The sequence below is a fragment of the Triticum dicoccoides genome, chromosome 2A, assembly GCF_002162155.2.
Source record: "Triticum dicoccoides isolate Atlit2015 ecotype Zavitan chromosome 2A, WEW_v2.0, whole genome shotgun sequence".
Taxonomy (NCBI): Eukaryota; Viridiplantae; Streptophyta; class Magnoliopsida; order Poales; family Poaceae; genus Triticum; species Triticum dicoccoides.
The window spans coordinates 8,084,181-8,145,491 of record NC_041382.1 but is presented as its reverse complement, the minus strand read 5'-3'; the positions used below and the strand labels follow the sequence as shown (position 1 = coordinate 8,145,491).

Below are 61,311 nucleotides of genomic sequence, written 5' to 3'. Positions count from 1 at the left end.
AGGGGCTGACTTCTCGTTTGCCGGTTTGAGACAGGCAAGGGTTCTACCGCTCCGGTAAACAGGCGTACCACCTTACCATCTACTATACTACTCGTTCCCACTTTTGACTGGATGACCGTGTACGTCTGTGTGCGTGACCTCTCTGTGTATCACGGGCGCACTTTTTTTTTTGTGTGTGTAGTATCACGGGTGCACATATGGATAAGCATCCATTTTCTCCTTTGAGCAAATGAGAAAATTGGAGTTAAAAAACTCTGAAAAAGTAAGATTTACTAAATGCCAGAGATTATATATTATTTGATAAAAAAGAAATAAAAAAGTTATTTTGCTCTTTCATTAAGCCTTCAAAGGTGACTAATCTGTAGTGCTTACTATAGTTTTAGAAAGTTTACATGCATGATTCTTTCTTGCATTACATTAACTGGACATCGTTTTCTTATGCAAAAAAGAAATAAAAGCCGAAGATTACACAAAAATATATTTAAAGTATGTATTTTAAAAACTAGCCTACATTGTTTTGTTTTCCGTTAAAGGCTTCGAATTAACACGGTTAATATGGAGTACTTACTGTGTTTTTCGAAAGTTTATGTTATTCCTTTTGCATTACACCAGTTTTTCTTTGTTAAAAAGATGTATAATGTGAAAAAAAAATTCTTTGTAACAAAATCAGCGGAGAGGGACCCAGGTATGTATTCTTGTTTTTCTTTACTTTCTTTTGCGAAAGAGGCATCACACCCCTCTAAAATAAACCAAAAAATACACCAATGTCCCTAGGGTCTGATTGTCTTCTTCCTCGAGAGCTGGCTGATGGCGCGCCACCCCTGATGCCTCCCCATCGGCAGAGCCAGCTCGCCATTATAAATTGCGCGCGGCAAGCCATCAAGGACACATGCCCGCGGAACCAATGCTTTCAAGAGAAAAAAAAGGTCGAAGTAATCGCCGGAAGATCCACACATCCAAGATCAAAATCTTCAAAATAAGTTCACACGCCTCATGATGATACCGGAGCCCGCACCAACATGACGAAGAGGAGTCTGTATGACCAAGTTGTAAAGGGGAGCTGTCGTCACTGCCACACCAACAAACTTACAAATGGCGAGGACATGGACAAAACGTCCCAAATGGCAGAGACAACTAAGGACGAAATGTAGTAGACGACGCATGCGACAAAGGACGAGGCATTCATTACAATGTAGGGCACCGACTTCTGCACCGTGAGAGCAAAGACCAGGCCGATGGCTTCCTCGGTGAGAAGACGGAGGTGATAAGTACTCCCTCCGTCCGAAAACGAAGGGAGTAGAAGGAAGGCTAAAAGGAGTAATTGTACCTACGATACATGAACTTGCACGGTGGGTACATAGTCATACGATAACTTAGGAAAGACACAAGTTGATCATGTAACTTGATGTTCGGGAACACTTGGGCAGATTTCCGTCACTCATGTTTTGTTGATTCCACCTACATGGCATGCCACCGTGGTAGCAAGTCCCACATGTTTGTGGGGGAGAGAAAGAGATATAAAATAGAATGGTGTGCCACACGGACTCGACGCGCGTGGGCTAGTCAACCCAACCGAAGAATGTTGTTGCCGTATATAGAGATGGATTGTTTTCTACTCCCTCCGTACGGAATTACTCATGAAATGAATGTGTCTATAACTAAAATATGTCTAGTTACATCCATTTCTCGAATAAGTATTTCCGGACGGAGGTCCTTTCCACAATACATGTGCAAACACACTTGTTAGTGGGCATGATTTTTTTTTCATTCGATCAAAAAATGGATCGTATCCCACTACCAAAAAGGTAACATAACGAAAGAAAGAAAAAAAGCATCCAAGGTGCAACAAACCAACAAACTCAAACGTTGCATAAGTTTTGCTGCGTGTAGATATAAGTCTATTGCGTCGAGTGGTACGCCACAATGTGAGTCGCTAGGTGAGCAGCATCGTTGATGGAGAGGAGGACATGCTCGATAAGATGCTCTGTGCTCCCATGCAAGAGGATCTTCGTTTCCCCTGCTGGGGAGGTCATCGAGGAGCGGTTGATAACATCATCTTTAAGTAATGAACATAGCTTGTTCCCCTTCTTCAGGAATTTCCTCTTGTATTTTTCGAACAGTTTCTTCTGCATTAGAAGTTTGCTCTCCCAATTAGTGTTGCATTAAGTGAACATTGGGAATGAGCTTGCATGTATGACCATGCATCCACTTGTCTCCATACCTCCAACATTCTCCTACTTTCCCGAGTTTCTGAAATGTGCCAGTAGTGATTTCTATTTGTTTGACATGTATACCTTGTTGTATATGTGTTGTTGTGTTACTATTTTTGTTCTAGAAACTTCCATTGTTCTTCTGATAATAATTGACATAAGGACTGATTTGCTTCTTAGGGATTACACTAACTATAGGATAGTTGGGTTCCACTCCCTTGGCTAGACAATAAGCACCAGTAAGTGATTGTGGCCTTAATGGTCTAACATGTAATTTAATTCCCTCCCTTAAATCATTCACATAACACCTAACAAACCACAATTCTCCCAGCTCAGCATTTTCTTCCAGCACATCTTCCATTAGCCCTTCAAAGGTTTCAGTTAAGTCATAAGAGCCTTGCTCTGAAAATATCCTCACCATCTCAACTCCAAACTATTTCAAGGAGAGTTGTTTCTTCGATTTCCCATGTCTTCTCAACCATATATCAGCTTCATCGGTGACATACATTTGAGCAAGAGATACTTTTAACTCCTCAGGTGCAACAAACATCTAAAAATATTCATTACATTGCCTTATCTAGCCTACTGGATATTCTCCAGAAAATATAGTTTGAGACTTTTAGTTAAGGATTTCATGAACTGTGCTTGCACCTCCCGTACATGTAAGTGCATCTAGTGCCACCCCAAGTTGGTTTTGGAGTATTGACGACAAACCTAGTTGAGGGACTAATGTGTTTGTGAGAATTGCAGGAAAACACAGGTAGAAGTCCCTCATTGATTCGGTTTTACTACCAGAGATGACCCCTAAAAATGTATGAAGACATTGAAGACAAAGGTGGTATATGAAGATATTCACATTGAAGACTATGTCAAAAGAAGACACGTTATGAAGCCTATGGAGCTCGAAGACTTAGATCTTTCGTAGTCCTTTTTCTTTTGTGTTGAGTCATAGGAACCACCGTACTGTTAAGTGGGGTCCAGGAGAACCAGTCAGAATGACTGAAGTGATGCCTAAATCAAAAACCTATGTCTTCGAGCGAAGACAATGAGAGCGAATCTTGTCCAGAGCCGGACAAGTCAGCTTTGCTTGTAGCCCAAGCAAAGTTGCCATGAGAGTTTGAAATCTGACCGTTGAGACACGTGTCAGTTCCTTAGTGACCCAGGGTCATTTCGGACAAATCAGGTCGGGTTGCCAAGTGGCTATAAATAGCCCACCCCCACAACCATAAACGGTTGGCTGCTCAGATTTCAGTGCACGGCTTTTGTCGTTTGAGAGCAACCCACCTCGAAGCCTTTGAGAGAAAATTCCCAGTGAGGAGAAAACCCCTAACCACCCAGAGCCAGAGCAAATTGGGCATCACTTGAGTCTTCTTGTCTGTGTGATCTGAAGACTTATTACACTTGAGGACTGTGAATCCTCCAGACGGTTAGGCGTCACGTTCAGAGCATCCAAGAGACATTGTGGATTGCCAGTGAACGAAGGTTGTGAAGGTTTTGGGAGTCTACCTTGAAGACTTACCGGAGTGATTGGGCGAGGACTAAGTGACCTTAGCTCAAGAAGAATACGGTGAGGACTTGGTGTCCTGGACTGTGTGTTCAGGACTGTGTGTCCGGGACTGTGTGTCCTAAGGTTTAAATACCTAGCCGCTCCAACCAGACGTACAGTTGTCACAGCAACTGGAACTGGTCCAACATATCATTGTCTTCAACGAGTCACTGGTTTCATCTTCACTTCCTTTTCTTACTGTTACACATTGTGAAGCCATTGCATGCTTGCTTTATCTTTTGTCTTCACAACGTGAATGTATGAACTGTTTGGCTTCATAACTTCTTCCAACCTGATCCTTATTACACTGCAGTTGTTTGTCATTGTGCTTTCACTCTATTGAATACATGACCATGGCTGGCCTAGTGTAATCTAACTTCCGCTGCATAGTGATAGGCCTAATCTTCGCTGTTTGTCTTCATAACTCTCACGTTTTGAAGACTTCCATAAAAATCGCCTATTCACCCCCCCTCTAGTCGATATAACGCACTTTCAATTGGTATCAGAGCAAGGTGCTCCCTTGTTCTGTGTGATTCGGTTTAACCACCTGGAGTTTTAGCTATGTCGACTGCAGGGATAATCAAAGTCTCCGCTGCGTGCCCCGTTTTCGATGGAACTGAATATCCCTACTGGAAGAATAAGATGCGCATGCATCTTGAAGCCATTGACGTCGACCTATGGTATGTCGTCGAGAACGGTGTTCCCAAGGCTGGAGAAGGTGTCACTGCTGCTGATGTCAAGAAGTTCACTCAACTGGACTCTACCGCCAAAAATATCATCTGTGGCCATCTGACAAAAGGACAGTATGTCCGTGTGAGTGCCTTGAAGACATCCAAGCTGGTCTGGGACTGGCTCTCCAAGGTCAATGAAGGCGTCTCAACCCAGAGAGATCAAAGAATCAGTGTCCTTCGCAACCTCTTCAACCGCTTCAAGCGAAATGACAATGAGAATGTCCAGCACACATTTGATCGGCTCACTGACATCACAAATGAGCTTCAAGCCCTCGGCGCCACTGAGATCACCAAACATGAAATCGCCAAGACGCTGCTGAGATCACTTGATAGTTCGTTTGACATCCTAGCCCTGATGATTCAAGAACGTCCTGATTTCAAGACACTCGATCCATCTGACATACTTGAGAGGCTCAACACACATGAGTTTCAGCTTTCTGAGAAAAGAGATATCTACGGTCCAAACTATGGGCGAACTCGTGCCTTGAAGGCAAAAGCTGTTTTCTCATCTGAAGAAGAATCTGACAGCAGTTCTGATGATCCTGAAGACATTAGAAGGGAACTTGCAATGCTAGTGAAGAAGTTCCAAAAATTCACCAAGAAGAAAGGCTTCAGAAAATCTTCACGATCAAGCTCAAGGAATGATGAAGCTTCTGCTCATGACTACAAGAAGAAAACATGTCACAAGTGCAAGAAAACTGGACACTTCATCTCTGAGTGTCCACAGTGGGACAGTGAGAACAGAAGGAAGAAGAAGAGCAAGGAATATGATTCTGACGACAAGAAGAAGAAGAAATACTCAAAGTCTTCTTCCAAGTCTTCTTCAAAGTCTTCAACACACAAGAAGAGCTCATCTGGCAAAGCACGTGCATTTGTTGGCAAGGAAATGGATTCAGAGGATGAGTCTGCTTCTGAGGAGGCGGAGGTGGAGTCTGAGGAGGAGTCTGATTCTGGTATTGCGAGTCTGGCTACAGCATACGTTGCCAAGTCCATCTTCAACACTGAAGACAATGACTCCATCACCGATACCGATGCAAATGACAAGAACGACTCCTCTCCTACCTACTGCTTCATGGCACGCGGTGCCAAGGTAAACACACGCACTACTCGCTATCAAACATCTAGTGACGATGACTCTGACTGTGATTCAAAACCCAGCTACAAAACACTTGCTAAAATTGCAACTGAACAACAGAAAGCTATGGAACATATTCAAAAACTGTTAGACAGAAGCGATGATCTGTTGGGTGCTGAAATGACTCGATCTGAATCCTTAATTGAAGACATAAAAAAATCTTCACGTTAAGTATCAGGAACTTGAGGATCGTCTTGATACTCTCTCAACAACTCATGAAAAGCTTTCCTATGATTATCTTCAAAGGAAGCAAGAACTTGAGAAATTGAGAGCGGCTCATGAAGATCTTCAAAAGGAAAACGAGTCACTTCGCGCCGAACAGATCAGTCCCGCTCAGGAAGGATTTGAACCACCATGTCTTAAATGCATTGAGCGTGATAATGCTACTTCTGTTGCTGAATGTTCCACTGCTACTGTTGTTGCAATATCTTCAACTGTTGATGTGGTAACTAACCCCTCTGCTGAGGATACCACTGCTATTGCTGATGAGAATGCTAGGTTGAAGACATTGCTTGAAACAGGGATGTACAAAAGTCTTAAAGGACATCAGACATTATGTGATGTCCTCAAGAAGCAGATTCTGAACCGAAACCCTAGGAAAGAGGGTGTTGGATTCGTAAGGAAAATAAATGTAGATGGCTCTTACTGGAAACCTGAGCAGTACCCCAAAACCACATGGGTTGCTGCAAAGGAAACTTCAACAGATCCATCCAATTTATCTGGCTTCACATGTGCTAACCCCATTATTATTGATGAATCCTTTGATGCAAACTATAAACTGTTTAAGAATCAGAATGGTGAAGTGTTTGCCAGGTACATTGGTACTAACTGCAAGAATGGACCGCCTATGAAGAAGATCTGGGTTCCGAAAAAGTGTCTGGAAAATCTTCCTGTGAATGTCTTCATGACACCTCACTTGAAGAAGACAAACCTCAGACCAAAGGCTTCATACGGTCCAAAGGCTTCATACAATCAGAGGACTCACCTGAGTCACACTAACGCAAATGTTTTGCAGGGAAACCATACTCAGGCATATGAATATGAGAGCGGTTCATTGAACCGTCATGTTCATATGACCAAAAATTATTCTGCTTATTCCTATGAGTATTATTGTCCACCTGCAAGACTGTTTGCTAAGGCTTCAAAGCCAAAATTCTCAGATACTGCACTTAGACTTATTGCTTCTAAGCCACCCTTGAAGATGTGGGTGGTTAAGAAAACTTAACTCTCTTTTGCAGGGAAAGGTCTCCAGCAGAAAAACAAAATCTTCTGATGCTATTGCTGGGGACCTTAAAAATCTTGTAGGGCGCAAGATAAAATGCCCGAATGGCATCATTATGTACTCCGTTCCTGAATCACATGCTACTCTCCCTATTAGTCCTAATCTGGATCTAAGTTTTCATAACCCACTGGTTCGTCAAATGTTTTTGCTTCACAATTCTCTTCGTGAAGCCTATCCCCCTAACTACACTGTAGGGTACGACACCAGCGTCTTCAAAGTCTTTAGAATGGATTATTGACAGTGGGTGTACAAATCACATGACTGGCAAAAGAAGCCTTCTTATGGACTCAACCTTACATCCATCCGACAAGAGCCACATCACATTTGCTGACACTGGTAAAAGTAAGGTATTGGGTCTAGGTAGAGTTGCAATCTCAAAGGATCAACACATGGATAAAGTCATGCTTGTTGAATCCCTTGGCTTCAACTTAATGTCTGTCTCAATGCTTTGCGATTTGAACATGATCGTAATGTTTGGAAAATATCGTTGCCTAGTACTAATGGAATCTGACAAGTCTCTAGTGTTTGAAGGGTATCGAAAAGATGATCTGTATGTGGTAGATTTCTCAGCAGGGCCACAACTTGCAGTATGTCTTCTTGCAAAAGCTTCAGAATGCTGGCTATGGCATCGAAGGCTTGGGCATGCTGGCATGAGGAACCTCCACACCCTTGTGAAGAAGAAGCATGTCATAGGCATCGAGGGCGTCAAGTTCAAGAAAGATCACTTATGCGGTGCTTGTGAAGCAGGGAAGATGACAAGGGCAAAGCATCCTTCGAAGACAATCATGACTACTACTGAACCCTTCGAACTGCTCCACATGGATCTTTTCGGTCCCACTCACTACTCAACTTTTACTACTACTGCTTGCCTCTATGGCTTCGTGATTGTTGATGATTACTCTAGATATACTTGGGTGCACATAATCCTTTACAACACTGAAGTGCAGGATGTCTTCAGACGCTTCGCCAATCGAGCTGTGAACAATTTTGGCGCCAAGATAAAGTACATCAGAAGTGACAATGGCACTGAATTCAAGAACACTGGCCTTGATACATATCTTGATACCTTGGGCATCACACATGAATTCTCAGCTCCGTACACGCCACAGCAGAATGGCGCCGTCGAACGCAAGAACAGAACACTCATTGAGATGGCCAGAACAATGCTAGATGAATACAAGACTCCAAGAAAATTCTGGACAGAAGCCATTGACACTGCATGCCATACAATCAATCGTGTTTATCTTCACAAGCTTTTGAACAAGACATCTTATGAACTCCTAACTGGCAAGAAGCCAAATGTCAGTTACTTCAGAGTATTTGGCGCAAGGTGCTGGATCAAGGACCCACACCACACCTCAAAGTTTGCACCAAAAGCACATGAGGGCTTTATGCTAGGATATGGAAAGGATTCACACTCCTACAGAGTCTTCAATCTCTTCCATTACAAAGTGGTTGAAACAGTGGATGTGCGATTTGATGAGACAAATGGTTCACAAATAGAGCAATTGCCAAATGTGCTAGATGAAGTTCCAGCTAGTGAATCAATCAAGCTTATGGGAACTGGAGAGATTATACCTTCTGAAGCTCATCCTGAAGAAGAACTTATCATCTCAGCACCTGATCAACATGAAGACAATGCTCAGCCTGAAGACATTCCTCCCAACAACACTGCAGATCAGCAAGAGCAAAGTCTTCGCCCTGTACATCCTCGTGTTGCCAATGAAGTGCAGATTGACAGAATAATTGACAGCATCAATGCACCTGGTCCACTCACTCGTTCAAGGGCAACTCAGCTAGCAAATTTCTGTGGGCACTTCGCATTCGTATCAATATCAGAACCCAGGAAAGTTGAAGAATCCTTCATGGAACCTGAATGGATTCAAGCTATGCAAGAAGAGCTTCAACAGTTTGAGCTGAATAATGTATGGGAACTAGTTAAGCGTCCTGATCCACGGAAGCACAACATAATAGGCACCAAATGGATATACCGCAACAAGCAAGATGAGCATGGTCAAGTTGTCAGAAACAAAGCTCATCTCGTTGCTCAAGGATATACTCAAGTGGAGGGCATTGACTTTGATGAAACATTTGCTCTTGTGGCAAGGCTTGAAGCTATACGCATACTACTGGCCTATGCGAATCATCATAACATACTTCTATATCAAATGGATGTGAAAAGTGCCTTTCTCAATGGCAAGATTGAAGAAGAAGTGTATGTTGCACAGCCACCTGGCTTTGAAAATCCAAAACATCCTGACATGGTATACAAGCTCAACAAGGCATTGTATGGCCTCAAACAAGCCCCTAGGGCCTGGTATGACACACTCAAATACTTCCTGAAGAGCAAAGGCTTCATGCCTGGTTCCCTGGATCCCACTCTTTTCACGAAGACATATGATGGTGAACTGTTTGTGTGCCAAATATATGTGGATGACATTATCTTCGGATGCACCAATCAGAAGTACAGTGAAGAGTTTGGATATATGATGCAAGAGCAATATCAGATGTCCATGATGGGGGAACTGAAGTTCTTCCTTGGTCTTCAAATACGACAACAACGCAATGGCATCTTCATATCTCAAGAGAAGTATCTTAAAGATTGCCTGAAGAAGTTCGGTATGCAAGACTGCAAAGGATTCACAACACCAATGCCAGCCAAACATCATCTAGGTCCCGACGACAATGGTAAAGAGTTCGATCAAAAGGTATACCGTTCCATGATTGGTTCTTTGCTTTATTTATGTGCATCTAGGCCAGATATTATGCTTAGTGTTTGCATGTGTGCTCGATTTCAAGCGGCACCAAAGGAGTCGCATCACTTAGCTGTGAAGCGAATTCTTCGATATTTGGCTCACACCCCAACTCTAGGATTATGGTATCCAAAGGGCTCAGAGTTTGATTTGGTTGGATTTTCGGATGCTGATTATGCTGGTGACAAAGTTGATTGCAAGTCTACATCAGGCACATGTCATTTTCTGGGACGATCACTTGTATGTTGGTCTTCAAAGAAGCAGAACTGTGTATCTCTCTCCACTGCTGAATCTGAATACATTGCTGCTGGATCTTGCTGCGCTCAGCTTCTGTGGATGAAGCAAATGTTGGGGAACGTAGTAATTTCAAAAAAAATCCTACGCACACGCAAGATCATGGTGATGCATAGCAACGAGGGGGAGAATCTGATCTACATACCCTTGTAGATCGCAACGGAAGCGTTGACACAACATAGAGGAAGTAGTCGTACGTCTTCTTCCCGATCCGACCGATCCAAGCACCGTTACTCCGGCACCTCCGAGTTCTTAGCACACGTACAGCTCGATGACGATCCCCGGGCTCCGATCCAGCAAAGCTTCGGGGAGGAGTTCCGTCAGCACGATAGCGTGATGACGATCTTGATGTTCTACCGACGCAGGGCTTCGCCTAAGCACTACAACGATATGATCGAGGTGGAATATGGTGGCAAGGGGCACCGCACACGGCTAAGGAACGATCTCAATGATCAACTTCTGTGTCTAGAGGTGCCCCCTGCCTCCGTATATAAAGGAGCCAAGGGGGAGAGGTGCGCCGGCCAGGAGGAGGGCGCAGGAGGAGTCCTACTCCTACCGTCATAGTCATAGGAACATGTATAAGTCATGAAGAAAGCAATAGCAACATACGAATCGATCGGGTGCTAAGCTAATGGAATGGGTCATGTCAATCAAATCATTCAACTAATGATGTGACCTCGTTAATCAAATAACAACTCTTTGTTCATGGTTAGGAAACATAACCATCTTTGATTAACGAGCTAGTCTAGTAGAGGCATACTAGTGACACTCTGTTTGTCTATGTATTCACACATGTATTATGTTTCCGGTTAATACAATTCTAGCATGAATAATAAGCATTTATCATGATATAAGGAAATAAATAATAACTTTATTATTGCCTCTAGGGCATATTTCCTTCAGTCTCCCACTTGCACTAGAGTCAATAATCTAGATTACACAGTAATGATCCTTACACCCATGGAGTCTTGGTGCTGATCATGTTTTGCTCGTGGAAGAGGCTTAGTCAACGGGTCTGCAACATTCAGATCCGTATGTATCTTGCAAATCTCTATGTCTCCCACCTGGACTAGATCCCGGATGGAATTGAAGCGTCTCTTGATGTGCTTGGTCCTTTTGTGAAATCTGGATTCCTTTGCCAAGGCAATTGCACCAGTATTGTCACAAAAGATTTTCATTGGACCCGATGCACTAGGTATGACACCTAGATCGGATATGAACTCCTTCATCCAGACTCCTTCGTTTGCTGCTTCCGAAGCAGCTATGTACTCCGCTTCACATGTAGATCCCGCTACGACGCTTTGTTTAGAACTGCACCAACTAACAGCTCCACCGTTTAATGTAAACACGTATCCGGCTTGCGATTTAGAATCGTCCGGATCAGTGTCAAAGCTTGCATCAACGTAACCTCTTACGGTGAGCTCTTTGTCACCTCCATATATGAGAAACATATCCTTAGTCCTTTTCAGGTATTTCAGGATGTTCTTGACCGATGTCCAGTGATCCACTCCTGGATTACTTTGGTACCTCCCTGCTAAACTTATAGCAACGCACACATCAGGTCTGGTACACAACATTGCATGCATGATAGAGCCTATGGCTGAAGCATAGGGAACATCTTTCATTTTCTCTCTATCTTCTATAGTGGTCGGACATTGAGTCTGACTCAACTTCACACCTTGTAACATAGGCAAGAACCCTTTCTTTGCTTGATCCATTTTGAACTTCTTCAAAATCTTGTCAAGGTATGTGCTTTGTGAAAGTCCAATTAAGCGTCTTGATCTATCTCTATAGATCTTTATGCCTAATATGTAAGCAGCTTCACCGAGGTCTTTCATCGGAATTTTTTTATTCAAGTATCCCTTTATGCTATCCAGAAATTCTATATCATTTCCAATCAGCAATATGTCATCCACATATAATATCAGAAATGCTACAGAGCTCCCACTCACTTTCTTGTAGATACAGGCTTCACCAAAAGTTTATATAAAACCAAATGCTTTGATCACACCATCAAAGCGTTTATTCCAACTCCGAGAGGCTTGCACCAGTCCATAAATGGATCGCTGGAGCTTGCACACTTTGTTAGCTCCCTTTGGATCGACAAAACCTTCCGGTTGCATCATATACAACTCTTCTTCCAGAAATCCATTCAGGAATGCAGTTTTGACATCCATCTGCCAAATTTCATAATCATAAAATGTGGCAACTGCTAACATGATTCTGACAGACTTAAGCATCGCTACGGGTGAGAAGGTCTCATTGTAGTCAACCCCTTGAACTTGTCGAAAACCTTTTGCGACAAGTCGAGCTTTATAGACAGTAACATTACCGTCAGCGTCAGTCTTTTTCTTGAAGATCCATTTATTCTCAATTGCTTGCCGATCATCGGGCAAGTCAACCAAAGTCCACACTTTGTTCTCATACATGGATCCCATCTCAGATTTCATGGCTTCAAGCCATTTTGCGGAATCTGGGCTCACCATCGCTTCTTCATAGTTCGTAGGTTCATCATGATCTAGTAGCATGACTTCCAGAACAAGATTACCGTACCACTCTGGTGCGGATCTCACTCTGGTTGATCTACGAGGTTCAGTAATATTCTGATCTAAAGTTTCATGATCATCATCATTAGCTTCCTCACTTATTGGTGTAGGTGTCACAAAAATAGTTTTCTGTGATGTACTACTTTCCAATAAGGGAGCAAGTACAGTTACCTCGTCAAGCTCTACTTTCCTCCCACTCACTTCTTTCGAGAGAAACTCCTTCTCCAGAAAGTTTCCGAATTTAGCAACAAAAGTCTTGCCTTCGGATCTGTGATAGAAGGTGTATCCAATAGTTTCCTTTGGATATCCTATGAAGACACATTTCTCTGATTTGGGTTCGAGCTTATTAGGTTGAAGCTTTTTCACATAAGCATCGCAGCCCCAAACTTTCAGAAACGACAACTGTGGTTTCTTGCTAAACCACAGTTCATATGGCGCCGTCTCAACGGATTTTGATGGTGCCCTATTTAACGTGAATGCGGCCGTCTCTAGAGCGTATCCCCAAAACGATAGCGGTAAATCAGTAAGAGACATCATAGATTGTACCATATCTAGTAAAGTACGATTACGATGTTCGGACACACCATTACGCTGTGGTGTTCCGGGTGGCGTGAGTTGCGAAACTATTCCACAATTTTTCAAATGTACACCAAACTCGTAACTCAAATATTCTCCTCCACGATCAGATCGTAGAAACTTTATTTTCTTGTTACGATGATTTTCCACTTCACTCTGAAATTATTTGAACTTTTCAAATGTTTCAGACTTATGTTTCATTAAGTAGATATACCCATATCTGCTTAAATCATCTGTGAAGGTGAGAAAATAACGATATCCGCCACGAGCCTCAATATTCATCGGACCGCATACATCTGTATGTATGATTTCCAACAAATCTATTGCTCTCTCCATAGTACCGGAGAACGGTGTTTTAGTCATCTTGCCCATGAGGCACGGTTCGCAAGTACCAAGTGATTCATAATCAAGTGGTTCCAAAAGTCCATCAGTATGGAGTTTCTTCATGCGCTTTACACCGATATGACCTAAACGGCAGTGCCACAAATAAGTTGCACTATCATGATCAACTCTGCATCTTTTGGCTTCTACATTATGAATATGTGTATCACTACTATCGAGATTCATCAAAAATAGACCGCTCTTCAAAGGTGCATGACCATAAAAGATATTACTCATATAAATAGAACAACCATTATTCTCTGATTTAAATGAATAACCGTTTCGCATCAAACGAGATCCAGATATAATGTTCTTGCTCAACGCTGGCACCAAATAAAAATTATTTAGGTCTAATATTAATCCCGAAGGTAGATGTAGAGGTAGCGTGCCGACTGCGATCACATCGACTTTGGAACCGTTTCCCACGCGCATTGTCACCTCGTCCTTAGCCAATCTTCACTTAATCTGTAGTCGCTGTTTCGAGTTGCAAATATTAGCAACAGAACCAGTATCAAATACCCAGGTGCTACTGCGAGGATTAGTAAGGTACACATCAATAACATGTATATCACATATACCTTTGTTCACCTTGCCATCCTTCTTATCCGCCAAATACTTGGGGCAGTTCCGCTTCCAGTGACCAGTCTGCTTGCAGTAGAAGCACTCAGTTTCAGGCTTAGGTCTAGACTTGGGTTTCTTCTCCTGAACAGCAACTTGCTTGCCGTTCTTCTTGAAGTTCCCCTTCTTCTTCCCTTTGCCCTTTTTCTTGAAACTAGTGGTCTTGTTGACCATCAACACTTGATGCTCCTTTTTGATTTCTAGCTCCGCGGCTTTCAGCATTGCGAAGAGCTCGGGAATAGTCTTGTTCATCCCTTGCATATTATAGTTCATCACGAAGCTCTTGTAGCTTGGTGGAAGTGATTGGAGAATTCTGTCAATGACGCAATCATCTGGAAGATTAACTCCCAATTGAATCAAGTGATTATTATACCCAGACATTTTGAGTATATGCTCACTGACAGAACTGTTCTCTTCCATCTTGCAGCTATAGAACTTATTGGAGACTTCATATCTCTCAATCCGGGCATTTGCTTGAAATATTAACTTCAACTCCTGGAACATCTCATATGCTCCATGACGTTCAAAACATCGTTGAAGTCCCGATTCTAAGCCGTAAAGCATGGCACACTGAACTATTGAGTAGTCATCAGCTTTGCTCTGCCAGACGTTCATAACATCTGGTGTTGCTCCAGCAGCAGGCCTGGCACCCAATCGTGCTTCCAGGACGTAATTCTTCTGTGCAGCAATGAGGATAATCCTCAAGTTACGGACCCAGTCCGTGTAATTGCTACCATCATCTTTCAACTTTGCTTTCTCAAGGAACGCATTAAAATTCAACAGAACAACAGCACGAGCCATCTATCTACAATCAACATAAACAAGCAAGATACTATCAGGTACTAAGTTCATGATAAATTTAGGTTCAATTAATCATATTACTTAAAAACTCCCACTTAGATAGACATCCCTCTAATCTTCTAAGTGATTACGTGATCCAACTCAACTAAACCATGTCCGATCATCACGTGAGATGGAGTAGTTTCATCGGTGAACATCATTATGTTGATCATATCTACTATATGATTCACGCTCGACCTTTCGGTCTCCGTGTTTCGAGGCCATATCTGTATATGCTTGGCTCGTCAAGTATAACCTGAGTATTCCGCATGTGCAACTGTTTTGCACCCGTTGTATTTGAACGTAGAGCCTATCACACCCGATCATCACATGGTGTCTCAGCACGAAGAAATTTCGCAATGGTGCATACTCAGGGAGAATACTTCTTGATAATTTAGTGAGAGATCATCTTATAATGCTACCGTCAATCAAAGCAAGATAAGATGCATAAAAGATAAACATCATATGCAATCAATATAAGTGATATGATATGGCCATCATCATCTTGTGCTTGTGATCTCCATCTCCGAAGCACCGTCGTGATCACCATCGTCACCGGCAGGGGCGGAGCCCATTGGGCTGACCCTGATGCACAGGAATACGGGCCCATCTAATTTTTTAGTGCTACCTACCACCTAAAAAGGCCCTGTGCATCAGGTTGGCCCAACATCAGTGCATCAGGGTGTCCAGACTTCACGCACGCACGCCTCCGCAATGGGCCAATACAGGCCACGCACACACGCACCTGCTGTTTGTTCCCCAGCCCAAGTCACGTACGCACGCTGTAATCAATCGATCGATCAGTTTCCCGTGTAGACGTACGTGCGCGTACCAAGCGGCCGTGAAATCAATCGATCCATACGACCTATATACGCCTCGCGTACACAGGCGGCAGCGAACCGGCGACGTCGGACGCCGCAGGCCGCAGCACCACAGCCACACTTGAGTTCCGCGCGACACCTACCGCACTCGCAATTTCGTCTTCGGCTGGCCCTCCTGCTCTCTGCAATTCGGCGACCTGTCCGAGAGATCTTCCGTTCTGTCTATAGATTGGATAGGAAGGAACCCCAATTCTGGTAGTGTCCTTGCCCTACCTTTTCTAAATCTTTCTACGAATTGCAAGTTGCAAAAGTTACGTGTATAAACTTGCAGCTGATAGATTAAATCCCTATGTATTGGCAAAACTTGGAGCATTTTTTAGGGTTATAAACTTGCGGCTGATAGATTAAATCCACTCTCATTTTTTATCTCTCATATGTAATTTGTATTTGTTATATGCAGATAATATTGAGAAGTTTCTTCTCAAAAGAAAAGCGCCATCACAAGATGTTTTGGAAAACATAATTTGGGGAGAGAGGATTCAATATGATCCGGGCAAGAGAAAATTGAAAGAATGAATGAAAAAGGCCAGCAATGCTCAAGTTGTTGAATATTTCGTCGCTCGGAGGTGTAGGATGTACTAAAGGTAATTTACAGGTTTTTAGTCATTTAAGTACTTTCATCCTAGCATTTTATTATGTTCGACTAGAAAGTTCAATTCTATTTTTATCTTGTAGGTTACTGAACCTTGTTGTCCAATGATGTATTCTGGAATTTGGAAATGCAAGACATCCATTTTCAGGTAATTTTGTCTCTCATTTTATCATTATAGTGAGCATTTTGATTGCTACATATTTTTTTACACATCGCCTTCTATTATGTCCTATAATATGTGCTAGAAGTTGTTAAACAAACCTTTATTCAATAGAAAGTTGTTTGAAAATTTTACGCCTTATTAAAGCGGTGCATCGGGTAACATTTGCTCCAGCTCCGCCCCTGGTCACCGGCGCGACACCTTGATCTCCATCGAAGCATCGTTGTCGTTTCGCCAATCTTATGCTTCCACGACTATCGCTACCGCTTAGTGATAAAGTAAAGCATTACATCGTCATTGCATTGCATACAATAAAGCGACAACCATATGGCTCCTGCCAGTTGCCGATAACTCGGTTACAAAACATGATCATCTCATACAATAAAATTTAGCATCATGTCTTGACCATATCACATCACAACATGCCCTGCAAAAACAAGTTAGACGTCCTCTACTTTGTTGTTGCAAGTTTTACGTGGTTGCTACGGGCTTAAGCAAGAACCAATCTCACCTACGCATCAAAACCACAACGATAGTTCGTCAAATAGACTCCGTTTTATCCTTCGCAAGGACCGGGCTTAGCCACACTCGGTTCAACTAAAGTTGGAGAGACAGTCGCCCGCAAGCCACCTGTGTGCAAAGCACGTCGGGGGAACCGGTCTCGCGTAAGCGTACGCGTAAGGTTGGTCCGGGTCGTCTCGTCCAACAATACCGCCGAACCAAAGTATGACATGCTGGTAGGCAGTATGACTTGTATCACCCACAACTCACTTGTGTTCTACTCGTGCAAATAACATCAAACCATAAAACCTAGGCTCGGATGCCACCGTTGGGTAACGTAGTAATTTCCAAAATTTTCCTACGCACACGCAAGATCATGGTGATGCATAGCAACGAGGGGGAGAGTCTGATCTACATACCCTTGTAGATCGCAACGGAAGCGTTGACACAACGTAGAGGAAGTAGTCGTACGTCTTCTTCCCGATCCGACCGATCCAAGCACCGTTACTCCGGCACCTCCGAGTTCTTAGCACACGTACAGCTCGATGACGATCCCTGGGCTCCGATCCAGCAAAGCTTCGGGGAGGAGTTCCGTCAGCACGACGGCGTGGTGACGATCTTGATGTTCTACCGACGCAGGGCTTCGCCTAAGCACTACAACGATATGATCGAGGTGGAATATGGTGGCAAGGGGCACCGCACACGGCTAAGGAACGATCTCAATGATCAACTTGTGTGTCTAGAGGTGCCCCCTGCCTCCGTATATAAAGGAGCCAAGGGGGAGAGGTGCACCAGCCAGGAGGAGGGCGCAGGAGGAGTCCTACTCCTACCGGGAGTAGGACTCCCCCCCCAATCCTATTCCAACTAGGATTCCCAAGGGGGAAAGAGGGAGAGGGGTGGCCGGCCACCTCTCCTAGTCCTAATAGGACTAGCGGAGGGGGGAGGCACGCAGCCCTTATGGGCAGCCCTTTCACCTTTCCACTAAGGCCCACTAAGGCCCATATGATTCCCGGGGGGTTCCGGTAACCTCCCGGTACTCCGGTAAAATCCCGATTTCACCCGGAACACTTACGATGTCCAAACATAGGCTTCCAATATATCAATCTTTATGTCTCGACCATTTCGAGACTCCTCGTCATGTCCGTGATCACATCCGGGACTCCGAACAACCTTCGGTACATCAAAAATGCATAAACTCATAATAACTGTCATCGTAACGTTAAGCGTGCGGACCCTACGGTTCGAGAACAATGTAGACATGACCGAGACACGTCTCCGGTCAATAACCAATAGCGGGACCTGGATGCCCATATTGGCTCCTACATATTCTACGAAGATCTTTATCGGTCAGACCACATAACAACATACGTTGTTCCCTTTGTCATCGGTATGTTACTTGCCCGAGATTCGATCGTCGGTATCCAATACCTAGTTCAATCTCGTTACTAGCAAGTCTCTTTACTCGTTCCGTAATTCATCATCCCGCAACTAACTCATTAGTTGCAATGCTTGCAAGGCTTTAAGTGATGTGCATTACCGAGAGGGCCCAGAGATACCTCTCCGACAATTGGAGTGACAAATCCTAATCTCGAAATACGCCAACCCAACATCTATCTTTGGAGACACCTGTAGTACTCCTTTATAGTCACCCAGTTACGTTGTGACGTTTGGTAGCACCCAAAGTGTTCCTCCGGTAAACGGGAGTTGCATAATCTCATGGTCATAGGAACATGTATAAGTCATGAAGAAAGCAATAGCAACATACTAATCGATCGGGTGCTAAGCTAATGGAATGGGTCATGTCAATCAGATCATTCAATTAATGATGTGACCTCGTTAATCAAATAACAACTCTTTGTTCATGGTTAGGAAACATAACCATCTTTGATTAACGAGCTAGTCTAGTAGAGGCATACTAGTGACACTCTGTTTGTCTATGTATTCACACATGTATTATGTTTCCGGTTAATACAATTCTAGCATGAATAATAAGCATTTATCATGATATAAGGAAATAAATAATAACTTTATTATTGCCTCTAGGGCATATTTCCTTCAGCAAACACTCAAGGACTATGGCATTCATCTGAAGCAAGTGCCACTTTACTGCGACAACGAAAGCGCCATCAAGATTGCCAACAACCCAGTTCAGCACTCGAAGACAAAGCACATTGAAATTCATCATCACTTTCTTAGAGATCATGTTGTGAAGGAAGACATTGATATCATACACGTCAACACTGAAGAGCAATCGGCGGATATCTTCACCAAGGCCTTGGATGAGAAGAGATTTTGCAAGTTACGGTGTGAGCTAAATATCTTGAAATCCTCAAATGTCCTGTGATCAGGCACACATCCTAAAAGTTATGCATATTGATGACTTAGATGTGCAACACACAAAGTAAAGTATATCTTCATTCAATGAAGACATACATTCTAAGTGTGAATACATTAATGTGGAATTTGACTTCGGAGCGCCACGATAATTGTGCATCGTGTCTGGGTCTAATACTTCCTATACGGTGGGTAACGCCACCACCAAACATTCTATTTTGAAGTGTTTCACTCATGGCGTCACCTTGCAATATCTTCACATTTGGTTGTCTTCACATTTGGTTTGGCTTCGAACATGTCTTCATGATTATCTTCACTACGTTGCTTGTATATATATATATATATATATATATATATATATATATATATATATATATATATATATATATATATATATATATATATACTAGTGTTCTGTCCTCTACAGCATTCACTTATAGTTATGTCTTCTTGGTTGAATCTTTTGAACTAAGTGAATGTGATCGGACCCTAATCTCTCTATGCTTTCTATCTCAAATTTTATCTCTCCAAGTCATATGCATTCTATTAAAACTGTCGAATGTCTTCACGACGTCCTAGTCAGCAGAAGATATAGAGACAACCATAAAGTCCGTCTTCAATGCTCATTCCTCCACATAAAATCCGGAGAAGTAGGAACGACCGCCCGACAATCCAGGCGTGCGTGGGATGTGGAACTGCCCCCAAAATACCGCATGATGGCCATGTACTACTCAAATGCGAATCGCCAGGGGCACCTGAGTAATAGCGCGGTGCCGCCCCTGCGCCTATAAGTTCACACTTACCGCGGTCATTATCTCTTTCTTCCACCCTCGCACGAACCCTAGCGCCACCGCTAGCACTCGACGACGCCGGAGACGAAGCGCTTCGCTGCCGCAACCTCTCCAACGCCGTCCTCACGCCGACCGCGGACATCGTCCTCTCCGCCGTCGCCGTCGCCAAGTTAGGGCACGGAGGACTGAACTGCTCGGCATCAACTCCCTTCCGTCTAGCAGTTCCAGTGTGGTAAATAAAACTTCTTTTTACAGCCACTTTGATCTCATGGTTCTGTCACTTTCTACCATAAGAAGTTTCTCTTCACACTAGTTAGATCTCTCGCTGCATCTCATAACATGCCTAGTATATTCACTTGTGCTTCATAAAGTAGTTAGATTCCTCACTTGTACTGATCTGTGGGTTCGTACAAATCTGGAACCAACTTCTTATCTATGAGTGAATGTCTTCGCACGATGAGGTCAATGTCTTCTAAACTGATTAATCTTCAAAACCTTCTGAGAATGCATATGACCTCTTCCCCTTCCCTCGCACATTAATGCTGTCACAGGTACATGTCCGTGGGAGAATCCTTCGGTTCTCATAGTCTGCATTCATTTGCAGAATTCCTACAGCATCACATAAACTCTCCTGAAGCCAGTTCCTGTTGGTCCAGAAAAAGAAAGCATTTGAAAGTCTTGAAGCCTTTCAAGTTAAAGTTTATGGCTTCAGAAGCAGCAGCAAGGAAGGGGGGCAGACAGAGACGTGAGGGAACTTCCAAGGATCTGCCTGAAGACTTGGCAGAAATGTACAAAACAGATCCAGAAGAGAGCTATGGGCAGCGCAAGACCCGAATCCAATGGATTCGACGCTATTGGGCAGAACAGTGGTTCAAATACCGCTTCGTCACTGAGGAGTATGCTGAGAAAAGTGCCATCAGGAGACCATGGGGGGACATCCGTTTCAAGAATCTCATGCCTAGGACCAGAGATGAAGCCATTGCTCAAGGCTTCTACCCATGCATGGTCCGAGGACCACAGCCTGATGATGCACATTCGTCGTCACTACTCTGGTGTCGTGACGACAATCTGTTCAAGCACAACTTCCAGTTTTCTCAACAATCAGCGAAGCTGAACAAGAAGAAATTTGGGTTAGACTTCAACCCTGGTCCTTCCGCACCAAGGGCAGATGGCACACGCGACGCCGAACCCAATATCATCGGTCCGTTTGCCAATCTTGAGGGCCTGATCACTCACATCTTAGTCCAAGGGACTGCCGTAAATGACCCTCCAGCTGACTCTGAGTCTGATGAAGCTCCTGCTGTGCCGAAGCCAAAGCAGACGAAGAAACCAAAAGCTTCAAAGCCGGCCCCTGCCTAAAAAATCTCAAGGGCAAAGCCATTGAAAACTGCACCTCCTGAAGTCAGTGTGCAGTCTGAAGACGTATCCCGCGTCTCCAAGCCCCAGAAAGAAAAGGAGCCCCAACAACAAACCGGCAAAGAGCTCACTGCTGCTGCCATTCTGCACAGCGAAGCCATTGATCTATCTAGCGATGAAGATCTTGGAGATGACGCTCTAGAGCAGCTTATCAAAAGCAAAGAAGAAGCTGATATCTTCAACAATTTGCCTCTCTTTGATGTCGCCATCATCCACAACTTCATCGACAAATGGTTTGCCTCCCCAGACATAAGCTTCGAAGATCTGCAGCTGCCTGTCGGTCTCAGCGTCGCCTTCCAAGGCGCAATTGCTTCAGAACTTGCCATTGCTCAGCGCATAGTTGAGCTGAAGCAGAAAATTGATCATGAAAAGGCTCAGTTCAAGAAGCACATGGCCAGGCTCAGCGTGCAGGAAGTGAAGAGCTTCAAAACCATGTTGCATGAGCTCAAGGAAAATTTCCTGAAGAAGCATGCTGAAGCTCAGGGCTCGCGTGAGCGGATGAAGTCTCTGGCAGAACGATGTGTGCATGCCTACAATGAGGCCGAGAAGCGCAAGGCACTTGGGCGTCCTGGCATCGACCCCAAGATGGCCGCGAAGAAGAAGAAGCAGCCTGCTATGAATGAACCAGAGGCACCAAGGCAAGAAGCTGTTCCGATTGTCTTCCCCACCGCCACGACTGGCTCGAAGCCAAAGAGCCGGTCAACCGCTTCTGAGCTCAAGAAGACACAGAATGCAGAGGCTGAAGCTAGAAAGAGGAAACACTCTGCAGCCTCTCCTTCTGACCCAACCAAGAAGAAGCGCAAGATCAAGAAAGCTCGGGCTGCTCCCACAGAGCCCTTGATGGTTGAACCCCTCTCTGTCATTCACCCCAATGCAGAGAGACGACTGACAGTTCATGAGCCTGCTCCCACAGAGGCTCCTGAAGCTGAAGATATTCCAGCAGCCGACCCCATAGCTACTGAAGACATTGGTCACCAAGACAATGTACAAGATGATACAGCCCTTCCTCAGCTTGAAACAAGCGAACTCATCAGTATTGGTCGTCCTCTGACACCAATGGCACAAGATGAGTCATGGGCGGATCGCCCTCGGGAGGAAGAAGACTTTGAGGACCAGCCCACTCCGACCCCACAAGCGTCGTCTGTGTTCCGTAGGCTTCGCAAAGGTCCACGGCCTCAAGTCCATACTGCAGAAATTTCGGCTGCATCAGCCGAAGACAATGAAGAAGCACCACCAGAACCCACTTCCCCGCTTCATCAAGATGCAGTTCTCCAGGAGAACGTGCCTGAGGTTGTCCCTCCAACTACACAAGCGGAGGAAGAAAATGTTGCGGCTGCCACCACAAACACAGAAGCCAATGTGGAGCCCGCCCCACCAAATGCTTCAGCGGACAACGAAGCTACCGAGCCAGACACTTCTGTTCCTGAGTCTGCTGCAGGTCCTAAATTCTATTATCATATTGAGCACAGGTCTCATGTTCAGAAGCCAGTCCCAAGGCTGCCAAGGTTCCCAGGTCCTGTATCAGCACCTGGTTCCTTTGACATCAACAGCTTCAAGGCAGACAATACATTTTTCAATAGCTCCAAGAACCCCTATTCAAGGGAAAGCATTGTATCAGACAGGTTCTGGAGCTATTCTCAGCGCAGCTATTATTCATGCATCCTATACAACCAAGGTCGCATCTTCCCGCACAAGCGCCTTGAGGTTGAAGCCATTGCTGGTCTGCCCTGCTTAGAGGAAGCACTGGATTGCTTCAGGAAAGTGGGTCTGCTGCCGTTTGTGACTGATGAAGAGCACTGGAATGAAGAGCTTCTGCATCAGTTCTATGCCACCCTCCATATCAAAGGATACAACAGAGATCCGAAGACTTGGATCCTGGAGTGGATGACCGGCAATGTCCATCATGAAGCCAATGCATTTGATATCATTGAGCTCACCGGCCTGCCCACTCCAGGCGAATTCTTCGAGGAAGGCTGTCAACTATATTCTGAAGCTATTGAGAGCATATTCCAGAGGCCTGAACCCAATATGAGTCAGATGCTCTCAATGATGAAGTCATTGCCCCATGATGCACCCTATCCTACTGAGTTCTTTGTTGAAGACCTAGAGTACCTGCCCAGGACCATATATCACATCATCCGGCGGACTCTCTGGCCCATTAAGGGACACTCGCCACATGCCAAGATTGAGGGTGCAATGAAGACTCTCATATTCTATATCCTGCATGGCAAATGCTTCAACACACAGGATCTCTTCATACGCCAACTTGCAGCGTCAGGCTCAGAATTATTTGGTTTGAAGTTCTATGCTCCTTGGGTGATGAGGCTAATCAAACTGCACTCTGCGATCTCGTATCAGCCCTCTGCCCGAAACCATCGGATCTTCTTGCCAGATGTGGATACCTCTGCTGAAGCAATATATCCTGAGCCTGCCAAGCAACCGATAAGTCTTCAGAATGCAGAACACCAGAGCTTCACGCAGAATGTTGAAGGTGTTGAAGCCATATCCAGGGTATATTCGTTGGCTGGCACTACACGTGCACCAGCATCTACTGAAGCCACAGACAGCACAAATGCTCCAAGACCCAAGAAGCGTGCTCGTGTCCTCAATGACCGAGAGCTTCTTGCGGCCCTTCACCAAAAGCAAGATAGGCATCACGACTGGCTAAAGCGTCAGATGAAGAGCCTCTTGGTGGATGTCAATCGTCTTCCAAACCTAGCCACTAAGAATGCTTTCGTTACACATGAAACGTGCCGCCGTACATGGAAAGGGCTCTCAATGATATGTATTGAAGCTGAACTTGAAGAGGATGGCTTCACAGAGTGTTTCAAGTTTGACACCACACCTCCCAGAAGGGTTGTGATGCACAACACACCATCACTTGAAGACTTTGAGTTTTCTTCATCTGCTGCCACAGTTACTGCAAGGATCATTGATGAAGACGACGATGCTACATCACCGCCACCTGCTTCAGCACCTCCAAGCTCGTCTGCACCGCCAAACACCTCCAACGACCCTGCTGTTCCTGGAAACGAGTAGACACTCTATGTCTTCTAACCTTTTTAGTCCTTGCTGACAAAAGGGGGAGAAGCGTATGGGTTGATAGTCTTCAAGCGGGTCCATATGGGCGGGTGCTATATTATTTTTTTGCTACATTTTGCTTCGTGCTTACAACTCTCATTTTTGCTTCATTCGGTTCTTTGAGTTGTAACACTAAGACTCGATGGTCGTCTGCTACTCGTTTGCCACTCTGTTTGCGAAGATAAATTCCGCATGTGCGACGATAAATTCCGCACTTATCTCATTCTGCAGACGTCCATTTTCCATTATGCATGTCATTATCTTCATATACTTTCACATGCATAGTGGATTGTCATCATAAGCTGAAGTGGATCTCCACAAGTACAACCTGCCATGTGCATTTGCATTCCAAAAGCAAATTAACTTATATGCACATCTTCAGGGGGAGCCCTTGCAACTTATGAAGACAATTCCCTATCCTTTACAAACTTCACACATTATATTCCCCGTTGAAAACTTCAACTAGTTTGTCATCAATCACCAAAAAGGGGGAGATTGTAAGTGCATCTAGTGCCACCCCTAGTTGGTTTTGGAGTATTGACGACAAACCTAGTTGAGGGACTAATGTGTTTGTGAGAATTGCAGGAAAACACAGGTAGAAGTCCCTCATTGATTCGGTTTTACTACCAGAGATGACCCCTAAAAATGTATGAAGACATTGAAGACAAAGGTGGTATATGAAGATGTTCACATTGAAGACTATGACAAAAGAAGACACGTTATGAAGCCTATGGAGCTCGAAGACTTAGATCTTTCGTAGTCCTTTTTCTTTTGTGTTGAGTCATAGGAACCACCGTACTGTTAAGTGGGGTCTAGGAGAACCAGTCAGAATGACTGAAGTGATGCCTAAATCAAAAACCTATGTCTTCGAGCGAAGACAATGAGAGCGAATCTTGTCCAGAGCCAGACAAGTCAGCTTTGCTTGTAGCCCAAGCAAAGTTGCCATGAGAGTTTGAAATCTGACGTTGAGACACGTGTCAGTTCCTTAGTGACCCAGGGTCATTTCGGACAAATCAGGTCGGGTTGCCAAGTGGCTATAAATAGCCCACCCCCACAACCATAAACGGTTGGATGCTCAGATTTCAGTGCACGGCTTTTGTCGTTTGAGAGCAACCCACCTCGAAGCCTTTGAGAGAAAATTCCCAGTGAGGAGAAAACCCCTAACCACCCAGAGCCAGAGCAAACTGGGCATCACTTGAGTCTTCTTGTCTGTGTGATCTGAAGACTTATTACACTTGAGGACTGTGAATCCTCCAGACGGTTAGGCGTCGCATTCAGAGCATCCAAGAGACATTGTGGATTGCGAGTGAACGAAGGTTGTGAAGGTTTTGGGAGTCTACCTTGAAGACTTACCGGAGTGATTGGGCGAGGACTAAGTGACCTTAGCTCAAGAAGAATACGGTGAGGACTTGGTGTCCTGGACTGTGTGTTCAGGACTGGGTGTCCGGGACTGTGTGTCCTAAGGTTTAAATACCTAGCCACTCCAACCAGACGTACAGTTGTCACAGCAACTGGAACTGGTCCAACATATCATTGTCTTCAACGAGTCACTGGTTTCATCTTCACTTCCTTTTCTTACTGTTACACATTGTGAAGCCATTGCATGCTTGCTTTATCTTTTGTCTTCATAACGTGAATGTATGAACTGTTTGGCTTCATAACTTCTTCCAACCTGATCCTTATTACACTGCAGTTGTTTGTCATTGTGCTTTCACTCTATTGAATACATGACCATGGCTGGCCTAGTGTAATCTAACTTCCGCTGCATAGTGATAGGCCTAATCTTCGCTGTTTGTCTTCATAACTCTCACGTTTTGAAGACTTTCATAAAAATCGCCTATTCACCCCCCCTCTAGTCGATATAACGCACTTTCAGTACATATGTTCTACAGTAACCTTGCCATAGTTGCATGTCTTCGTTCTGTTGATAAAACTGATTGAATGCAGGAGTGTGTACATTGTTTCTTGCAGTAATTGGGTTTCCTGCCACACTATTAGTGTCCTATCTCACTTAAATGGGAAACCCAGGAGGCGTTGTTGCCCTGTTAGTTCTAATTGGTGGTAAATTCTGCATTTATAAGTTCTCCAGTTGCTTAGACATTTTGTTCTCTGTTGCTAATTGCTTCCTCAACCGATTCACTCTTTCAACTTTTTCATGTGTTTGCTCATGATGCAAGGTAGGAGATCTGAGCACTTGAGTCGAACTGGAAGGGTTATCACTTTGAGGCATGTTCTACATTGGTTTCACCAATGTGTGAAGAACATAACTGATAGCTGAAAGTTGCTTACTGAAGTCCAAAAGTACTTTCTCTACATACCCAACTTGTAATGAAATTCCTCCCTGCTTGGAACTTATCGACTGTGCTTCCTCTTGTAATTTAGACACCTGAATTTGCATTTGGGCACTATCTTTTAGCAGAACACCAAAATCATTGCGCAAGGATAGAACCTCTTGAAGATCCGCCTCATCGATTGCTTTTGCGCGTCCCATCTCCTTGATCTGAGGTGTAGGTTGGGAATTTACCACTAGGAATCACCTAGAAACCATCCCTAAACCTCTGATCCTGCCGCCACCGAGCTCCACGCCTCCCTGGCACACAGATCAATGCCTGAACATGGGATTGTACCGCTCGAGCAGAGTACTCGAACAACCACCTCTGCTCTATTGATCCATGCCTGAACTGTCACCGACTTGAGCGCCTACACACTGCCACCCTGAACCTCAACCCCTCCGTCGGTGCCGCCTGATACACCACCTTCGCCGTTGCTCACGAAGAAGGGTGGGAAAAGGGGTGTGAATCACCGTTTTGACAATTTTTTCTCACCAAGAAACGCCTCTGCCAAGGATTGATGGCTCATGATACCAATTTGTCAGGACCAAAACAATATTTGAGGAGATGAATTATAAATTTACGAATAATTTGGCAACTATTGATTGGATCTGAACTATTATTTCTATAGGGCGAAGAGTGCAGGGTTCATGTGTTAGCCATGGCAGGTACCAATTGGGGAATTCAACAATGAACCTCTCGAGCCACATCTCCGCTGGTTATAGGCTGGAAAACAATAGCGAGTGTAAAACAGTGAAAGGTAGAAATGCTAAAACGTCAACGGTAAAGTAAATCATGCAATGGCGACTAGTCGTCTGAGTAAGGAGCCATCGCAGTCGTCCATTCCTTTGAATCGGTATTGCCAGATCTGCTACACCCCTTCTTTGAATGAACAATGGTGTTGACTGAACGTGCGACAGTCTAAGCCTGACATTGCCCCTCCCTTGAGAAACGACGTGTCCTCATGGCGCTTGTTGATTTGCACGCCAGATTTGAGTTGTTGTCTTGAAGAACTTTGGAAATATGTACTTGATAAATTTCGCGTCTTCCCATGTTGCCTCTCTAGGTGACAAATCCTCCAACTAGATGTACCGCTACACACATGCAAGTTATTTCTAGGAACTTGCCTCACTTGTAAGACTGAAGCAGGACCTGTTTTGATAGTTCGATCAGAAGTGACCATGGGTAAATTTGGGCTAGGTATGGATTTGCTGCCAATGAGCTTCTTTAGTTGACTCACATGAAAAACATGGTGGATTTTCACATGGTCACAAAATTGAAGTTTGTGAGCCATCTTGACAATCTTCTAGATGATCAAGAATGGTCCATAATATTTGTTTTGTAAATTTGAGAGCTCCTCTGAATCCGAAAGCTGCTAGCCTATATGGTTCCATTTTAAGATACACCATGCCTCCAACCTCAAATGCTCTTTCACTTCTCTTGAGATCTACATATCTTTTCATTCTGTTCTAGGCTTGTTGTAAGTTGTCTTTCAGTTGTTCCAACATGTGTTGTTTAACAGACAAGAAGGTGTGAGTTCATCCTCAGGTTCCGGAATAGCTAGCTCAGAGATCAAGGGTGGAGTAAAACCATAAATAGCTTGAAAGGGAGACATTTTCAGGGTAGTATGATATGTAGTATTATACCAAAACTCTACCAAAGAAAGCCAAGAACACCATTTCTTGGGTTCATTGGTTGTCATGCGCCTAAGGTAAGTTTCCACACATTGGTTTACCCTCTCAGTTTGACCATCAGTTTGAGGATGGGAGGAATAATGAACCTCAGTTCACTTTTCAAACCAGCAAAAATATCCTTCCACAATTTACTAGTGAAAATTCCGTCTATGTCTGAAATAATGAGCTTAGGAGGGCCATGCAATCTGATAATGTTGTCCACAAAGGCTCGTGCTACACCAAGGACAGTGTATAGATGTGCTAGTGGTATAAAATGAGCATGCCTAGTAAATCTATGCACTACTACCAATATTACTTCATTGCCTTGAGATTGTGGAAGTCCCTCTATGAAAATTTATGTTGAACACCCTCTGTTATTTTCTGATCAGTAATGAATTTAAGAGACCGTTGATTTGTTTCGATGATGAGTTCATTTCCAGTTAGATAGTCTCCGTCTTTTAAGTGCTTCTAGAATAGCCACAGTCTCTTTTCCATGAGTGGAAAGTGCAATATTTCTAGGGCACAAGGAAGAGTTGTAGTATGTTGGAGGTCTTCCATGCTGCTTCAACATTGCGCCAAATTCCTTTACCAGAAGCATCAGTCTCCAAGATAAAAGGCTGAGAGGTATTTGGTAGGACTAGAACTGGGGTTGTAATGAGAGCATTTTGGAGCTGAGCAAAAGCTTTGCCATGTTCACTCTTCCAGGAAAATTGTCCTTTCTTAATAGATCACATACCCTTTAATAAATTTTCTATAATAACCTGCTAACCCAAGGAAGCATTTTAATTTTGTAACACTATCAGGTGTTGGCCAGTCTGCAACATCTTTGAATTTTTGTGGATTAGTGGCTACTCATGCCACAAAGATCATATGACCCAGATATTCTACTTGTTCTAATGCAAAAACACACTTAGATAACTTTGCACATAACGGTTTTCCTTTAAAACTCTCAGGACAGTCTCTATGTGTGTCTATGTGATCTTTCAGAGTTGTACTGTAAATGAGTATATCATCAAAGGACACTAACACAAACTGTCTCGAATAAGGGCCAAAAAAGTTGTTCATCAATGCTTGGAAAGTGCCTGGTGCATTGGACTGCCCAAAGGGCATCACCAAAAAAGTCCTGACTCATAAAGGAAATGCCTCTGCCAAGGAACGATGGCTCATGATACCAAATTGTTAGAACCCGAACAATATTTAAGGAGATGAATTGTAAATCGACGAAGAATGTGGGAACTACCGACCGGGTCCGAACTATTTATTTCTATAGGGTGAAGAATGTAGGGTTCACGTGCTAGCCATGGTAGGCAGCAACCGGGGATTCAACAATGAACCTCTCCGGCCACATCCCGGCTGGTTATAGGCTGGAAAACAACAGCGAGCGTAAGACAGTGAACGGTAGAAATGCTGCTATTGCGACAACGGTAAAGCAAATCCTACGGTGGGGACTCGTCGTCCGAGCAAGGAGCCATCGTAGCCGTCCGGTGTATTTGCCGGATCTGCTACACCCCTTCTCTGAATGAACAAGGGTGTTGACTGAAAGTGCCACAGGGTAAGACTGACACTCCGGCCCCACCCACGTCCCCAAACACGAAACCCAGCCAACGGAAGGAAAACCCAAACACTCCGCGCCCCCAATCATTCACCCCCGCGCGGCCTCCTCGCCTTCCTGTCTCTCCCCTTCTCCCCTCCCTTTCTGCTGCAGCTGGGTAGGGTTTAGCGGTGGCTGAGGGAGGTCTCGGCGGCATGGCGCCGTCCAAGGGGGAGCGGCGGGGCGGCGACCCGGCCGACCCAGCGTCGGCCGCTGCGCCAGATCCGGCGGCATCTGCCCGACCCGGCGCCACGCGGATGACGAGGCCAGGTCAGCCGCTCGTACACCTGCGGCGAGGGCGCCGGGCGAGGGCGGGAGCCGGACGCTTGAGAGGCGCGTCGTGCCGGGGGAGATGCGCGGCAAGGGCGCGGCCGCCGATGTCGTCCAGGAGGCGTTGCCGACGTGCGGGTGCCACATCGAGCGCTACCGTCACCACGATGCGGTTCCCCGTCGACGCCCTGTACGGGTCGACGACGGCGAGGGCACGTCCGCGGCCGGCGCCGAGGAGGCCGTGCGGACGTGCGGGAGCTACACCGACACCCCGCCCCGACGCCCTACACCGGTCAGCGCGTCGACGGCTCTCGGCATCAAGGGCGGCCGCGGAGGGCGGGGCCTGAAGAACAAGCGCGACGAGATGCCCGTGGAGGTGAGCCGCGGCGGAGTGCACTCGGACGGCTTCGAAGAGTCGGTCGCGCGGTGCGGCTTCCGAAACCCGAGCCTGGTGCGGCGGTGCGCCACGCCGCCACGGTGCGCGCAGATGGGGGCCTGCATTCCGGTGGCAGTTGGACGGGGTCGCGGCCACAAGGACACCCACGACGACTACTACGGCACCTCGAGGCCACGGGCTGCGGAGCTCCATGCCCCCACTGCAGATCTGCGCGCAGAGGTATGGCCTTCTCCCTTGTTCTTGTGTGCACGCGCGCGCTTCAAATTCTGCTGGAGTTACAATATGCACCTTCATCGCTGCTGGCTCATGTCATGTGTGTGCCCGCTGTAGCCCGTAGGTGTGGACGTGGTTGTTTGTTTATGTGAGCGCGCGGTATATATATGAGGGACGTGCATTCCCTTGTTCATATCTTGTTGCTGTAACCACACTGCCAGGATAGTGCATTCCCTTGTTCATGTTTGTTGCTGTAACAACACTTCTAGATCTTGTGTGTGGTTCCAGGTTGTATATATAAACTTTTCCTTGTTCTATTTCGAATGCATCTCTCTTCTGCATGTTTGAGATTTGCGCCATGCGTTGCATGAATTCTTTTGACATGCCATATGTTATTTCTGGATCAGATGTATGACACCGGGAGTATCGAGGGGCCACCTGGATCTTTCACTGTGAACAATGTCCAAGTGTTTGCTGGCTATGTCCTGCATACCGGTTCATTTCTGGAAGGGCCTGACTCCAAGACATTGTCTGTTGGCGATGAAGTGAAATACAAGGTACTTATTAATTCTTTATACTGAATCAGTAACCTATGAAATTTGCTAAATTACCCATATGCCGCACTTTGCTCTAAGGGTATGTTTTCAAGCCTCTCAGATTTTACAGGGAGTGCTTTTTTGTGCTCATGATGGTTTCGCTATTGCAAATGTAGGAAGTAATTGGTGACCGTATTGACCAGAAAGGTCCCATTGCTCTTCCAGAGAAGCTGATATTTGATTTCTCCCATGGTATGCTGTGATTATTTTTATATTGCATTCTTGTTATTTTTTTCCTCAGCTTGTCTACTCAACTGTTAGTACATAACAGGGAAACCTGTCCAACCAGAAGATTTGCAAAAAATTGAGTCTATAGTGAAGCAGCGAATAGAGGCTGAGCTGGAGCTATCTGCACAAGAAATAAAATTAGCCAATCCCAAGAGCGTGAATGGTCTTCGAGCTGTGTTTGGTGAAGTGCGTTCTCTTACCCAGCTCGACATACCATGTTGTCATATCTCGTTTGCCTGCCCTGTTATTTTGTGTAATTCCTTTTACATATGGGCTTTGTAGATCTACCCTGATCCTGTAAGAGTTGTATCGATTGGTCGCAAACTGGAAGATGTGCTTGCCAACCCTGAAAGCAAAGAATGGTTATCTGATATCAATGAAGCAAGTAAACTGGACGGAGCAACATTGGAAAAGGTAAACTTTTCCCCCTCTGTGCTTGTGTCTCTTTTAGTGTGAGCTATATGGTTGTGGTGCTCTCTGCTCTGATAAATTGGATATTATTAAAACTTACTGTGAGTTTGTTTGTTTTCTTAGAAACATTATGTCCTTAACCTTTATATGAAAGATGATGCCAATTGTACTTTGTAGCCATTTCCTGTTGACCTGCTTTGTATTAGATTGTAACTAAGAATGTTGTTTCTTCATCAGAAAATTGGATCGATCAATAATACACTGGATGCAGCTGCTATCCCAGCTGCAAGAAAAGCTGATCTAAAAGGCAATGTCTCAAAGTTGGAGGTCTGTAAATGCTTCAGTTCATTTGCCACATCTTGTCAAAGAGAATATTTACGATATTTGGTATTCTATTGGTAGTTAAAATGAAAGCTGATTATAGCTGTTGCATATATCAGGATCAACTAAGGGAGGCGAAGAAGAAAACGGGCAAAGAAAATGTCCAAAAGGCTGCCAAGACTGACATAGATGCTGCAGAAGCTGCTGTTTCTAAAGAAAAACTCTTCTGTGTTACTCATGCTGGTGTGCGTCTTGATACCACTGCTGCCCGGGAAGCAGTTGTCAAACCCATGGACCGTTTCAAGGTCGGCACTCCAATCCATTTCTTTCTAGCAGTGTCCGCATCATCTAAAAATAACTATAGATTGAGCATAACTAACTTACACCAACAGTTTTATTTTATTTATGAATTTAAAATCAAATTTGTGCCAAATATTTGGATGTGCTAGTGACCTCGTGGGTTTGGTTTTTCCAGAGTCTGCCAATAATGATATTGTATGTTGTCTGAACTTCTGAAATCCTAGTTTTATTCTGAAATTCTCAATTTAACGATTGTGTTAGTTTTATCCTAAATTTCTCGATTTTACTATGCTCACTGCATGTACTTCTGAAATGCTATGAATTTTATAGGTAACTTTCTTTAGATTTTCCTATATTGCACAACAAAGTTTGGCAATCAATTTCAGGCTGTGTCATTTATTCTATTGTTTCTAAATGTGTTTGTGGGTGGATATCTACTGATCTGATGTACGGACATTGTTTTCTTTTGTGTATTTGTATAGCTTTGGCTTTGTAGTACTCGTAAACCGATATTCTGTTCGTGACCTTTAGAGCATTGATGCACTTCTATATGTGCACTATCTCTTGACATTACGTGGGTTTCTCATTTCAATAGTTAGGGTAAACTAGTCAAAACTAGCTGGTTCGGGTTGTGCATTTCTCTCTCTCTCTTTTCTAACTCATTACTTGTGTTGCAGGATGCAGACAAGAAACAACTTGGTACAATCGGTGAGGAGGTGAAGCAGTTGGCTCAAAGAGCAAGGGATAACAGAGAAGCAAACAACAGCTCTTCTACTAGTGCAAGCATTAAAAAATCCGCTAATAACACTGTTCAGGTACTGCCTCTTTTCTGCCCCCATTTGTACACCTGATTTGTACTCCCTATACATCTGCACTTGTGGTTGGATAACAGAGAATGAAACCTATACTACCGTAGTTCTCCCTATGTTCTATATTTGACATATGTTTTATTCTCAGATACTTGTGAAATTTTGTGGAGCAACTATTCCTGTTCAGGAGAACCTTGACATATTAAGTGCAAATATGCTAATCGATCATGTTTGCCGGTGTGCGGGAGTTAGTCTCACTGATCTCTATTCGACCTTCTGTGGAAGAATTCTGGAGCCGAATAAAGTTTTGTCATATTATCAACTCCAGAAGGATTCTATGGTTTATATTAATCCTAGACTACGAGGTGGCAGGTAGGTTTTAATTATAAATCTTATTATTACTGTATTTTTAGTTTGATGCTACAGTTTTTTTACCTTACTGTAAATTGTGAGCTGAATGTTCCTGAAGTACTGATTCTTGGTACTTTTTTTTTTACCTTAGACCGCTGTTAACTGTGTTGTGCTGTGCTATTTGACATGTTTCTGTAGCAGTGACTCTAGTGATACATCTGTTGTACTAACATGTTCCCGAAAACTGATTCATGGTGCTTTTTTTCCCGTTAGATTGCTGTTAACTGTAATGTGCTGGCCTATCTTTTTTTTTTCCTGCAATACTTTGGGTCCCTGTGTATTGTAAAAGCACTAAATTGTGTTTGTTTTGCAGTGCTGGTCGTAAAAACTGGGATGATGTAATCATTACTCTGAATGTCTACCACGGTGTGGCTTTGCCATGGGACCTACTTCTCCCCTGTCAGAGTCCAGCAATGAAAGTGTGGTACCTGGATCATCCACTACAGGTTCGGTGTCAAAAGGTGCTTATATACCTTGGCAGAAAACATTACGTTGGAATTTGTTTCGGAGGCTTCACTTCCAAGCAAATTTTCTTCGATGCCGATGGTAATGCGCATATTGATGCTGCTCCTCAAGAGTATAGTCAAGAACTTGCCTTATTGGATTATGGTGCAGTTTCTGGAATATTTGACGATGCCTTAGAAGCTGGAATTAACAAATATCCAACCTATTTCTATAATCTTATCAGTTTCCTGTCAAATTGTCCTGCTGTTGATTTTCGAAGTAAGGCTGTGATTGCTTTTGTCACGAATCACCCCTCGCTGTTAACATATTCTCGAAGAATTCAGATCACTGCAGTTCTCGATATGTTGCTTACAAGGCTCAGTAAAGATGATTCAGAGGCCTTGATAAATATGCTTGAAAATTTCTCTTGGGGGAGCAGGTTGGATAAGGTTCCTGCAATGTACCACACGTAGTACTTTCACTGGTGGTATGCTAGAGATGGGAGCATATGTACCCCTTATAAGGATAATGGAGTCAGCTTGCTCAAATTCTCTAACAACTTTTTCAAGCATCACAATGTAAGATGTTTAGTCTTTCTATTCGGATACACACCCTCTTGTAATTTTGTTTGACAAGCTGATACAATCTTCTTCCGATGCAGGGCTTCTCTCTAGAAGAGCGGGATGCAGCGTTTGCGTTGGCGACGAAGCATAAAAACTATCTAGCTCAGCTACTGTTTTCCATTCTTATAACATTCAAAGACCCAAATAAGCCATGCCCTCCATCTGTTCAGGCTTTTATTGATGAAGTGATTGTAACGTGAGCTATGGCACTTGATAGTCAATCATACATAATATGTGAAGTTAGCTCACACGTTTGTTGATTATTTGCAGGCTAGGGGATCACACGGTCGATTGCGAGATTGCCCAAACTTGATTGCAAGCGCAATGCCTGGGAATGCGAGCTGGGTGACTGTTTAGCTAGATGGCTTGTTATGTGTTGTCAGAGCGGAATGCATGTGTAACACCGGCAGGAAATTGCTGTTGTTGTAAGCCTTTGAGCCTTGTTCAACATTATATAACTGAAGTTTGTATTGTACCATTTCGAACCATGTTCATGGTGGTAGGGCTTTAATTTTGTGAGGTAGGGCTTAATTTTTCTGCTTGTGGCTTCTGAGTTGGTTTGGCTGGGAGGAAGACTAGCCTAGCTTTGCTCTGCGTGTCCAGCACAAGTGACATTCGATCATGTGTGTTTGGTTCGGTTGAGTCCTGGTGTATACAAATGTTTTCTTTTCAAGAGTGATGATAAACGATGATGTATCAGTGTTTGAAGTTCAATCAAGCTAGCTGAATGGCATTACCTCAAGAAAAAGAACAGGGCATAAACAAATCATTACATACAACAAGCATAGCACAAGCTCCACACCAAGGCCGCCTTAAGGAGACGAATTATAGCACACATCACAAACACAACACTAGGTGCCTACCCTAAACCAAAAGACAAACACCGGACGTCTCTCACGACAACACACCACCGTGACTTATGTAATCAACCATCCACCCATGATTGCCTAAAAGTGCTTGCCGCATAGATGTCAGGACTTGGTCGGTCTTGAGAAATGTATCGTCTTGGATGCACCAGTGACGACGTACGTAGCGCCTCTAAAGCTCAACCTAGGGTAGCAACGAGCACCAAATGATCGCAACACCGGATCTCCACTCCGTGTCTCCATACACGATACTCCCAACATAGGAATGGCGTTGAGAACACCGCCATCGCCGATTTAGAACTAAACCTAGGCTTTCACGCGGATACAACAACCAAACACCAATGTGAGAGGGGAGATGCTGACACACGCACGGGCGCCGTCCATAACACTGCACACCTACAACCTCACCCACCTGATTGGGGGCTACACCGTCCAAGTTGGATCACATCATCGCTGCCGCAACACCTCGTCTTCGTAGCCGAAACGCCACGGTCCACCATAGATCAACACAAAAACAGGGGCATGCAACCAATCTTCCACCTCCAGCACGACCGAAAGCTCACAACCCGAGCCAACAATCTCCAGCCGCACCGTCCAAGGAGTCGTCGCGTCCGACAGACACGAAACGGGCTTGAAAGGAGTAACATTTGACTGGTTACGCCACCATTCGGCACCACTATGCGGACCTCGCACGGCAGCCACCTCCGTGTCGCCACCAGGGTGTCCACCGGCATGCGCCAGCACCTCTATCGCGCTTCCCCGCCTAGCTCCGCTGCAACTCTGGGGGCCCGTCGGGGCGAGACTCACGACCCCTGCCCCTTTGGAGGCCGGGCACCGCCACCACCACCGACCATGGAAGATAGGGGCAGGGGCTTTTTTTTTCTAAAAAGTTTTTGGGGCCTCCAGGGTTGCAGTATTTCTCTAGTCCACACTAAATACAAATGTTAAGTTTAAGAGGCCATGTTTTCTTTTTGAAAAGAGTCTCCAACTGGCTGCAGACCGACCTTTTCATACTCTTTCAGCTTGAAAATATTTTGTTTAAGACCAGTTTTTCTTCAGAAAGGGTACACTCAAGGGGCATCTTGCTTGAGCCATGATTGTACACCTTCCGTCGAAACTTGAAAATTGCGCTGATCTTTCAAGGCTGCAATAGCATAAGATCGGTTGAGGCATAAGAAATCCAGCCATGCCACAGAACAAATATAACCAAGAAAAGGCAATGCCTTGGTGGCAACAGACAACAGTTAATAAATTGAGTAATTATATATTCTTTTAAAATCCAGAATTTATGTTGTTTTTGGTCTGTCAATACGAGTCAAATTATGGGGCAAGCAAACAGCAGAGGAGGGAGGCATTAAAATAGTTCGAAACATCTAACATTGTTTCTAAATCAAACCAGTAGGATTCATGCAAGAAAATGACGCTGATGCAAGTTACAATCCAAAAGAAGCCACTCACTACACATAGAGCCATGACTCATACATAATGCATACTACCCAACATCCAGTTTAACTACTAATACTTGATAATGACAACATTAAATGTCTCCAGTGGACCTCCTAAGCAGAAACAACTGATAATGGTGCGGTCCAAATTTCCACATGATATGTTGCAAGGATCTCAGGCCTTCATCTTCTTTCCACTTGCACCAAACTCGCTAGATTCCATCTCTCTGGCAAAATGAAACAGAGAAGTCTGTCAAACATAATACTTTTAATGTGACCATACGTCAAGTTATAATAATCTAAGAACAAATTTAAAAAGAAAAAAATGCAAGGCTGAGTACATATGCGGCCATATTAATTAATTGGGCAACACCCAACACAATGTCTAAGGACCGTCCAAGATGCTCTAAATGTCTAAGGTCAGTCCAGGATGCTCTGAATTAAAATTGTCGAAACGACCATTGTGTCAAGGGTACAATTTTTACTTTTGATATCTTTCATTCAGACATTTGTCAGTGCTCAGCTCTAGTTTGAAATTATGCTTCATCTGCTATGTGCATCTTCGAATGGACTTGGATCATACCAATTCCGAGTTCAGAAACGAACTACAAGTACCCTGCTATATTCACTGAATGCCCAGGTCTTCAAATCTTAAAGTGTACGGGGTGAAGCTAATGACAACGCTATCTCTATCAGAGGAAAAGAAAAGAAAAAAACAGCCTCAAGACATGCAAAAGAGTGTCATCATGATGTGCAAGAAGTTGGGTACTGATATGACAAGGGGGCAGAGTAATTTGGTAATAAAAATTGATTCCAGAATAATGATTGCCGATGAGCATCAATATCAGATATCTACTGTTCAACATGGGGAGGTGGCCAAATATCTTGATTTATATTAGCAAGTACTCCCTCCGTTTCTAAGTAAGTCTTTTTAGAGATTTCAATACGGACTACATATGGATGTATATAGACATATTTTAGAGTGTAGATTCACTCATTTTGCTCCGTATGTAGTCCTTATTGAAATCTCTAAAAAGACTTATATTTAGGAACGGAGGGAGTATGAAGCAAACTGGATGAGATAAGCAAGCATTGGAATTTTAATCATTTTAAAACCTAAGCAAACTTACAGTAGCACGCCTGCAAATGAAAGCATGTTCAGTGAACATATATAAATTGATCCCAGAATCATGAACGATGAGTATCAATATCACACATCTACTGTTGAACATGGGGAGGTGACCAAATATCTTTTTTTCTATTAAAAAGTATGAAGCAAACTGGATGCCATAAACAAGCATTGTAATTTTAATAATTTTATAAAACCTAAGAAAAATTACAGAAGGGGAGCCTTGGCGCAGTGGTAAAGCTGCTGCCTTGTGACCATGAGGTCATGGGTTCAAGTCCTGGAAACAGCCTCTTACAGAAATGTAGGGAAAGGCTGCGTACTATAGACCCAAAGTGGTCGGACCCTTCCCTGAACCCTGCGCAAGCGGGAGCTACATGCACCAGGTTGCCCTTTTTAAGAAAAATTACAGTAGCACGCCTGCAAATGAAAGCATATTCAGTGATAGTGAACATATATAAATAAAATGACAGTAGTATGCAAATGAAACTATGATTGGTGGTGGTAGTAGTACCGGGTGCTCCTGTCGTCGGTGCGCACTGAACTCACTTGCAAAGAGCTGGGAACGAATACGCGTCGTCTTCTGTTGATAGACCTGGACATCGTTGTTACTCCCCATGTCGACACGAAGCAAGTACCGGGCGTTGAACACTAGTCGACGACCCACCGCACTGGTATCATTTACGACTAGGTAGACGACGCCGTCTTGATGGATGCTCAGGACAGGGAACGACGGAGAAAGCTGTCCCAAACCAGCAGACTGGAAGTTGGCGTTAGCCCAGATGTCTCCAAAGCTGCACTTGTAGCTTCTGCTCCACGCTGAGTGGTCAGGCGACAGAGTCCAGACGGCCAGTCCAAATGTTTCGCCGGGCTCGCGTTCAACAAATGTATTGAAGGCGAGGAACTTGACGGAGCCATGAACACAGGCCACGGAACGGAACTCCTCAGCGCAGGGGCCGTGTGGATAATCGGAGGCATCATAGTCTGGAGGTCCTTGGGGCAACTCAATGAAGCTGAAGTTGCAGTCCTTGCGCAGATCACAGAGCAACATGCCACGGTGTAGATCCACCCAGCAGAGGAAAGAGCCCCCAAAAGAGAAGCACGAGTGGACGGAGAAGTTGAAGGCGGTGGTGCCGGGTGGAAGGGGCAGGTCCCTGAGCTTGACGTCCCATTGTTTGGCGGACGACTCCCACAGCCAGAGCGCGGCTTGGGAGTCTTGTGTACAGACCCAGACGAGCTCAGCAAGAAGGTAACCGCCTTCCCCGGTGGCGCCGCACATGACGACGGCCGACTGGAACCCCATGGCTGTAGTCCTGCAGGTGCCGGGGGGGATGCAAGGGATGGCGGAGATGGAGTCGTTGCTGGCGTCGTAGATGAGATAGCCCCCCGGCAAGCTGTAGCCAGGGCGGTAGCCTCCGGCGTAGAGGGCGACCAGGTGCTTGTCTGCGCTGGAGATGCGGCCCGATTCCAGGCCGGCTGTCGGCGGGACCGGGGCGGATTTCGGCGGCCGTATGTTGAGGGAGGAGAGTTCCGGCGGATCGGCGACGAGCGGCTGGGCCTTGAATGTCTGCAGGTACTCCGCGACTGCATGAATCAACTTTTCCGGGCCCTCGGCTGAGCTTCTTGCTGGTAGTCCCCACGAGCAGCGGACTGGCCCTTCGTAGATCCCCGCCTCCTCGTCGCACAACTCAACCTCGCGGTCGAGCAGAACCATCGGAGGGGCCATGGCGGCTACCTAGCTAGCTAGCTTTGGATTAGGGTTTGGTGGAGGGAGAAGGGATTTGGGGATCGAGGATGGCGGCTCGAGCGGCTAGGGTTAGGTGGAGGACAGCGATTTGATTTGGGGATCGAGCGAGGAAGGAGAAGGGGGATTTGCACAGCAGCAGGGAAACCGGCGTGAGGGAAAGTGGGGACTCGCTTGGACCGTTGGATCGACCAGCGAACGGTGGATACGATATCCCAGCAAACGCACGCGGAGGTCTGTGCTTCGGCGCTTCGCTTTTTCACACTGCCAGATCAACTCCAACGGCCGATCAACCGGACGGTGCATTTGTCCGTTTTTTTTGTCTGTTTAGATCGGTCACCTGCCCGGCGTCCGTCCAGTTTTGTATTTGGATCGGCAGTGCGCCCAACGCATCGACCCATTTTATGTCCACACTCAACTTAAAAAAAAAGGCCCGCAACTGATCATGCCAACGGCCATGTCTCATGCTGGCACCATGCCAGCGCCGGCATACAATGCCTGCTTCAGAAAATATCACCACAGTTTATGCTGACGCACTCGCCAGCCGGCCGGCACACATGCCAGCACACAAAAAATGGTGGGACTTGAGTTTGACCACGTCATCACGGCCCCCGTGGTCATGCCGGCACACCTGCCGCCATAGATCACCCGTCGTCGAACTTGAGCATGTCGGCCTGCATCTTCTCGAACCACGGCCTCTTCCTTGGCGACACGTTGTTGAGATGCACCTTCATGATCTCCACCCCGGTCATCATGCTCGCGAGAGCCACTTCTTTCGCCTTGGTCTTGGCGTTGGCGGCCTCGATCTCTAGCATCTTGGCTTGCTTCTTCGCGTCCATCTCAAGCCTCCTCCTTTGGATCTCCATGAAACCGTCCATTTGCTCCGCCTTGAAACGCCGGCGCTCCTCCTCCCTTGAGTCCTTCTTGTTCATCATGCCCTCCACGCTTGCGATCAAGGCGTTGGATGCCGCATCCTTGTCCTTCTTCTTGGAGTTGGTCTTCCCCCGCGGCTGTGCCGGCTCGCCCTCCCCAACCTCCTCCACGGCTTGCTCCCCCCCCCACGCGACTTGAGGGCAGCATATTGTGCCTTGAACTTCTCCTCGCCCTTGATGACCCGAAAGCAATGGGAGAGGTTGAAGCACTTGCCATTGTGTTGAACCTTGAATGCCTCCAAAGCTTGAAATGCCTACAAAATGTTTCCATGCAAGCATATGGGCAAATGATATGCAAATGAACACGCAAGCATGAACTTGATGACACAAAAGAGGGCAGCTTGCTAGCATACCATGTCTTGCATGCCGATGCCACTCACGGGGTAGGCCTTGACACTCTCCAGAGTGGCGCAAAACTTGTTGCACTCTTATTGGATCACCCTCCATCGCTTGAAAATGGACACCCACCCGCACGTGCTCACAAATTGGTAAGGCGGAAACTTCTTGCGCTCATGAAACTCTCGATGGACACGAATCCAAAAGGTTGGATGCTTTTGTTCGGCGCCCATCTTGGGTCTTGTCCAATGTCTCGCCAACACTCACAAAGAAGGTTGTCCTCGGCATCCATGTATGCCTTCGTGCGCTTGCTCTTGCGCTTCGGCTTAGGACCGACGGCTTGGTTGGCGAGCTCATTCTCGAACAAAGACTTCACTTCGATGTCGCACTCGTCCTCTTACTCTAGCCCGTAGTCGTCCGCGAACTCATGGTCGAGTGGGAAGCCGTCCAGGTCGATGCCGACCTTATCACGCATGAAGGTCACCTGATCGGGATCATAGCCAGCGGCCGTGCTGGCTTTGTGTCTCGTCGGGATCGTAGCCAGCGGCCGGCGCACCGCCCTCGAAGATGAGGTTCTGCATGTAGTCCTCGTCGACGGCGGACAACATTCCCTCGAATAGGTTGCGGGCGTCTGGGAGCACGCTGGCCGGCGTCTGTCGCGTGCGTTTCCTCACGCCGTCGGATGACGAGCCACCGGCCACCAGGGTGGCGCTGAGGTCGATGGGCGCGGGCGAGGGCGTGGAAGGCGCGACAACGCTCACACCGGGCGAGCACTCCCCGGAGAGGCGGGAGACCTACGGGTACACGTGGAAGCCGGGCATCGGGTTGCAAGCCGACGCGCGGGGCGAGTCGGGCAGCACCATCCGAGGAAACGCCGATGAGCCGGTGCTGGCCGCGCGATGGCGGCGTTGACGAGGCCGTGCTGGCCAGGGTTTAACCCTAGCATGTAGAGCACCTCCCTCATTGCCGCCGTGACGCGGGTGTTGATAACCTCCTGCTGCGCGGCGGCGGCGACGGCAGCCTGTGCGGCGGCCTCATCCCTCGTGTCCGCGGCGTGCCTCCGGTCCTTCCTCTTGGCCGACTCCCTTGCCCGATGTGTGGGCGTCAGCGTCTTCTTTGGTTTGGCCGCAGCAGTGGTCTTGCATGGGACACGAGGCTTGCCTTTCCCGGAGGGGGCGGTGGCGCCGGATGAGGCGAGGGAGGCGAGGCCGCCGGCGGCGTCGAGGTCGATGGCATCGTCCATGGCGGGTGTGGGACGGGAGCGCGCGGGCGGGAGGATTTTTGGGGAAAATGATGGTGGCTGCCACCGACCGGCGGGCCCGGGAGAGGAGTAGGCGCGCGCGCCCGTCTCAAATCTGCGCCGACGCAAATCTGGCTCAAAATTGGGCCGGAAATAGGTCACCATGCGGACGCCAAGCGGACGCGGGTCCATTTGGGTCGGCGCATTGGGCCGCCTTTTTTATCCGCGCCGACCCAAATGGACGCCAGCAGAAGAAATGGGTCGCCCCATTGGAGTTGCTCTCATCCACATACCAAAAGGCTATCCTATGATGGAAATGCAACGGGCGTGGCGGCATTAACCAGTGGCCTGACTTCATCGTCTTGAAATTATGCTTTGCCGACAAATGGAATTGCTTGGACTTAGGTCAAGGCGAAATCCCTGCTCGGCTTGCCGATGCTGACAGCGGCGACGACACTCGCGAGTGTCATGTCCTTTTTTGGAGGCGTTGCCATAGCCTTTATCCGTGCCCTTATTCGAGCAACAAGGGAAACATCGGGTCTGGTTCTTCGGATAGGATGGCGGCAACGCTGTTCCCCTTCTTCAAGGCGCCATCATGTTTGCTCTAAGCGTCCCCAATGTTTAGCTTTTTAGATGTTAGATGTCGTACTAGTTCGACTTGCCTTCCTAGTTCTTGGCTTTTTTTGAAATGGAACACGCTTGCATTCCTCTTACGTATCATTGCTGGACAGGTCGCCAGCCATGGAGTTTAGTACAAACTCTGGGAGATGCCTCAGCCAAGTGACACACGCACCAGAATTTAACCTAGCACCGAAAGCCGCTAAACCACGTGCCACCAAATTACATGCTCGAGGGCAATTTACAACACACGCATCAGAGAACTCTACATGTAGCTGATACTTAATCTTTCTAAAAATGGACCCTAGTGCAGACAAATCATATTCTTCAGTAGATACAGCCTTCCTTAGCTGAACTGAATCTGTCTCTAACATTACTCTTTTTTTTGAACATCAGTACAGACACAAGCGCTCATATACACGCGCATACACTCACCCCTATGAACGCACACACGCACACCCTACCCCTATGAGCACCTCCGAAAGACTGAGCCGGCATATCATCTTGAAATTTACGAAGTCACCGTAGGCACCTCGTCGTCGACGGAAACGTCTCCTTCCACTGAATGCGCATCGCCGAAAATCCTGAAATAAATCCAGAAATAAATGCGAGCACCAGGATTTGAACCCTAGTGGACTGGAGATACCACAGTCCCTCTAACCATCCAACCACATGTTCGTTCGCTCTCTAACATTACTCTGTCACAACTCATTGGCTAGCAATACTTATTGCATATAACATAGCCGTTGCTTCAGATTGGAAAGCATCAACCACCCATTCTAGTTTGCCTGCACCTGCAGCTAGAGCTTCACCCTTATGATTTCTAATAACAAAGCCCCATCCTCCTGAAGGAAATATGCCCTAGAGGCAATAATAAAGTTATTATTTATTTCCTTATATCATGATAAATGTTTATTATTCATGCTAGAATTGTATTAACCGGAAACATAATACTTGTGTGAATACATAGACAAATAAAGTGTCACTAGTATGCCTCTACTTGACTAGCTCGTTAATCAAAGATGGTTATGTTTCCTAACCATAGACATGAGTTGTCATTTGATTAATGGGATCACATCATTAGGAGAATGATGTGATTGACATGACCCATTCCATTAGCTTAGCACCCAATCGTTTAGTATGTTGCTATTGCTTTTTTCATGACTTATACATGTTCCTATGACTATGAGATTATGCAACTCCCGTTTACCGGAGGAACACTTTGTGTGCTACCAAACGTCACAACGTAATTGGGTGATTATAAAGGTGCTCTACAGGTGTCTCCAAAGGTACATGTTGGGTTGGCGTATTTCGAGATTAGGATTTGTCACTCCGATTGTCGGAGAGGTATCTCTGGGCCCTCTCGGTAATGCACATCACTTAAGCCTTGCAAGCAATGCAACTAATAAGTTAGTTGCAAGATTATGTATTACAGAACGAGTAAAGAGACTTGCCGGTAACGAGATTGAACTAGGTATTGAGATACCGACGATCGAATCTCGGGCAAGTAACATACCGATGACAAAGGGAACAAACGTATGTTGTTATGCGGTCTGACCGATAAAGATCTTCGTAGAATATGTAGGAGCCAATATGAGCATCCAGGTTCCGCTATTGGTTATTGACCGGAGACGTGTCTCGGTCATGTCTACATTGTTCTCGAACCCGTAGGGTCCGCACGCTTAACGTTACAATGACAGTTTCATTATGAGTTTATATGTTTTGATGTACCAAAGGTTGTTCGGAGTCCAGGATGTGATCACAGACTTGACGAGGAGTCTTGAAATGGTCGAGACATAAAGATCGATATATTGGACGACTATATTTAGACACCGGAAAGGTTCTGGGTGAGATTGGGACAGTACCGAATCACTGGGAGGTTATCGGAACCCCCCGGGAGGTATATGGGCCTTATTGGGCCTTAGTGGAAAGGAGGGGAAAGAAGCAAGGGAAGGGGCGCCCCCCCAAGCCCAATCCGAATTGGGAGGGGGGCTGGGCCCCCCTTTCCTTCCTCCCTCCTTCCTCTTCCTTCCCTCTCCTACTCCTAATAGGAAAAAGGGGAGTCCTACTCCCGGTGGGAGTTGGACTCCCCCCTAGGGCGCGCCACCCCCTTGGCCGGCCCCCTCCTCCACTCCTTTATATACGGGGGCAGGGGGCCACCCCATAACACAACAGTTGATTATTGATCTCTTAGCCGTGTGCGGTGCCCCCCTCCACCATAGTCCTCGATAATATTGTAGCGGTGCTTAGGCGAAGCCCTGCGACGTTAAACATCAAGATCGTCACCACGCCGTCGTGCTGACGGAACTCATCCCCGACACTTTGCTGGATCGGAGTTCGGGGATCGTCATCGAGCTGAACGTGTGCTAGAACTCGGAGGTACCGTAGTTTCGGTGCTTGATCGGTCGGGCCGTGAAGACGTACGACTACATCAACCGCATTGTGCTAACGCTTCCTCTTCTGGTCTACGAGGGTACGTAGACAACACTCTCCCCTCTCGTTGCTATGCATCACCATGATCTTGCGTGTGCGTAGGATTTTTTTTGAAATTACTACGTTCCCCAACAGTGGCATCAGAGCCTAGGTTTTATGTGTTGATGTTATATGCACGAGTAGAACACAAGTGAGTTGTGGGCGATATAAGTCATACTGCTTACCAGCATGTCATACTTTGGTTCGGCAGTATTGTTGGATGAAGCGGCCCGGACCGACATTACGCGTACGCTTACGCAAGACTGGTTCTACCGACGTGCTTTGCACACAGGTGGCTGGCGGGTGTCAGTTTCTCCAACTTTAGTTGAACCGAGTGTGGCTACACCCGGTCCTTGCGAAGGTTAAAACAACACCAACTTGACAAACTATCGGTTTTGATGCGTAGGTAAGAACGGTTCTTGCTAAGCCCGTAGCAGCCATGTAAAACTTGCAACAACAAAGTAGAGGACGTCTAACTTGTTTTTGCAGGGCATCTTGTGATGTGATATGGTCAAGACATGATGCTAAATTTTATTGTATGAGATGATCATGTTTTGTAACCGAGTTATCGGCAACTGGCAGGAGCCATATCGTTGTCGCTTTATTGTATGCAATGCAATCGCGCCGTAATGCTTTACTTTATCACTAAGCGGTAGCGATAGTCGTGGAAGCATAAGAGTGGCGAGACGACAACAATGCTACAATGGAGATCAAGGTGTCGCGCCGGTGACGATGGTGATCATGACGATGCTTCGGAGATGGAGATCACAAGCACAAGATGATGATGGCCATATCATATCACTTATATTGATTGCATGTGATGTTTATCTTTTATGCATCTTATCTTTCTTTGATTGACGGTAGCATTATAAGATGATCTCTCACTAAATTTCAAGATAAAAGTGTTATCCCTGAGTATGCACCATTGCCAAAGTTCGTCGTGCCCAGACACCACGTGATGATCGGGTGTGATAAGCTCTATGTCCGTCTACAATGGGTGCAAGCCAGTTTTGCACACGCAGAATACTCAGGTTAAACTTGACGAGCCTAGCATATGCAGATATGGCCTCGGAACACTGAGACTGAAAGGTCGAGCGTGAATCATATAGTAGATATGATCAACATAGTGATGTTCACCATTGAAAACTACTCCATTTCACGTGATGATCGGTTATGGTTTAGTTGATTTGGATCACATGATCACTTAGAAGATTAGAGGGATGTCTTTCTAAGTGGGAGTTCTTAAGTAATATGATTAATTGAACTTAAATTTATCATGAAATTAGTACCTGATAGTATCTTGCTTGTTTATGTTTGATTGTAGATAGATGGCCCGTGCTGTTGTTCCGTTGAATTTTAATGCATTCCTTGAGAAAGCAAAGTTGAAATATGATGGTAGCAATTATACGGACTGGGTCCGTAACTTGAGGATTATCCTCATTGCTACACAGAAGAATTACGTCTTGGAAGCACCGTTGGGTGCCAGGCCTGCTGCTGGAGCAACACCAGATGTTATGAACGTCTGGCAGAGCAAAGCTGATGACTACTCGATAGTTCAGTGTGCCATGCTTTACGGCTTAGAATCGGGACTTCAACGACGTTCTGAACGTCATGAAGCATATGAGATGTTTCAGGAGTTGAAGCTAATATTTCAAGCAAATGCCCGGATTGAGAGATATGAAGTCTCCAATAAGTTCTATAGCTGCAAGATGGAGGAGAACAGTTCTGTCAGTGAGCATATACTCAAAATGTCTGGGTATAATAATCACTTAATTCAACTGGGAGTTAATCTTCCGGATGATTGCATCATTGACAGAATTCTCCAATCACTTCCACCTAGCTACAAGAGCTTCGTGATGAACTATAATATGCAAGGGAGGGATAAGAAAATTCCCGAGCTCTTCGCAATGCTAAAAGCTGCGGAGGTAGAAATCAAGAAGGATCATCAAGTGTTGATGGTCAACAAGACCACTAGTTTCAAGAAAAAGGGCAAAGGGAAGAAGAAGGGGAACTTCAAGAAGAATAGCAAGCAAGTTGCTGCTCAGGAGAAGAAACCCAAGTCTAGACCTAAGCCTGAAACTGAGTGCTTCTACTGCAAGCAGACTGGTCACTGGAAGCGGAACTGCCCCAAGTATTTGGTGGATAAGAAGGATGGCAAGGTGAATAAAGGTATGTGTGATATACATGTTATTGATGTGTACCTTACTAGAGCTCGCAGTAGCATCTGGGTATTTGATACTGGTTCTGTTGCTATTATTTGCAACTCGAAACAGGGACTACGGATTAAGCGAACACTGGCGAAGGACGAGGTGATGATGCGCGTGGGAAATGGTTCCAAAGTCGATGTGATCGCGGTCGGCACGCTACCCTACATCTACCATCGGGATTAGTATTAGACCTAAATAATTGTTATTTGGTGCCAGCGTTGAGCATGAACATTATATCTGGATCTTGTTTGATGCGAGACGGTTATTCATTTAAATCAGAGAATAATGGTTGTTCTATTTATATGAGTAATGTATTTTATGGTCATGCACCCTTGAAGAGTGGTCTATTTTTGATGAATCTCGATAGTAGTGATACACATATTCATAATGTTGAAGCCAAAAGATGCAGAGTTGATAATGATAGTGCAACTTATTTGTGGCACTGTCGTTTAGGTCATATCGGTGTAAAGCGCATGAAGAAACTCCATACTGATGGACTTTTGGAACCACTTGATTATGAATCACTTGGTACTTGCGAACCGTGCCTCATGGGCAAGATGACTAAAACACCGTTCTCCGGTACTATGGAGAGAGCAACAGATTTGTTGTAAATCATACATACAGATGTATGTGGTCCAATGAATGTTGAAGCTCGTGGCAGATATCGTTATTTTCTCACCTTCACAGATCATTTAAGCAGATATGGGTATATCTACTTAATGAAACATAAGTCTGAAACATTTGAAAAGTTCAAGGAATTTCAAGTGAAGTTGAAAATCATCGTAACAAGAAAATAAAGTTTCTACGATCTGATCGTGGAGGAGAATATTTGAGTTACGAGTTTGGTTTACATTTGAAACAATGCGGAATAGTTTCCCAACTCACGCCACCCGGAACACCACAGCGTAATGGTGTGTCCGAATGTCGTAATCGTACTTTACTTGATATGGTGCGATCTATGATGTCTCTTACAGATTTACCGCTATCGTTTTGGGGTTATGCTTTAGAGACGGTCGCATTCACGTTAAATAGGGCACCATCAAAATCCGTTGAGACGACGCCTTATGAACTATGGTTTGGCAAGAAACCAAAGTTGTCGTTTCTGAAAGTTTGGGGCTGCGATGCTTATGTGAAAAAGCTTCAACCTGATAAGCTTGAACCCAAATCGGAGAAATGTGTCTTCATAGGATACCCGAAGGAGACTGTTGGGTACACCTTCTATCACAGATCCGAAGGCAAGACATTTGTTGCTAACAATGGATCCTTTCTAGAGAAGGAGTTTCTCTCAAAAGAAGTGGGTGGGAGAAAAGTAGAACTTGATAAGGTAACTGTACCTGCTCCCTTATTGGAAAGTAGTACATCACAGAAACCGGTTTCTGTGACACCTACACCAATTAGTGAGGAAGCTAATGATGATGATCATGAAACTTCAGAACAAGTTAGTACTGAACCTCGTAGATCAACTAGAGGAAGATCCGCACCAGAGTGGTACGGTAATCCTGTTCTAGAAGTCATGATACTAGATCATGATGAACCTACGAACTATGAAGAAGTGATGGTGAGCCCAGATTCCGCAAAATGGCTTGAAGCCATGAAATCTGAGATGGGATCCATGTATGAGAACAAAGTGTGGACTTTGGTTGACTTGCCCAATGATCGGCAAGCAATTGAGAATAAATGGATCTTCAAGAAGAAGACTGACGCTGATGGTAATGTTACTGTCTACAAAGCTCGACTTGTCGCAAAAGGTTTTCGACAAGTTCAAGGGATTGACTACGATGAGACCTTCTCACCTGTAGCGATGCTTAAGTCTGTCCGAATCATGTTAGCAATTGCCGCATTTTATGATTATGAAATTTGGCAGATGGATGTCAAAACTGCATTCCTGAATGGATTTCTGGAAGAAGAGTTGTATATGATGCAGCCGGAAGGTTTTGTCGATCCAAAGGGAGCTAACAAAGTGTGCAAGCTCCAGCGATCCATTTATGGACTGGTGCAAGCATTTCGGAGTTGGAATAAACGCTTTGATAGTGTGATCAAAGCATTTGGTTTTATACAGACTTTTGGAGAAGCCTGTATTTACAAGAAAGTGAGTGGGAGCTCTGTAGCATTTCTGATATTATATGTGGATGACAAATTACTAATCAGAAATGATATAGAATTTCTGGATAGCATAAAGGGATACTTGAATAAGAGTTTTTCAATGAAAGATCTCGGTGAAGCTGCTTACATATTGGGCATTAAGATCTATAGAGATAGATCAAGATGCTTAATTGGACTTTCACAAAGCACATGAAGGAAATATGCCCTAGAGGCAATAATAAAGTTATTATTTATTTCCTTATATCATGATAAATGTTTATTATTCATGCTAGAATTGTATTAACCGGAAACATAATACATGTGTGAATACATAGACAAACATAGTGTCACTAGTATGCCTCTACTTTACTAGCTTGTTAATCAAAGATGGTTATGTTTCCTAACCATGGACAAAGAGTTGTTATTTGATTAACGAGATCACATGATTAGGTGAATGATCTGATTGACATGACCCATTCCATTAGCTTAGCACCTGATCGTTTAGTATGTTGCTATTGCTTTCTTCATGACTTATACATGTTCCTATGACTATGAGATTATGCAACTACCGTTTGCCGGAGGAACACTTTGTGTGCCAGCAAACATCACAACGTAACTGGGTGATTATAAAGGTGCTCTACAGGTGTCTCCAAAGGTACATGTTGGGTTGGCGTATTTCGAGATTAGGATTTGTCACTCCGCTTGTCGGAGAGGTATCTCTGGGCCCTCTCGGTAATGCACATCACATAAGCCTTGCAAGCATTGCAACTAATGAGTTAGTTGTGAGATGATGTATTACAGAACGAGTAAAGAGACTTGCCGGTAATGAGATTGAACTAGGTATTGAGATACCGACGATCGAATCTCGGGCAAGTAACATACCGATGACAAAGGGAACAACGTATGTTGTTATGCGGTCTGACCGATAAAGATCTTCGTAGAATATGTAGGAGCCAATATGAGAATCCAGGTTCCGCTATTGGTTATTGACCAGAGACGTGTCTCGGTCATGTCTACATTGTTCTCGAACCCGTAGGGTCCGCACGCTTAAGGTTTCGATGACAGTTATATTATGAGTTTATGCATTTTGATGTACCGAAGTTTGTTCAGAGTCCTGGATGTGATCACGGACATGACGAGGAGTCTCGAAATGGTCGAGACATAAAGATTGATATATTGGAAGCCTATATTTGGATATCGGAAGTGTTCCGGGTGAAATCGGGATGTTACCGGAGTACCGGGAGGTTACCGGAACCCCCCGGGAGGTATATGGGCCTTAGTGGGATTTAGTGGAAGAGAGGAGAGGTGGCCAGGACTGACATTACGCGTACGCTTACGCGAGACCGGTTTTCCCGATGTGCTTTGCACAAAGGTGGCTAGCGGGTGACAGTTTCTCCAACTTTAGTTGAACCGAGTGTGGCTACGCCCGGTCCTTGCGAAGGTTAAAGCAGCACCAACTTGACAAACTATCATTGTGATTTTGATGCGTAGGTAAGATTGGTTCTTGCTTAAGCCCGTAGCAGCCACGTAAAACTTGCAACAACAAAGTAGAGGACGTCTAACTTGTTTTTGCAGGGCATGTTGTGATGTGATATGGTCAAGACATGATGCTAAATTTTATTGTGTGAGATGATCATGTTTTGTAACCAAGTTATCGGCAACTGGCAGAAGCCATATGGTTGTCGCTTTATTGTATGCAATGCAATCGCGCTGTAATGCTTTACTTTATCACTAAGCGATAGCGATAGTCGTGGAAGCATAAGATTGGCGAGACGACAACGATGCTATGATGGTGATCAAGGTGTCGCGCCGGTGACGATGGTGATCACGATGGTGCTTCGAAGACGGAGATCACAAGCACAAGATGATGATGGCCATATCATATCACTTATATTGATTGCATGTGATGTTTATCTTTTATGCATCTTATCTTGCTTTGATTGACGGTAGCATTATAAGATGATCTCTCACTAATTATCAAGAAGTGTTCTCCCTGAGTATGCACCATTGCGAAAGTTCTTCGTGCTGAGACACCACGTGATGATCGGGTGTGATAGGCTCTACGTTCAAATACAACGGGTGCAAAACAGTTGCGCACGCGGAATACTCAGGTTATACTTGATGAGCCAAGCATATACAGATATGGCCTCGGAACACGGAGACCGAAAGGTCGAGCGTGAATCATATAGTAGATATGATCAACATAGTGATGTTCACCAATGAAACTACTCCATCTCACGTGATGATCGGACATGGTTTAGTTGATTTGGATCACGTGATCACTTAGAGGATTAGAGGGATGTCTATCTAAGTGGGAATTCTTAAGTAATATGATTAATTGAACTTAAATTTATCATGAACTTAGTCCTGGTAGTATTTTGCAAATCATGTTGTAGATCAATAGCTCGCATTGTTGCGTCCCTGTGTTTATTTTGATATGTTCCTAGAGAAAATTGTGTTGAAAGATGTTAGTAGCAATGATGCGGATTGGATCCGTGATCTGAGGTTTATCCTCATTGCTGCATAGAAGAATTATGTCCTTGATGCACCGCTAGGTGACAGACCTATTGCAGGAGCAGATGCAGACGTTATGAACGTTTGGCTAGCTCAATATGATGACTACTTAATAGTTTAGTGCACCATGCTTAATGGCTTAGAATCGGGACTTCAAAAGACGTTTTGAACGTCATGGACCATATGAGATGTTCCAGGAGTTGAAGTTAATATTTCAAGCAAATACCCGAGTTGAGAGATATGAAGTCTCCAACAAGTTCTATAGCCAAAAGATGGAGGAGAATCACTCAACTAGTGAGCATGTGCTCAGATTGTCTGGGTACTACAATCGCTTGAATCAAGTGGGAGTTAATCTTCCAGATAAGATAGTGATTGACAGAATTCTCTAGTCACCATCACCAAGTTAGTAGAACTTCGTGATGAACTATAGTATGCAAGGGATGACGAAAACGACTCCCGAGCTTTTCATGATGATGAAATCGATGAAGGTAGAAATCAAGAAAGAGCATCAAGTGTTGATGGTAGACAAGACCACTAGTTTCAATAAAAGGGCAAAGGGAAGAAGGGGAACTTCAAGAAGAACGGCAAGCAAGTTGCTGCTCAAGTGAAGAAGCCCAAGTCTGGTCCTAATCCTGAGACTAAGTGCTTCTACTACAAAGGGACTGGTCACTGGAAGCAGAACTGCCCCAAGTATTTGGCGGATAAGAAGGATGGCAAAGTGAACAAAGGTATATTTGATATACAGATTATTAATGTGTATTTTACTAGTGTTCGTAGCAACCCCTCGGTATTTGATACTGGTTCAGTTGCTAAGAGTAGTAACTCGAAACAGGAGTTGCAGAATGAACAGAAACTAGTTAAGGGTGAAGTGACGATGTGTGTTGGAAGTAGTTCCAAGATTGATATGATCATCATCGCACACTCCCTATACTTTCGGGATTAGTGTTGAACCTAAATAAGTGTTATTTGGTGTTTGCGTTGAGCATGAATATGATTTGATCATGTTTATTGCAATACGGTTATTCATTTAAGTTAGAGAATAATTTTTGTTCTGTTTACATGAATAAAACCTTATATGGTTACACACCCAATGAAAATGGTTCATTGGATCTCGATCGTAGTGATACACATATTCATAATATTGAAGACAAAAGATGCAAAGTTAGTAATGATAGTGCAACTTATTTGTGGCACTGCCGTTTAGGTCATATTGGTGTAAAGCACATGAAGAAACTCCATGCTGATGGGATTTTGGAATCACTTGATTATGAATCACTTGATGCTTGCGAACCATGCCTTATGGGCAAGATGACTAAGACTCCGTTCTCCGGAACAATGGAGCGAGCAACTGACTTATTGGAAATAATACATACTGATGTATGTGATCCGATGAGTGTTGAGGCTCGCGGTAGGTATCGTTATTTTCTGACCTTCACAGATGATTTGAGCAGATATGGGTATATCTACTTGATGAAACACAAGTCTGAAACATTTGAAAAAGTTCAAAGAATTTCAGAGTGAAGTGGAGAGTCATCGTAACAAAAATAAAAAGTTTCTACGATATGATCGCAGAAGTAAAATATTTGAGTTACGAGTTTGGCCTTCAGTTAGAAACAATGTGAAATAGTTTCACTACTCACACCACCACTACTAGGAAAAGGCCTACTAATGGCGCACTGGTTTTGCCTACTAATGGCGCATTACCAGTGCGCCATTAGTAGCACGCCACTAGTATATCTTACTAATGGCGCACCACATGTGCGCCATTAGTATCTGGTATACTAATGGCGCACCAACTAGTGCGCCATTAGTATGTAACATGATGCGCCATTAGTGTGCCTCCCGGGGGGCCATACGTAAGCATGGCTTTGTCATACTAATGGCACATTCTCTGTTGATGCGCCATTAGTATCCTTTGGCATACTAATGGCGCACCTGGTGGTGATGCGCCATTAGTATGAATATTTGTTTTTTTCCTTTTCTGATTTTTGCGCAGGTTACAAAATATATTATTAGACAGAATATAAAATATATTATTAGACAGAATATAGACAGCAGCACACAACAACATGAGATTCATCGAATACAATAGAAGATTAGTCTCCGAATTCAAAAGACCGAACAAAGATAAAACATTACAAGTCTCAAGACCGTGAGTATCGAATTTGTCTTCACATTACAAGTCGATATTGATCATCTAAACTACCATCACATAGAAGAGAGCTGTGGTCATCACGATGAGCATCATCGCGATCAAATTGGTCTTCATCCGGTTCCTCCAACGCTCCCTCCTCTCTCCCGCTAGATAGCGGGCGTATCTAGATTCGGCCTCCGCCCTAGTGGTGTACCCTTTGTAACTATTACCGCTGAAACGGTGAACCTGTCTCCGACACTCCTCCCAGTCATTGTAGACTCCGGGAACCTTACCCTTGTACACGACATACGACGGCATCTCTATGCAGAAGCCAAACAACAGACAATACATAAGCAATATGTAAGTATGCAACAAAAGGATCGGAAGAGAAAAGCAAGACATTAATAGCACGATTCATGGTCCTACTAATAAATAGCATCGATTACATCTAAGTTGAACGACTGTCCAAACCAAAGAGACATACGAATTTATTAAAGTATAATTACAACATGAGCCAATCAATGTTTCAGAACTACACATCACTACTTTCAACTCGACTCATCGGACAGGAATGTGGATGAAGCCGCCGTCTGTCGTGATGGTCATGAAATCGCGGTCATTGTCACCCTGCATTTGTAGCATTTCATCTATCTCACTGTTGGACGGTTGATATCTGAGGAAGAACTGCCCCGAGGTATGAAGGACATCTTGATGGATGATGTCCGCAAACTCTGACTGGATGCGAAAGAATTCTTGTCTGAGGTCCGCGTCCTGGACTGCTGACAAGCTCGCGGCCCAATCTTTGAGATTATCTGGTAGCAGAAGTTGATGATGGTCCCTAACGATCGCCCGCATGTGATGGAGGGCGTAGTAGGCATCCTTCTGACCGCCAGGCAGCTGCTTGACGCAGCAGAACTTCGTATTGTGTGAGAACATGTGCTTGCCATACTTACGAACTGCCCTGGTGAAGGTGCCTCCAGATTTGGCGTAGGCGGGGAGAACATCATCAAGAACTTGCTTGACATTTGTGTAGTCTATCTTGGAGTTACGCTTCGGGTCTAAATACGTGGCCATGGAATATTTCGGGCTTAAGAGGATGAGTGTGCAATGTGTGTCACTGCACAGAACAAGGAATGTTAGAAAAAAAAGAACGATTGAAATCTAAGAAATCATTTGTTACAGGGCGGTTAAGGGATGACTTACTCGGGAAAGTAAGCCACAAGGAAGTTATCCTTATCTGGGTTTGCCAGAATGACGCCTTCGAGGTGTGAACTCGCAACTTGGCGGTCCCCAGCGCTGCTCAAGTGCTTGGCACGCATGTAGAAGGGGTCGACTATCATGATGTCCGGGGTCTTGTCTCTAATGATCCGCATCTCCATACTCAGCGAAAACAGCCGAACGAAGGTGTAGTGCAGCGGATGAAGGTTAAAAATAGCAAAGATGTCATCAAACCGCAGGACGATCGTACCCCCGATGTCGCCATCCACAAAGCCCTTGCCCTCTGGCACCTTGGCCACGAAAACCGGGTATGCCACATCCTTCTCTCTGAGACGCCGCTTCTCCAAAGAAAGAACACTGTCGTGCAGACTCCGCATAGCACCAGTTGCAGCATTCAGCATATTTGGCGGTAGCATCGCCCTACCCGCCACATGCACCCTCCTCGAGATATCCTTAGGTGAAGGTGGCCCGTCCTGAGCACGGATCGAACTCGGTGCCGGCTGGCTCGCACCGGTGCCCTTGTTAGTCTTTCTTTCCATCCCTTCTTCTTGATCTCCTGTAATGGGACCGAGTTCTGCTCACAGACCGCCTTCTTGAGCGTGTTGGGGCTGATAATATTTCGCACCTCAGCTATCTGAGGCTCGGTGAAGGCGGGAGCAGGAGGTGTGTCCTGAGAACTGAACGCCAGACGACACCTGTTGCAATTGGATTTCTCCGCCGTACCAGCTAGATCGCGGTCATCTTGGTTGGGTTCTTGAGAAAGAGGCCCGCAGAACTCGTCAGCGTACCCATGTTCGGCAAAGTACTTATCAACTTTGGTAAATGTACCGTCGTCGTTGTCGTCACCGTCCGGATCCTGTGCCATAGGGTTGTCCGGATCCTGTGCCATAGGGATGTCCGGCAGGTCCGGTAGCGTTGCGGCGTTCTTGCCATGGCTTGGCGCCGACACGACTGGCGGTCTTGTTTGTGGGGTGGTGTCCCCCGCCCCCAAACGAATCTGGCTCTTCGACCAAAGCAGGGGCCAGTTTACGCAGGTGCTGAGGGTCATCTCATCTTCTTCGTCGGCCCCAGCGGGTCGAATCGGAGGTAACAGCTCGTCGCAGCCTGGCAGCACACGAACCACTTCAACCCTATACATTGTGGGTGGCATCGGATTACCGTGGAACATGGGGTTGCCCGATTGAACGATTCTGCCCTTGGCGACATCGACCAACTCGGCGCCCACGAAATGCAGAAGAGTGCAAGGAACGTCGGTGGTGCCCTGTGAAAACATGTACAGGGCGTCAGGGATGCCCAGTCAAAGGCAAGGAGATGAAGTCATCGGCCGAGAGGCTTGGTTACCGTGATGCCATCGAGCTCGGCTAATGTCGAGGCACCGCCAACGGCGGGCGTGCAACTGATGGAGCGGGCGCTTGCTGGCGAGGTGCCGGCCGGCGTACACCCGGGTGCATTAAGCTCCAATGCCCGTGCCGGCGCCGGAGACACGAATACCGCCTCCGCTGGAGACACCAATGGCACCACCTGCACGCTGTGCGAGTTGCTGGCCGTGAAGCTGGGAATCGGGGGAGGCCCCTGTTGGCCGCCCGCAATCCACGTCGTCAGCCCATGAATCAACATAGGCACCATGGCGTTGAGCGTCGTTCCAAGTTGTTGTTGCACTTGCTCTTGGACAAGCTTCGGAATCCGCGCCACTTGTGCCTTGAGTTCTTCAACCTCGCGCGTCTGGCTTTCCGAGCTGGTCTTTTTCTCCTTCCGCACACCAGCGGTATAGTATGACCCCCATTTTGTGGACAAGCCTTTGCCGGCCACACGACCAGCTGATGTCGGCTTAGTGAGCTTATCCTTGTTTTTCATTACATTCAACACCCTATTTAAAGGGGTGTCAAAAGGGGAGCTCTTAGACGACCCCGCGCTACTTCTTTCAGTGTCCTGCGAAAGGAACGTGAACCATTTAGAAATATTGGGGATTAATTAGAGTGGAACCATATGGAGCTAATTACGCGGGGGTGTATTCCTTACCAAAAGAAGCTCAAGCGCCCTGGTCTTCGGATCCGTGGTAAGCTCCTTTGTTATCGGGCCCTCCTTGTACCGGGCCCTGACATAGTTCCTGGTCTGCTTGTCACCGCTGTATTTCTCGAAGCGGGGAGGTAGGCCTTGCTCGGCACGCTTCGCGTCCTCCTTGTCCCATATAGGCTCCGCCACTCTGTAACCGCCAGGACCGAGTTTGTGTTCCCCTAAGTTCAACTCCCGCATTTCTTTCCCCCACTGACTTGATTCGGAGGTTGCACTGCTCCCGCACTTGATCTTGAACTCCTTGTACTCATCTTCGCTCATCAAAGGATATTTGCCTTGATCTTCTCATAACTATCACCTTTATCAATCATTCTCTTCACCGCGCTTTTCCAAGTAGACAGGGCCATGCTCATCTTCGTGAGGGTGGCACTGTTCACTTTATTCCCTAAGAGGCGTGTGTTTTCAAATTCAGCGGGGAACTTGTATCGTTCGTGCAGCTTCGTGAAGAGGAGCTTGCGCAAATTCCCTCGGTCCTTATGCCTAAGGTTCTCGGTGTTGATCGAGACGGTGCTCCGGAGAATGCACCCGAGCTGAAGCGAGTACCCCTTGACTATATGTTTGGGCTCCGTTGGATTCCCGTCGGAGTCCACTTGAGTGAATTCCTCCTTGAGGGTGCGGAGCGCATTCGGGCGCCGGTCCTTCCTTTGCTTCTTCGGTTGGCTGCCATCTGTGTGTGCGCCGCCATCATCAGTGGTGGCATCCTCGGCGGCACCATCAGTGGTGTCATCCCCGACGCCACTAGGGGTTGTGTAATCAGGATCGGTGTCTTCCGCGGCGTCCTCATAGCGGTGAGGTTGTTCCTCCATCTCCTGGGACAGCTCCCAGAATTTCTTGCCGCCCGAACCACCGGCCTCATCGTTGTGGGCCATGTTTCACTCTAAATAGGAAAAAAGTTTGGTCAAAAAGTTGGTTATTGTCAAGGAACAAGATCATGGTCTCACCATTTAGAGTTTGTCGACACCGAGGCACCCTAAAAGCCTAAGCTTTCATCATTTAGGGTTTGTCGACGCCGAGGCACCCTAAAAGCCTAAGCGTACATCATTTAGGTTCTCATCGATACCGAGGCATCCGGGGCAGCCAAGTTAAGTTTTCATCATTTAGGGTTTATCGATGCCGAGGCACCCTAGGTTGGGCCTAATCACTTGGCACTAATCACTTGGCTCTATTGCCACCTATGGTTTAATGCAACAAGAATAAAGGGGCAGTTGATCCTACTTAACTAAGTACTAAGATACCCCGGCCCATGCATTAGTAGCAAGTACCTCATATGTCCGATTTTTAGCAAGGTCATGCTAAAATTCACGGAAAATTTCAGCATGACCTTTGCTGAAAATAGGACATATGGAGTACCCGAATTTGCCGGAACGGAAGTTAACATTCCGGCAAAGTCAAGGGCCTCTCGGGGTACCTGCAAAATCATCACGACACAATGGTCGGAGAAAAAACCCAGCCACAGACCATATGGTCCTCTGCTTTCATATGGACAAAAATCATCTCAACTTATGTGAGCTTCCATTCCAGATATAATATGTCACCCAACAAAAAATTATAGTGTATGGATCATGGCATTTTTTATTCTACATTTTTATTCTATGGATCATGCCAGGAAATTATAGTCTATATCATTTTTTGAAACATATTTTTGCCATGGCAATTTTGAATCAATAGACATACTTCTCAAAAGAGGCATGATCAAATTCTGGTGCCCTTGACTTACTAGTATTTATCTCTTATGACTGATGAATGTGCATTGAGTCCAGAAGCAAAGACTCTACAGTGAAATGAAAAAAACCTTGGAAATATATTTATGATAACTCTAAATGGATCAGAAGGTGCAGATGCACTTGTAAAAAAAAGTATGCATTTGCAGCAGCTTTGTTCTGATTATGACACCATTCTGTTAAGAAGGAAAAATAACATTATCATCCCAATTCATGGTTGACCAGTTCAGAACTAATGCACATTGACCACATAATATTATTTTGCAACCACTCAGTTTGTCCTAGTGCATATGTGGGGTTTTTTACTTAGAAAATACAAAACTTCTATTATTGTTTTTATTTTTAACCAGAGCCTAACCACCTCTACAGTTTACAAACTAATTCAGATAATCACTAATCAAGAAGATTGGTGATACATATGATGGAATTGTCAGTTTAGTGTTCCACTATGATGCATTGGTTCACCTGTGATTTCCTGATGGCACTGGCCATACCTTTGGTCATTTTCGTTGTAAATATTCCAGAGTTTGACTGCAATGATGCTTAAACAGCAAGCTATTATCTTACTGATCTTGTACATATCTCCAAGTCTCTTGGGATCTTGTCCAATATTTTCTAGATGAGGCGATAGCTAAGGAAAACTAGTTCAGGCTTCTTGCTCCAGCTGGCAGACAAGTTAATGTAGAACTCTATTTTTTTCTTAGCTGGCACAAGTTTGTCTAGTGTGAACCTCAACTAATAAAATTGTTGTGTGTTAGGACCATACACTAGAAAGCCAGCTCCGGGAAACTATATAGTGATGTGAGAGAACCTAGAAAAATGCACTCCTCTTATAGTGATGCACAAACTAGAAACTGTATACCAAACACACAAATAGAAACCCAGCTCCGGGAACTAGAGTAGCATATTCAGTAAATCAACTTGTAGTGGGAAGTACAGCAAGTTAAATCAAGTAGTCAAAGACAATAGGATTAGTGTACTGAACCACGGAGCAGAGGTGGAGCGGAGACCGGAGTTGAGGTGGCCGGAGTTGAGGAAGATGACGGCGACCCGAGGAAGAGGACGAGGTGGATCCGGTGTTGTGCGGCTCCTCGGTGATGGCGGATCCGGTGCAGTCCCCCTCCTGGATCGGCTGCGACGCGAACAAGGACACTGTTACTGCTCTGCTCTGCTCTATGTAGCAAATCGACAGTAGCCAAGAACAAACCTTCCCAGCGGCGAGGTCCCGATGCACAGCGCCGATGAGATGGCGGACCCGGCCTTGCTCCGCAGCCACGGCAGGAAAGCACCGTCCTCCT

At 45.4% G+C, this 61,311-nt stretch overlaps 2 protein-coding genes across 4 annotated transcripts; one reads left to right on the top strand and one right to left on the bottom strand.

Moving 5' to 3' along the window:
* The first annotated feature begins 31,019 nt into the window (after window positions 1–31,019).
* Window positions 31,020–35,763, top strand: LOC119358597. The gene is made up of 12 exons (XM_037625072.1): window positions 31,020–31,148; window positions 31,550–31,699; window positions 31,855–31,930; window positions 32,010–32,152; window positions 32,249–32,380; window positions 32,615–32,704; window positions 32,818–33,003; window positions 33,676–33,813; window positions 33,956–34,179; window positions 34,532–35,240; window positions 35,324–35,481; window positions 35,556–35,763. The coding sequence occupies exons 1-10, from the start codon at window positions 31,020–31,022 to the stop codon at window positions 35,133–35,135; spliced, it is 1,872 nt and encodes a 623-aa protein (XP_037480969.1). The 3' UTR covers window positions 35,136–35,240; window positions 35,324–35,481; window positions 35,556–35,763.
* Window positions 35,764–37,511: 1,748 nt separating this feature from the next.
* On the bottom strand, window positions 37,512–40,596 carry LOC119352716. Of its 3 annotated transcripts, none has more exons than XM_037619291.1 (3): window positions 39,237–40,596; window positions 39,021–39,142; window positions 37,512–37,823 (listed from the first exon to the last, which is right to left on the bottom strand). In XM_037619291.1, the coding sequence occupies exons 1-2, from the start codon at window positions 40,446–40,448 to the stop codon at window positions 39,119–39,121; spliced, it is 1,236 nt and encodes a 411-aa protein (XP_037475188.1). In that variant the 5' UTR covers window positions 40,449–40,596; the 3' UTR covers window positions 37,512–37,823; window positions 39,021–39,118. The 3 variants fall into 3 exon arrangements, with proteins under 3 accessions (XP_037475188.1, XP_037475187.1, XP_037475189.1); XM_037619290.1 differs by having other exon boundaries at window positions 39,046–39,142; XM_037619292.1 differs by lacking the exon at window positions 39,021–39,142.
* Between the last annotated feature and the right edge of the window lie 20,715 nt (window positions 40,597–61,311).

Excerpts from the sequence above, each read along its gene's own strand:
- LOC119352716 (XM_037619291.1), bottom strand. The coding sequence starts at position 40,448 with ATGGCCCCTCCGATGGTTCTGCTCGACCGCGAGGTTGAGTTGTGCGAC. Across the intron at positions 39,143-39,236 it reads ACCGACGACAGGAGCACCCG|GCGTGCTACTGTAATTTTTC; the intron begins GTACTACTACCA and ends TTTCATTTGCAG.
- LOC119358597 (XM_037625072.1), top strand. The coding sequence starts at position 31,020 with ATGGGGGCCTGCATTCCGGTGGCAGTTGGACGGGGTCGCGGCCACAAG. Across the intron at positions 32,381-32,614 it reads ACGGAGCAACATTGGAAAAG|AAAATTGGATCGATCAATAA; the intron begins GTAAACTTTTCC and ends TTTCTTCATCAG. Across the intron at positions 32,705-32,817 it reads GCAATGTCTCAAAGTTGGAG|GATCAACTAAGGGAGGCGAA; the intron begins GTCTGTAAATGC and ends TGCATATATCAG.